At 50.8% G+C, this 71,362-nt stretch overlaps 1 protein-coding gene and 1 pseudogene across 1 annotated transcript; both read left to right on the forward strand.

The window, feature by feature from the left end:
• The first annotated feature begins 1,357 nt into the window (after nucleotides 1-1,357).
• LOC138795363 (vomeronasal type-2 receptor 26-like) lies at nucleotides 1,358-28,838 on the forward strand. The gene is made up of 6 exons (XM_069974350.1): nucleotides 1,358-1,531; nucleotides 1,919-1,966; nucleotides 10,533-10,766; nucleotides 10,811-10,864; nucleotides 27,691-27,814; nucleotides 27,931-28,838. Exons 1-6 carry the CDS (start codon nucleotides 1,358-1,360, stop codon nucleotides 28,836-28,838), a joined length of 1,542 nt encoding a protein of 513 aa, XP_069830451.1.
• Nucleotides 28,839-61,077: 32,239 nt separating this feature from the next.
• Nucleotides 61,078-69,079, forward strand: LOC138795364 (vomeronasal type-2 receptor 26-like; annotated as a pseudogene).
• Nucleotides 69,080-71,362: the final 2,283 nt, after the last annotated feature.

Below are 71,362 nucleotides of genomic sequence, written 5' to 3' on the forward strand. Positions count from 1 at the left end.
CTCTCTCACAGACTACCCCTCTCTCTCTCACAGACTGCCCCTCTCTCTCTCACAGACTGTCCTTCTCTCTCACAGATTGCCCCTCTCTCACACAGACTGACCCTCCTACTATCAGACTGCCCCTCTCTCTTACAGACTGCTTCTCTCACCCCATCTCACAGACTGCTCCCCCTCTTAAAGATTGCTCCCCATGTCACAGACTGCTTCTCTCTCCCCATCTCACAGACTGCTTCTCTCCCCCATCTCACAGACTGCTCCCCCTCTTACAGATTGCTCCCCATCTCACAGACTGCTTCTCTCTCCCCATCTCACAGACTGCTTCTCTCACCCCATCTCACAGACTGGTCCCCCTCTCACAGATTGCTCCCCATCTCACAGACTGCTTCTCTCTCCCCATCTCACAGACTGCTTCTCTCCCCCATCTCACAGACTGCTTCTCTCCCCCATCTCACAGACTGCTCCCCCTCTCACAGATTGCTCCCCATCTCACAGACTGCTTCTCTCTCCCCATCTCACAGACTGCTCCCCCTCTTACAGATTGCTCCCCATCTCACAGACTGCTTCTCTCTCCCCATCTCACAGACTGCTTCTCTCCCCCATCTCACAGACTGCTCCCCCTCTTACAGATTGCTCCCCATGTCACAGACTGCTTCTCTCTCCCCATCTCACAGACTGCTTCTCTCACCCCATCTCACAGACTGCTCCCCCTCTCACAGATTGCTCCCCATCTCACAGACTGCTTCTCTCTCCCCATCTCACAGACTGCTTCTCTCCCCCATCTCACAGACTGCTTCTCTCCCCCATCTCACAGACTGCTCCCCCTCTCACAGATTGCTCCCCATCTCACAGACTGCTTCTCTCTCCCCATCTCACAGACTGCTTCTCTCCCCCATCTCACAGACTGCTTCTCTCCCCCATCTCACAGACTGCTCCCCCTCTCACAGATTGCTCCCCATCTCACAGACTGCTTCTCTCTCCCCATCTCACAGACTGCTTCTCTCCCCCATCTCACAGACTGCTTCCCCATCAGAGACATTTGTAGACCTTTACACTTCTCCATTCTTGCTTACAGACTGGTAGGAATCAGGATTTTTTAGGCTCGTATCTGTTGAGCCAGTAGAATTTTAGGAAACAGACGTTCCACAAGAAGTCCTAGAATGTCCTTTGTGCCAGCAGTGGGGGTAATGGCTATGCCACATGGCCGCCTGCATAGTCACCGCTCATCTTGTGTCTCCACAGGCCCATACCTCTGTATTACAAGTATCTGCTCACTTTCCGTTTTGTAATTAATGAAATTAACCAAGATCAGACAATTTTACCCAACGTCTCTCTGGGATATCACATATTTGACTCCTGCATGGATAACGTGAAAGCCGTGAGAAGCGTCCTACAGGTTTTATCTGGACCCAGAATGACCGTCCCCAACTATTCCTGTAGAGGACGGATGAATGTAGCCGGCTTTATCGGAGATCAGGGATCAGCTACTACAGTGTCCATGGCTCAGATACTGGGATTATACCGATACACACAGGTAGGTGGCGCACTCATCCAACTGAGAGGTCAGGCTATTCCTACTTACACCCTCCTCTGCTATAGTCCAAGCGCTTAGACTGACTGGCCAGACTGCAATGCCCTAGAGCGGGTGTTCCATGCTTTATAACAGTATATGTAGGTAGGTACTGTGTATCTGTATGCTCTGGGGCCAAAAGATGTGGCAGCACTCCCACCACCAGATGTCACTAGGTGTTTTCCCACTGTCTAGCACAGCTGAATGAGAAACTAATGAAGGGTTAACTGTAAAACAGTATAGCCTTATGTGTTTTCCATTGTTAATGCCACTGTATGATGTTTATGCTTGACCAATCCCTGGGTTGAGTACTCCAGGGTCCTCTCATTGGTATTTTGTGCCCAATTCCAGGCTACTGGGGAGATTCTTCAAGGGCCTGGCCTGAAGGCCAGGACCCATGTGAGGATTACGATACTGAATCAGATGCTTTTTTCCTGCACACGCCTTCCCTAGCTTTGAGGCTGTGGTAGAAGGAACAGAAAAACCTATCCACGCTGGGCAACAATACTCCACACATCCTATAGTTCATTCCATGGTACCAAGACAATGGCTGGGTAAGGGCAGATTGCCAAAACTTCCACTGCAAGCTGCTAGGATTCCCTAGAGGTCACCCAGACAGCTGGCTCTCTCACTAGGTGGGGCCTATGTTCCTGGTTTAGTGTCACTCTGTGCCCACAAGACAGTGTTAGGCAGATGTTCATTCCCGTGGACGTAGGTACTCGTTCTTTAAGCCTCCACAGCTGAATACCCAAGAGTCTGGAGCAAACCCCAACTACCTCCTGAAACTACCGTCAGTCCATTGTCACCATCGATCAGTAACAGTGGACTGCCAGTCAAGTCTAAGTCACTTTAACCCAAGCCTGAGGTGTCCAGAGACTTTATCTTGTATCCACCAGCTGTGATTTGTCTAAGTGTCTATATATTCTATATCTATATCCTCCAGCGAGAGGCATTTCAGCTTTATCCTATGTGTATCGGCAGCATTAAGACACGTAAACTACAATACACTCTTACTAGTTGTCATTTTATTTTTGGAATCTATAAGAAAATGTTTGGCAGAAAAAGACCACTTGGTCCATCTAGTCTAATATTGCACTGGATAAGAGATAAAGCCCACAACCATGTTATGGCTTCCTTGTGGCTCTGACTGGCAAGCAGGGCATGGAGTGGGGGCGCCACCTTAGCATGTCTGGGTCAGCAGGCTCAGGAAGCAAGTGTGAGGGGTTAAAAGATGTGTAGGAGATGGGGGAGGGGCATGGAGGGTTAAAGAGAGGTCAGTGAGGGAAGGGAGGAGTTAGGAAGGAGGGGGGGGAGCTATTAGGTCACTTACCGGGTGGAGCTAGTGGGCCTATAAGAAGAAGTGGAGCAGCAGCTTGAATGTAGCGGTGTCCGGTGTGGGCTTTTTGTTTGGTTTCCTGTCATGACTGTAGCCTTAAGAGAAACAGATCACTGATCTCAGGGAGACCAGCCAAACACTGCCGGCTGCCGGTAAGCGCTCAATGTAGTGACATCCTTGGTGCATTGCTCCCTGGGAAACATGAATAAGAAGAGCTTGTGGAGCCTCATCTAAGAGTCGGGAAACACAGGACTAGCCAGATATCCCTCCAGATAGGCCCCAGACAAGGGGCGGCTCCTGTGAGGAAACCACCAAAACCACCAAGGCCAGGTATCCATCCACATACAGCTGTTTCGGGGTGTTGCCCCTCAACAGTGTGGAGCAGGATTCTGGCTGGGTGGGAGCAATGCCTAATAGAGCCATAAGAGAAACAGATCACTGATCTCAGGGAGAGCAGCCAAACAACAACACTGCCAGCTGCTAGTGAAAGCGCCTGTAGGCTGTAGTAAGGAAGTCCTGCAGGGCAAATCAGAGTGGACTCAGCAGAGGGGACTCAGCAGAGGGGACTCAGCAGAGGGGACTCAGCAAAGGGGACTCAGCAGAGGGATGCTACTTCCCCACTTGTTATGTGTGTGAGATTTGGAGATACAGTGTTTGCACTGGGGTAGTACCCGGGACCGTGGTGTGGCATGGCACCACCATCTGACAGATTGTCACCTCCTCAGTCGGCGGGGTGCAGCTAGGGGCAGAAGGTTTCAGTACTGGAGCTGCTAGATAGCGCCCCCATCAGACCTCCCTTGTTTTGCCTCTTTGACATGTTTTATCTTATTTATACTGTATTTATATGGTGTTCTGTGAAGCAGGTTAATATGGAGGCTGTTATGGCCATTTACTCCAAAGTTACCGTAAGCGTCCATTGATTCTGTGGGATCAGTTAGAAAAGGGATGGGTGGTCCAAGAGGGGGGATAGTTCATACAAGAGGAGGGATAGGTGATACAAGAGGGGAGATGGGTGGTCCAAGAGGGGGGATGGGTCATACAAGAGGGGGGATAGTTCATACAAGAGGGGGGATGGATGATACAAGAGGGGGGATGGGTGGTCCAAGAAGGGGGGTGGGTGGTCCAAGAGGGGGGATAGGTGGTCCAAGAGGGGGGATGGGTGATACAAGAGGGGGGATGGGTGATACAAGAGGGGGGATAGTTCATACAAGAGGGGGGATGGGTGATACAAGAGGGGGGATGGGCGGTCCAAGAAGGGGGGTGGGTGGTACAAGAGGGGGGATAGGTGGTCCAAGAGGGGGGATGGGTGATACAAGAGGGGGGATGGGTGGTCCAAGAGGGGGGATGGGTGGTCCAAGAGGGGGGATGGGTGGTCCAAGAGGGGGGATGGGTGGTACAAGAGGGGGGATGGGTGGTACAAGAAGGGGGATGGGTGGTACAAGAGGGGGGATGGGTGATACAAGAGGGGGGATGGGTGGTACAAGAGGGGGGATGGGTGGTACAAGAGGGGGGATGGGTGGTACAAGAGGGGGGATGGGTGGTACAAGAGGGGGGATGGGTGATACAAGAGGGGGGATGGGTGGTACAAGAGGGGGGATGGGTGGTACAAGAGGGGGGATGGGTGGTACAAGAGGGGGGATGGGTGGTACAAGAAGGGGGATGGGTGGTACAAGAGGGGGGATGGGTGGTCCAAGAGGGGGGATGGGTGGTACAAGAGGGGGGATGGGTGGTACAAGAGGGGGGATGGGTGGTACAAGAAGGGGGATGGGTGATACAAGAGGGGGGATGGGTGGTACAAGAGGGGGGATGGGTGGTACAAGAAGGGGGATGGGTCATCCAAGAAGGTGGATGGGTGGTCCAAGAGGGGGGATTAAAGGTACAAGAGGGGGGATTAAAGGTACAAGAGGGGGGATGGGTGGTACAAGAAGGGGGATGGGTGGTACAAGAGGGGGGATGGGTGATACAAGAGGGGGGATGGGTGCTACAAGAGGGGGGATGGGTGGTACAAGAGGGGGGATGGGTGGTACAAGAGGGGGGCTTTATTAAGGGGGAGGGGTTAAATGTAGCCGGAAATAACTCCCCAATAGCCCGAGATTTTCTGGAAGGAAAGGCAGCACGTAATTCTAGCCCAGCCTGTCTTCAGGAGGAAGGGTCCTGTTATACGGAGCGATAATTGGCCAAAGCGTGCCGATTCAGCCGATTATCACTGCGTGTAATAGAGACAACGCTCATCAGCTGATTGTGTCAAATGGTCTGACACCAAAATCATCAGTCGCCGACCAGTAACGATTGGCTGAGCAGCCTGTCAGTTCTGAGATCGGTCTAAAGCTGCAGCCGCGGCAACGGGAAGTGAGAAGAGAGCAGGAGAAGAGCCGGACCATGGAGAGGTGAGGTATGACAGTGCCAAACGGTTATCAATCCAATCTATCAGATCAGCGCTTGTCTACATTATTGATTGGCTCGTCCAATAGGAGCCTAAGTCTAAAGCGGAGAAAGGAGAGCGAGGAGGAAGGAGCGGAGTGTCTGTGAGGAGATGTTCTACAAGGAGCTGACAGTGTTAGGGATATTCTGTGTACTTAGCGCAGCCAGTACAATATGGCGCCGACCTTCTAAACACACAGCTGCTATACAAGTAACTGTTCTCGTAGCTCAGCCAATGGGGTACTGGATTATAATAGGTGCGTTTTGGGTGGTAGCCCGGGCCCTGAGCTCCTAAGGGGCCCATGGCCACCCAAAAATACATAATCTCACTGGTGTATTGTCTCCTGGATACAGTTCTGCCATGATTTGCAAAACAATCGCTGCTTTTTTACCGCTGTTTTACACAAATCCGGACATTGTGATATTATATTATTTATCCTGTACTATGAACACCACACTAGTGCCGCCATTACAGAGGGGTGGGGGTGGGGGGGCCCAGACTTGGTGAACAGCCCGGGGCCTATGCTAAAGTTAATCCGCCCCTGCTGATACCAGCCTTAGTAGAAGAACAGCACCCCAGGATACACCCGCCCCCAGGATATATACACTGGCCGCCATCTTGGAGCTTACCCATCAGTGTGTCAGGGTGTTTGATTCTCAGGACGCACTATGAACTGTATACCTTGTAATTCGGAGCAGACAGTATGCCAGCACTCTGGAGGGGCATCCATATCACAGGTCCTGTCCCCCCTTACAGATGGTTCATTCTCCATCCTCTCACACAGACAGACTGATGCTTATACCCCCTTACCTACAATCCCAATGGGGTGGGGGGGCACAATGAGATTCTGTATTGTAGCATCCAGGGAGGTGAGCATATATGTATGGCTGGAGATAGCCATTGATGGGGGAATAAACCACGTTGGAGTGCCGTCTTCTGCATTTATATTCTGTATATTGGTGGAGCTTCCTGAGACTTAGCTCCTTACTGAGTTACAAGCCACCGCCGTCCCCTTCAGCAACTTGTCTTCTGTATGTATGGTGTCCAGCATAGACTGTACGTGTGGGGTGCCACCAGGTGATGGTAGTACTGGTGGTTGTGCCAGCTCAGTCAGTGGTGTTATTGTTGTGACCCCAGTGCTAGTCCAGCACACAGGTGAGATGTTGGTGCCTGCTGTGTAGTATGGCTGGCTGTGTTCCCCAAATGGTCGGTACCGCCACCCACAGAAGGGGGAAAAATAACCCAAGGTGTGCGGTTGTGTTTATTGGTGCCGGTTCGTAAAGAAGATGACAGAGTCCCGGTAGTATTATAAATAGAACAGCTTTACTGTCAGGCTTTTCAATACAACAGTACTTGTTTAACAGAATAGATAAATCTTGGTACTCTAGAGTGCTTGACCTTTTGTGCTTGAGGAGGTGCTTGGGAGAAACAAGGGAGGTAGTTGTAGCCATACTTGTAGAGTAGAGGAGTTGGCCAAAGGAGCCCCAACCCAATACAGCTATGTACTCTACTGGAACCTGGAGTTATCTTTGTAGTGAAGTGTTACTTGTACTTGTGTATAGACTATGACCATCTTCTGCCCCTGGTATTGTTGAACCTGTCCCAGTAGGGTAGTACAAGCCCCAGCCATGGTTATCTGGGTGTAGCTAGGTGTCCGAGGCATCCCAGTTACCTGCACTGCACGAAAGGATACGTAGACCTTCTTTTATGGTAACTTTGTCCTATCGAGGCTAGTTCCCCTGATATCAGGATACTGCCCTCCTCATTGTAGACGTGTTCCTGTCATGGATCAGGGTGTTCCTTGGTTACCCCTCCCTTTGGTATGCTTAGCACTGTAAAGTAGTAGTAGTAATGAAAGAACTGTTGGTCTCTTGATGCATCTATACACTTAGGTGACTAGACTCAACTCAACTGTGTACTTCCTCCTACACAGGGGGTGAGTGTGTAGAGAGCAGGGATAATGAGAAAAAAAAGAGACAGGGGGCGCTTCCTCGTGTAATAAAAGATAACCAGGTGGATGGTAGCAGGATCTTACAGGGATCCACTCACCTGGATAGGTTGTGCAAAATTTAGGCACAACTCTATATGCAGCATAAAGGGGTGTACTCCGCAGCTGTACTGGGGGACGTCACCACCAACGGTGGGAGAAGCAAATCCAGATGTGTAATCAGCCGATTACAGGACCAAGAGTCGAATCCACACCAGGTATAATAAGCGCAGGAGTATTTAAATTTGCACACAGCAGTGCAACCAGGGATCATCCAGAGGTAGATGGCATAGTAAACATATACTCTTTATTGCAACGCGTTTCGGCCCTTTATTGTCTAACATGGGCCTTTATCAAGCAACTTGATAGAGCAGGGATAGGTAGAAAGAGAGAAAGCATCTCCTATTGGTCAGCACAAAACACATGGTATAACAACAACATTAACCCATGACCTTCCTCAGCTGTGCATTGAAGAGCATAGGCATATAGAAAACACTGACACCTAGTGGGGAAACTTCAGAATACCTCATCACCACTTTGTGACAGGTGCTAATAGGTACTAATAGTGGGACACCACATATGGCTCCATACTAAAGAGAAATACAGCATTTGTACACAGTATTCTGACTCCATGTGCTGGATGTTTAGGTTCCTGGTAGGGATGAGCGAACCGAACCGTTACGAACCAGATTTGTTACGAACTTTGCAAAAAGTTCAGTTCGGTACCGAACTTTCAAAAAGTTTGTTACGAAGTTCGTTAAAATCGCAACGGCGTCGCAAAACTGTATTGTTTTCACAGAATGGAAGAGGATATAAGGAATTATTACTCCTATAATCCCTTTTATCCTGTTATTATGTGAATATCAAGGTGTGTGACGTCACTCCAGGAACAGGAAGTGCCTGAGCGTCCATGCTCTTTCTCATTGTGTTTCCAGACGGCAGAGAGAAAGGAGGTGTACGTTAGGCAGAGAGGGAAAACACATAGATTACATATCCAAACAACTGGATAAGTACAGGGAGAGATAGAGAAGGAGTATATATTGTTTGTGAGAGAAGCCGGAGAGAGGAAGATAAAAAAAATCGCAAGATCCAGGGAAAGCTTGATAAGCTCATACATAGTGAAAGAGGCTGAGAAATCAAGAGTTAGGTAGAGAGAGGGAGAGATAGCCATCTAACTCAAAAATCGTGATATCTAGGGAGAGATAGGGAGATAAAAAAAAGAAATAGGGAGAGAAAAGTGAGAAGAGTCACTCAGGAGTCAGGACACGTAGCATTGAACCAGCTACTGTTCTGTGACACAGAGGAGACGTTGCTGCTCTGCTGGGTGCCGTTAACCGCGTATAGCCGCAAGCAAAAAAGTTTAAAAAAACTTATAAAAAAAAAAAAAGTTTGTTTGTTTGTGATAAGCTGTTCTAGGTGACGCTAAGTCAGCGCCCCACAAAAGCTGTCCGTTTGTGCTCTGCTGGTTGCCGTCAACTCCGTCTAGCTGCCCGCAACCAAAAAAGTTTAAAAAAACTTTAAAAAAAATAAAAAAAGTTTGTTTGTTTGTTTGTGATCAGCTGTTTTAGGTGACGCTAAGTCAGCACCCCACAAAATCTGTCCGTTTGTGCTCTACTGGTTGCCGTCAACCCCGTCTAGCTGCCCGCAACCAAGTAGTCTGTTTTTAATTATACTGGCCTGAAATCGATTAACTGCTGCCTCATCCTCCTGAAGTAGCCTCTCCTCGATAATACTGGCCTGGAATCAATCAACTGCTGCCTCCTCCTCAAGTAGCCTCTCCTCGATAATACTGGCCTGGAATCAATCAACTGCTGCCTCCTCCTCAAGTAGCCTCTCCTTGATAATACTGGCCTGGAATCGATCAACTGCTGCCTCCTCCTCCTCCTCAAGTAGCCTCTCCTCAATAATACTGGCCTGGAATCGATCAACTGCTGCCTCCTCCTGCTCCTCAAGTAGTCTGTTTTTAATAATACTGGCCTGGAATCGATCAACTGCTGCCTCCTCCTGCTCCTCAAGTAGTCTGTTTTTAATAATACTGGCCTAGAATCAATCAACTGCTCTGCTGGCAGAGAAACTGGAGATTTGGCCTCAACTGGCAAAGTTTTCCTTGGCTCTGCTGTCCTGCCCAGCTAGTAGTGTGGCGTCAGAGAGGGTAATCAGTGCAGCGGGTAACATCGTAACACCGCAAAGAACGAGGCTCTCTTGCCACAGTGTTGAGATGCTGACTTTTGTGAAGATGAATCGTGCCTGAATTAATAATACTGGCCTGGAATCAATCAACTGCTGCCTCCTCCTGCTCTTCAAGTAGTCTGTTTTTAATTATACTGGCCTGGAATCAATCAATTGCTGCCTCCTCCTCCTCCTCAAGTAGCCTCTCCTCCATAATACTGGGCTGGAATCGATCAACTGCTGCCTCCTCCTCAAGTAGCCTCTCCTCAATAATACTGGCCTGGAATCAATCAACTGCTGCCTCCTCCTGCTGATCAACTTGTCTCTTCTCAACAATACTGGCCTGAGAGGTGAGCAATCTACTGCTGTCTCCTTCTGTTCCTCGACTTGTCTCTTCTGAACAATACTGGCCTGGGTGCAATCAAGTGCTGCCGCATCCTCCTTGTAAACTTTTTTTTTTCAATATTTTTTGTCAGTATTTTGGCACTTTTATTTACTATATTTTATTATTATTTCTATAATTAAATTTTTTTTTCTCATTATTTTTGCACTTTTTCCCCCCCACTTTTTTCATTGTAATATCAACTGCAACTAATTGAAACTATACCCTATCACACTCCCACTATTGTAGCTGCAATTATTCAGCCGTTAGAGCAAGGTTCGTTTTCGGTTCGGTTCGGACCAATCCGAACTTCATGAAAGTTTGCCGGATCGAACCGAACCGAACTTTTCAAAAGTTCGCTCATCCCTAGTTCCTGGTGCTGGTTAGTAAATGTTGGGCAGTCCGGACGTGCAGCAGGACACATGCCTTACCAACCAACCAAAATCCAATGGTCCAGAATTCTAGGGTGAAGAATGATAGTCTTTATTATGCACGGACACCAAACATAATACAGATTCAGTACAGGAACGCCAGAATTACTCAATGTGTTTCTGGTGCCAAGACTCTTACTCACCCACTGGTGGAACATATGGGTTAAAGCCTCTTTTGCCCATTTGCTGCTTATCTTTCTTAATACTGTATACCCTTAATTTATATTGTATTTTTCAGATCAGCTACGGGGCTACAAGTTACGTCCTCAATAACAGAAAACTCTACCCAACATTTTACCGAACAATTGAAAGTACCCGAATCAGTTACTTGGTGTTATCTAAAATGATCCAGTCCTTTGGATGGACATGGGTGGGGATTGTCTCTTCGGATGATGAAATGGGTGATGAGGACATTCAGATTGTGACACAATATCTGACCATGAATGGGATCTGTGTGGCCTACACTATCAAGGTGAAGTATGTGAAGTTACGTGATCTAGATGAGATTGAGAGAAGAAATATGGAGACCATCAGGAAGTCTTCAGCCCAGGTCATACTACTCTGCGGGAGGTATTCTGCATTCCTTAGAGATCGGTTACATGCCATACGAGATGTGCTCCGGGATAAGACCATGGTCTTTGGTCCCGTATTTGCTTTAACCACATATCTTCTGGAGGACCACAAAGAGACCTTTCATGGGAGTTTGGCTCTTGAACCGCTTGCGCTGCCTCTTCCAGATATGAGAAGTTACTATGAAAGTTTCTACACCAGAAGTCAACGAACAGATATGTTACTGGCTCATATATGGCTGATATACCTGCAGTGTGCATCAGCCTACCCGCAAATGAATTATTTTCATCAATTTGCATACAAGAAACCTCTTCGTAACTGCACTGGGACAGAACGGGTGTCAGACTTTGTAAGTTTTGGACACAAAGGACTCTCTGACCGAGTGTTTTCAGCAGTATTTTTACTGGCTCAGGCTCTACATGATCTATATATCTATACAGGCAGACGGCCTTCTGATAGGAATACTCTTCTACATAGATACAGACATCAGGTAATCACTATAAATTACTGTTTTGAGGGCAATGTAGATGGTTGGGTGTGGAGACACTATGAATGGAGACAATGAGCATGGTTGGTTGTGGATATTCTATGAATGGTGACAGTGAGGATGGTTGGGGAGACACTATGAATGGAGACAGTGAGAATGGGATGGTTGTGGAGACACTATGAATGAAGAGAGTGACCATGGTTGTGGAGACACTATGAATGGAGACAGTAAGGATGGTTGGGGAGACACTATGAATGGAGACAGTGAGGATGGGATGGTTGTGGAGACACTATGAATGGAGAGAGTGACCATGGTTGTGGAGACACTATGAATGGAGACAGTAAGGATGGGATGGTTGTGGAGACACTATGAATGGAGAGAGTGACCATGGTTGTGGAGACACTATGAATGAAGAGAGTGACCATGGTTGTGGAGACACTATGAATGGAGACAGTGAGGATGGGATGGTTGTGGAGACACTATGAATGGAGACAGTGAGGATGGGATGGTTGTGGAGACACTATGAATGGAGACAGTAAGGATGGTTGGGGAGACACTATGAATGGAGACAGTAAGGATGGTTGGGGAGACACTATGAATGGAGACAGTGAGGATGGGATGGTTGTGGAGACACTATGAATGGAGACAGTAAGGATGGGATGGTTGTGGAGACACTATGAATGGAGAGAGTGACCATGGTTGTGGAGACACTATGAATGGAGACAGTAAGGATGGTTGGGGAGACACTATGAATGGAGACTGTAAGGATGGTTGGGGAGACACTATGAATGGTGACAGTGAGGATGGGATGGTTGTGGAGAGACTATGAATGGAGACTGTAAGGATGGGATGGTTGTGGAGACACTATGAATGGAGACTGTAAGGATGGTTGGGGAGACACTATGAATGGAGACAGTGAGGATGGGATGGTTGTGGAGACACTATGAATGGAGAGAGTGACCATGGTTGTGGATATAGTATTGCGGTGAGGCACCGATGATGTTAGTTTCAATGCCGGGTCAGCTGATACGATGGTGTGGTAGCTGAGTGGGTCTAGGATCACTTGGGCACTTGTCACGGTAGCCTGGAGTGGTGTAGGACCCAGCTGGAGAGTTTTGTGCCCCATCTGATCAAAATGTTTAACCCAAATATGAATGCGTTTAGGTGCGGGTTCGCAAGAAAAGGCCAGAGTCCAACGCTTGAAAATTGGAACAGTTTACTGGCAAAAACAGTGCAAAACAGTTGGGGTTGGCAACAATACAGTTCAGTATAACACAGGACCTAAAGTGGCTCAGGTGCTTGGGGTTGAGGCAGAGATAAGGTGCTTGTGAGAGAAGGTTTAGCAGAGGAGAGAGGGTGCCTTAAGGGCCTTGTCCGATTAGACATGTACTCTGCCTAGAACAGTGTGACTGATAGAAGATATAAAGAGAACACTCATACTCAAGCTTTGATTGTGTCTGACCGCCTTCTGCCCTAAAGTTGCTAGCTACTCGTCTTGCCCCAGGCCTAGTTATCTGGGCTAAGCCGACTCCAGAGACTTCCTGGTCATCCTGCACTGCTCAGTGGAATACTTAGACATTTGGTAACTTTGTTCTACTGTACCGACAACCCAAAAGAAAGTCCTGCCTAAATCGACATACAGTGCAGCAAAACCATATAGAAAACCAAAAGAATTGAAAATTCTTTTGAAATATAACAAAGTCCTTTATTTACATATACATGATTTTCAAAAATTGATAAAAACTAGGGAATTTCATGGAAAATGACACAAATAACACAAGGGCAAAGGGGGAGAAAGATCACAGTGTGGTAAATCAATATATAAGTGCTGCAATATAATGTGTACCAATTGCAACACTACCATCTGGTGGTCACTGAAATTATAGCAGTTGACAAGTATTTAACCTGCAATGCAGTTACAAAAAAATGACCAGCATAGATGTAGTATAATATAATACAGTATAGTATAATGGAGGAGAGACTGTTTGTAATCCCTCAGCGGCCGGCCAGGTGATTAATAGAGCACCACAAGTAAGGCCCTACAGATTTTAATTCCTATGCGACCCCACAGAAGTGAAAAACAAACCAACACTGAGATCTTACCCCCATCCGGCCCACCAGCCCGACACACTTTTCACTCACTTCATCAGGAGCTCAATAGGAATTGGAATCTGTAGGGTCTTACCTGTGGTGCTCTATTCATTACCTGGCCGGCCGCTGAGGGGTTACAAACAGTCTCTCCTCCATTATACTATATCATATTACACTACATCTATGCTGTCACTGCATTGCAGGTTAAATACTTGTCATCTGCTATAATTTTAGTGACCACCAGATGGTAGTGTTGCAATTGGTATACATTATATTGCAGTAGTGATGTCACAATACCAGAATTTTGAGTACGATACCAATACTAACTTTTTTATTTCGATACTCAATACCAGTTCGATACTAAAATACAAAAAAAAAACAAAAAACAATGATATAAATATAATACCCCCTACACAGCGAATATAATAAACCTGAAATGTTATGTATATTCTTCAGACTTGCACTATTACAGAGATACCAATTTATGGACCTTTTTTAATTTAGTTATTTTTTGAAAAAAAGGTTTACGTTTTTTTACATAACTACGTACCGTGCACAGAGATCACTTAGACAGCTCCGCTATACCGCGTACATGGACAGCTCTGCTACACACTGCTCAGACAGCTCTGCTATACACTACTTACTTAGCTCTGCTATACACTACTTACTTAGCTCCGCTATACACTACTTACTTAGCTCTGCTATACACTACTTATGCTGATGTCGGCTCCTCACAGCCCCAGTCAACCTTCCCCACCTGCCAGCCGGCTGGATCCTCTTATGTGCTGCAGGGCCCTCTTCTTCTCCGTCCTCCTCTCCCGTCCCCCCGCTCTTCCTCTTCAGCCTCCCCACCTCCAGCCTTCTCCGTCCTCCTCTCCCAGATCCCCGCTCTCCCTCTTCAGCCTCCCCCACCTCCAGCCTTCTCCGTCCTCCTCTCCCGGATCTCCCGCTCTCCCTCTTCAGCCTCCCCACCTCCAGCCTTCTCCGTCCTCCTCTCCCGGACCCCCGCTCTCCCTCTTCAGCCTCCCCCACCTCCAGCCTTCTCCGTCCTCCTCTCCCAGATCCCCACTCTCCCTCTTCAGCCTCCCCCACCTCCAGCCTTCTCCGTCCTCCTCTCCCGGATCTCCCGCCCTCCCTCTTCAGCCTCCCCACCTCCAGCCTTCTCCGTCCTCCTCTCCCAGATCCCCGCTCTCCCTCTTCAGCCTCCCCCACCTCCAGCCTTCTCCGTCCTCCTCTCCCGGATCTCCCGCTCTCCCTCTTCAGCCTCCCCACCTCCAGCCTTCTCCGTCCTCCTCTCCCGTCCCCCCGCTCTCCCTCTTCAGCCTCCCCCACCTCCAGCCTTCTCCGTCCTCCTCTCCCGGATCTCCCGCTCTCCCTCTTCAGCCTCCCCACCTCCAGCCTTCTCCGTCCTCCTCTCCCGTCCCCCCGCTCTCCCTCTTCAGCCTCCCCCACCTCCAGCCTTCTCCGTCCTCCTCTCCTAGATCCCCGCTCTCCCTCTTCAGCCTCCCCCACCTCCAGCCTTCTCCGTCCTCCTCTCCCGGACCCCCGCTCTCCCTCTTCAGCCTCCCCCACCTCCAGCCTTCTCCGTCCTCCTCTCCCAGATCCCCACTCTCCCTCTTCAGCCTCCCCCACCTCCAGCCTTCTCCGTCCTCCTCTCCCAGATCCCCGCTCTCCCTCTTCAGCCTCCCCCACCTCCAGCCTTCTCCGTCCTCCTCTCCCGGATCTCCCGCCCTCCCTCTTCAGCCTCCCCCACCTCCAGCCTTCTCCGTCCTCCTCTCCCAGATCCCCACTCTCCCTCTTCAGCCTCCCCCACCTCCAGCCTTCTCCGTCCTCCTCTCCCGGATCTCCCGCCCTCCCTCTTCAGCCTCCCCCACCTCCAGCCTTCTCCGTCCTCCTCTCCCAGATCCCCGCTCTCCCTCTTCAGCCTCCCCCACCTCCAGCCTTCTCCGTCCTCCTCTCCCAGATCTCCCGCTCTCCCTCTTCAGCCTCCCCCACCTCCAGCCTTCTCCGTCCTCCTCTCTCGGATCTCCCGCCCTCCCTCTTCAGCCTCCCCCACCTCCAGCCTTCTCCGTCCTCCTCTCTCGGATCTCCCGCCCTCCCTCTTCAGCCTCCCCCACCTCCAGCCTTCTCCGTCCTCCTCTCTCGGATCTCCCGCTCTCCCTCTTCAGCCTCCCCCACCTTCAGCCTTCTCCGTCCTCCTCTCCCGGATCTCCCGCTTTCCCTCTTCAGCCTCCCCACCTCCAGCCTTCTCCGTCCTCTCCCGGATCTCCCGCTCTTCCTCTTCAGCCTCCCCACCTCCAGCCTTCTCCGTCCTCCTCTCCCGGATCTCCCTCTTCAGCCTCCCCACCTCCAGCCTTCTCCGTCCTCCTCTCCCGGATCTCCCGCTCTGCCTCTTCAGCCTCCCCCACCTCCAGCCTTCTCCGTCCTCCTCTCCCGGATCTCCCGCTCTCCCTCTTCAGCCTCCCCAACTTCAGCCTCCTCCGTCCTCCTCTCCCGGAACATCCGCTCTCCCCCTTCAGCCTCCTCACCTCCAGCCTTCTCCGTCCTCCTCTCCCAGATCCCCGCTCTCCCTCTTCAGCCTCCCCCACTTCCAGCCTTCTCCGTCCTCCTCTCCCGGATCTCCCGCTCTCCCTCTTCAGCCTCCCCCACCTCCATCCTTCTCCGTCCTCCTCTTCCGTCCTCCCGCTCTCCCTCTTCAGCCTCCCCCACCTCCAGCCTTCTCCGTCCTCCTCTCCCAGATCCCCGCTCTCCCTCTTCAGCCTCCCCACCTCCAGCCTTCTCCGTCCTCCTCTCCCGGATCTCCCGCTCTGCCTCTTCAGCCTCCCCCACCTCCAGCCTTCTCCGTCCTCCTCTCCCGGACCCCCGCTCTCCCTCTTCAGCCTCCCCACCTCCAGCCTTCTCGGTCCTCCTCTCCCAGATCCCCGCTCTCCCTCTTCAACCTCCTCACCTCCAGCCTTCTCCGTCCTCCTCTCCCAGATCCCCGCTCTCCCTCTTCAGCCTCCCCCACCTCCAGCCTTCTCCGTCCTCCTCTCCCGGATCTCCCGCTCTCCCTCTTCAGCCTCCCCCACCTCCAGCCTTCTCCGTCCTCCTCTTCCGTCCTCCCGCTCTCCCTCTTCAGCCTCCCCCACCTCCAGCCTTCTCTGTCCTCCTCTCCCAGATCCCCGCTCTCCCTCTTCAGCCTCCCCCACCTCCAGCCTTCTCCATCCTCCTCTCCCGGATCTCCCGCTCTGCCTCTTCAGCCTCCCCACCTCCAGCCTTCTCCGTCCTCCTCTCCCAGATCCCCGCTCTCCCTCTTCAGCCTCCCCCACCTCCAGCCTTCTCCGTCCTCCTCTCCCAGATCCCCGCTCTCCCTCTCCAGCCTCCCCATCTCCAGCCTTCTTTGTCCTTCTCTCCCGGATCTCCCACTCTCCCTCTTCAGCCTCCCCCACCTCCAGCCTTCTCCGTCCTCCTCTCCCAGATCTCCCGCTCTCCCTCTTCAGCCTCCCCCACCTCCAGCCTTCTCCGTCCTTTTCTTCCGTCCTCCCGCTCTCCCTCTTCAGCCTCCCCCACCTCCAGCCTTCTCCGTCCTCCTCTCCCAGATCCCCGCTCTCCCTCTTCAGCCTCCCCACCTCCAGCCTTCTCCGTCCTCCTCTCCCAGATCCCCGCTCTCCCTCTTCAGCCTCCCCCACCTCCAGCCTTCTCCGTCCTCCTCTCCCGGATCTCCCGCTCTCCCTCTTCAGCCTCCCCCACCTCCAGCCTTCTCCGTCCTCCTCTTCCGTCCTCCCGCTCTCCCTCTTCAGCCTTCCCCACCTCCAGCCTTCTCTGTCCTCCTCTCCCAGATCCCCGCTCTCCCTCTTCAGCCTCCCCCACCTCCAGCCTTCTTTGTCCTTCTCTCCCGGATCTCCCACTCTCCCTCTTCAGCCTCCCCATCTCCAGCCTTCTCCGTCCTCCTCTCCCGGATCTCCCACTCTCCCTCTTCAGCCTCCCCACCTCCAGCCTTCTCCGTCCTCCTCTCCCGGATCTCCCGCTCTCCCTCTTCAGCCTCCCCCACCTCCAGCCTTCTCCGTCCTCCTCTACCGGATCTCCCGCTCTCCCTCTTCAGCCTCCCCACCTCCAGCCTTCTCCGTCCTCCTCTCCCGGATCTCCCGCTCTCCCTCTTCAGCCTCCCCACCTCCAGCCTTCTCCATGCTCCTCTCCTGGATCTCCCGCTCTCCCTCTTCAGCCTCCCCACCTCCAGCCTTCTCCGTCCTCCTCTCTCCCGCTCCTCCCGCTCTCCCTCTCCAGCCGTGGATACCTCCGTGCAGCTCCGGCTCCGCTGCATAAATCATTTTCCTGATAACAGAGTCTGGCGGACCCAGACTCTATTATCAGAGAGACACCGGCAGCGGGAGTCTGTTACACACAGTAGCCAACCCCCGCTGCTCAGGAGGGGTAAATGCCGCTGTCAGTGTGACAGCGGCATCTAAACAGTTAAATAGCCGGCACTTTAACATAAAGTATCGATACCAGGAAATCCTGGTACCGAACCGTTTTTTTGCCCAAAATAACGATAGTATTATAGAGGTTTCTGGCATGGACAAGGTGATCCTTCTGTGGTGGCTCTCCCCCTGTGTACTTTCTAGCACTGCATAGAGAGAATCTGTGACTTGCTTCCTCACACACTGACTCTAGACCAAAGACTAACTAACTCCTCCCACCAGGAGCTAACACCTTCCTACAGGGTCGGACCAAACTCTCCTGTGATTGGTGGGGGCTGTGTGTGCAAAAGAGAAAAGATAAAGGATAAGACAGAAATGGAGGGAAAGCACCTGCTTCTGTGAGTGGATAAGACACAACATGTGATATAAAACAGTTAACCCTTAGTCTCCATCAGCTGTGCTCAGAGATAACAAGCACTTTAGTGACACCTAGTGGTGAAAACATTAACTGCAGTGGATACACCTGTGTGAACCTTACTCAGGTGCAATAAGGACTAAGGGGCCTGTACTGGGTCACTACACTATCAATGGAGACACAGACGACAGGATGGTTGTGAAGATACTGTAGATGCAATGTTTGTGGAGACACATATGTATCATTCCTTCCTTCCTTCCTACTAAACTCAATGTAATGTATAGTGTAAGACCACCATCTTTTCACGTGACCCTCTAACCCTAACTGTAAACACTGTTTAAGTGATATGAACTTCCCTGACTTTGTAGCCGTGGTGACTCCGTCCTCTGTACGGCAAAGCCAAACAAACAGAAGTGACGTCATCTTTTTGGCCACCTCTTCTCTCATCATCAGGGCTAAAGGTTAGAGCAGAAGTCCAGACAGACCACCTACCTGGAGTGCAGAGACGCTGGGCCAATAAGGCTAGGCACCATCTCACACACCTTGGTCGCACACACCTTCACTAGTATTCTTCTGATACTATAATAGCTTTGGACTCTGGTTATCTCTCTCGTGTCTGATTTGACCCAGTCTTTCTGTTCTCCTAGTGTCAGTCAGTGTCCGTGTCAGTCGATGTCAGTGTCTGTCAGTAATGTGTTTTTGTGTATGTTAGCGGTGTCTCGAGTGATTGTGCATAGTGTGTGGATGATGGGTGCATAGTGTATGGATGATGGGTGCATAGTGTGTGGATGATGGGTGCATAGTGTATGGATGATAGGTGCATAGTGTATGAATGATGGGTGCATAGTGTGTGGATGATGGGTGCATAGTGTGTGGATGATGGGTGCATAGTGTGTGGATGATGGGTGCATAGTGTGTGGATGATGGGTGCATAGTGTATGGATGATGGGTGCATAGTGTGTGAATGATGGGTGCATAGTGTGTGGATGATGGGTGCATAGTGTGTGGATGATGGGTGCATAGTGTGTGGATGATGGGTGCATAGTGTGTGGATGATGGGTGCATAGTGTGTGGATGATGGGTGCATAGTGTATGGATGATGGGTGCATAGTGTGTGGATGATGGGTGCATAGTGTGTGGATGATGGGTGCATAGTGTATCGATGATGGGTGCATAGTGTGTGGATGATGGGTGCATAGTGTGTGGATGATGGGTGCATAGTGTGTGGATGATGGGTGCATAGTGTATGGATGATGGGTGCATAGTGTATGGATGATGGGTGCATAGTGTATGGATGATGGGTGCATAGTGGATGGGTAAGGGGCCCACTGAGCCTCTGTCGCCCGAGGGTCCGCAAAAACCGGGAGCCGTCCCTAGATATGATGTTTCCCACCTGACATGTGGGGTGGTGGGCTGGTCTGATGGTACAGAGAGTCCATAGATACAATGCAGCATCTCTCTCCTACAGATTCACCTCTTCCTGGTAAATCAAAGAGACACGGAGGGGAATTATTACTTCTACAGAAATGGAGACTTCATTGACCAATATTCAGTTATGAATTGGATCGGTGTCAATAAGAACATGCAGTGTATTCGTGTGGGGGACACAAAAATAAAGAACCAAACCCTAAGTATCGATGTGCAGAGGATAATATGGAGGAGAGGGAAGAATCAGGTGAAGGGGGGGGGGGGGGGTGTCTGGTGTCATAAAAGATTCATAATGGAAGATACTAGTGTGACTGGGAACTGAGTGACAGTGAATGGGACAAAGATTCACCGACTCCATCCCAGCTCCATGTAATATATATATGAGGTTCCCACCGGGAACAGTGCAGACTAGCTGGTACAGGGCAGGTACAGTGCAGACTAGCTGGTACAGGGCAGGTACAGTGCAGACTAGCTGGTACAGTGCAGGTACAGTGCAGGCTAGCTGGTACAGGGCAGGTACAGTGCAGGCCAGCTGGTACAGGGCAGGTACAGTGCAGACTAGCTGGTACAGGGCAGGTACAGTGCAGACTAGCTGGTACAGTGCAGGTACAGTGCAGACTAGCTGGTACAGGGCAGGTACAGTGCAGACTAGCTGGTACAGTGCAGGTACAGTGCAGACTAGCTGGTACAGGGCAGGTACAGTGCAGACTAGCTGGTACAGGGCAGGTACAGTGCAGACTAGCTGGTACAGTGCAGGTACAGTGCAGGCTAGCTGGTACAGGGCAGGTACAGTGCAGGCCAGCTGGTACAGGGCAGGTACAGGGCAGGCTAGCTGGTTCAGTGCATGTACAGTGCAGGCCAGCTGGTACAGGGCAGGTACAGTGCAGACTAGCTGGTACAGTGCAGGTACAGTGCAGGCTAGCTGGTACAGTGCAGGTACAGTGCAGACTAGCTGGTACAGTGCAGGTACAGTGCAGACTAGCTGGTACAGTGCAGACACAGTGCAGACTAGCTGGTACAGTGCAGACACAGTGCAGACTAGCTGGTACAGTGCAGACTAGCTGGTACAGTGCAGACACAGTGCAGACTAGCTGGTACAGTGCAGACTATCTGGTACAGTGCAGGTACAGTGCAGGCTAGCTGGTACAGGGCAGGTACAGTGCAGACTATCTGGTACCGGGAAGTTACAGTGCAGGCTAGCTGGTACAGGGCAGGTACAGTGCAGACTAGCTGGTACAGTGCAGGTACAGTGCAGGCTAGCTGGTACAGGGCAGGTACAGTGCAGGCCAGCTGGTACAGGGCAGGTACAGTGCAGACTAGCTGGTACAGGGCAGGTACAGTGCAGACTAGCTGGTACAGGGCAGGTACAGTGCAGACTAGCTGGTACAGGGCAGGTACAGTGCAGACTAGCTGGTACAGTGCAGGTACAGTGCAGACTAGCTGGTACAGGGCAGGTACAGTGCAGACTAGCTGGTACAGGGCAGGTACAGTGCAGACTAGCTGGTACAGTGCAGGTACAGTACAGGCTAGCTGGTACAGGGCAGGTACAGTGCAGGCCAGCTGGTACAGGGCAGGTACAGGGCAGGCTAGCTGGTTCAGTGCATGTACAGTGCAGGCCAGCTGGTACAGGGCAGGTACAGTGCAGACTAGCTGGTACAGGGCAGGTACAGTGCAGGCCAGCTGGTACAGTGCAGGTACAGGGCAGGCTAGCTGGTACAGTGCAGGTACAGTGCAGACTAGCTGGTACAGTGCAGACACAGTGCAGACTAGCTGGTACAGTGCAGACACAGTGCAGACTAGCTGGTACAGTGCAGACACAGTGCAGACTAGCTGGTACAGTGCAGACTATCTGGTACAGTGCAGGTACAGTGCAGACTAGCTGGTACAGGGCAGGTACAGTGCAGACTATCTGGTACCGGGAAGTTACAGTGCAGGCTAGCTGGTACAGGGCAGGTACAGTGCAGACTATCTGGTACCGGGAAGTTACAGTGCAGGCTAGCTGCTACAGGGCAGGTACAGTGCAGACTATCTGGTACAGGGCAGGTACAGTGCAGACTAGCTGGTACAGGGCAGGTACAGTGCAGACTAGCTGGTACAGTGCAGGTACAGTGCAGGCTAGCTGGTACAGGGCAGGTACAGTGCAGGCCAGCTGGTACAGGGCAGGTACAGTGCAGACTAGCTGGTACAGGGCAGGTACAGTGCAGACTAGCTGGTACAGGGCAGGTACAGTGCAGACTAGCTGGTACAGGGCAGGTACAGTGCAGACTAGCTGGTACAGTGCAGGTACAGTGCAGACTAGCTGGTACAGGGCAGGTACAGTGCAGACTAGCTGGTACAGGGCAGGTACAGTGCAGACTAGCTGGTACAGTGCAGGTACAGTGCAGGCTAGCTGGTACAGGGCAGGTACAGTGCAGGCCAGCTGGTACAGGGCAGGTACAGGGCAGGCTAGCTGGTTCAGTGCATGTACAGTGCAGGCCAGCTGGTACAGGGCAGGTACAGTGCAGACTAGCTGGTACAGGGCAGGTACAGTGCAGGCCAGCTGGTACAGTGCAGGTACAGGGCAGGCTAGCTGGTACAGTGCAGGTACAGTGCAGACTAGCTGGTACAGTGCAGGTACAGTGCAGACTAGCTGGTACAGTGCAGACACAGTGCAGACTAGCTGGTACAGTGCAGACACAGTGCAGACTAGCTGGTACAGTGCAGACTAGCTGGTACAGTGCAGACACAGTGCAGACTAGCTGGTACAGTGCAGACTATCTGGTACAGTGCAGGTACAGTGCAGACTAGCTGGTACAGGGCAGGTACAGTGCAGACTATCTGGTACCCGGAAGTTACAGTGCAGGCTAGCTGGTACAGGGCAGGTACAGTGCAGACTATCTGGTACCGGGAAGTTACAGTGCAGGCTAGCTGCTACAGGGCAGGTACAGTGCAGACTATCTGGTACAGGGCAGGTACAGTGCAGACTAGCTGGTACAGGGCAGGTTACAGTGCAGGCTAGCTGGTACCGTGCAGACTAGCTGGTACAGGGCAGTTACAGGGCAGACTAGCTGGTACAGTGCAGGTACAGGGCAGACTAGCGGGTACAGGGCAGTTACAGGGCACACTAGCTGGTACAGTGCAGATACAGTGCAGGCTTGCTGGTACAGGGCAGGTACAGTGCAGGTACAGTGCAGGTACAGTGCAGACTAGCTGGTACAGGGCAGTTACAGTGCAGGCTAGCTGGTACAGGGCAGTTACACTGCAGACTAGCTGGTACAGTGCAGGTACATTGCAGGCTAGCTGGTACAGGGCAGGTACAGTGCAGACTAGCTGGTACAGTGCAGGTACAGTGCAGACTAGCTGGTTCAGTGCAGGTACAGTGCAGACTAGCTGGTACAGTGCAGGTACTGTGCAGGCTAGCTGGTACAGTGCAGGTACAGTGCAGACTAGCTGGTTCAGTGCAGGTACAGTGCAGACTAGCTGGTACAGTGCAGGTACAGTGCAGACTAGCTGGTTCAGTGCAGGTACAGTGCAGACTAGCTGGTACAGGGCAGGTACAGTGCAGACTAGCTGGTACAGGGCAGGTTACAGGGCAGACTAGCTGGTACAGTGCAGGTACAGTCCAGGCTAGCTGGTACAGTGCAGACTAGCTGGTACAGTGCAGGCACAGTGCAGGCTAGCTGGTACAGTGCAGGTTCAGGGCAGACTAGCTGGTACAGGGCAGGTACAGTGCAGACTAGCTGGTACAGGGCAGGTTACAGGGCAGACTAGCTGGTACAGTGCAGGTACAGTGCAGACTAGCTGGTACAGTGCAGACTAGCTGGTACAGTGCAGGCACAGTGCAGGCTAGCTGGTACAGTGCAGGTTCAGGGCAGATTAGCTGGTACAGTGCAGGTACAGTGCAGACTAGCTGGTACAGTGCAGTTACAGGGCAGATTAGCTGGTACAGGGCAGGTACAGTGCAGGCTAGCTGGTACAGGGCAGTTACAGTGCAGGCTAGCTGGTACAGTGCAGGTACAGTGCAGACTAGCTGGTACAGTGCAGGTACAGTGCAGACTAGCTGGTACAGTGCAGGTACAGGGCAGACTAGCTGATACAGTGCAGGTACAATGCAGTCTAGCTGGTACAGTGCAGGTACAGTGCAGGCTAGCTGGTACAGGGCAGGTACAGTGCAGACTAGCTGATACAGTGGAGGTACAGTGCAGACTAGCTGGTACAGTGCAGGTACAGTGCAGACTAGCTGGTACAGTGCAGGTACAGTGCAGGCTAGCTGGTACAGTGCAGGTACAGTGCAGACTAGCTGGTACAGTGCAGACTAGCTGGTACAGTGCAGACTAGCTGGTACAGGGCAGGTACAGTGCAGACTAGCTGGTACAGTGCAGGTACAGTGCAGGCTAGCTGGTACAGTGCAGGTACAGGGCAGACTAGCTGGTACAGTGCAGGTACAGGGCAGACTAGCTGGTACAGTGCAGTTACAGGGCAGATTAGCTGGTACAGGGCAGGTACAGTGCAGGCTAGCTGGTACAGGGCAGTTACAGTGCAGGCTAGCTGGTACAGTGCAGGTACAGTGCAGACTAGCTGGTACAGTGCAGGTACAGTGCAGACTAGCTGGTACAGTGCAGGTACAGTGCAGTCTAGCTGGTACAGTGCAGGTACAGTGCAGGCTAGCTGGTACAGGGCAGGTACAGTGCAGACTAGCTGATACAGTGGAGGTACAGTGCAGACTAGCTGGTACAGTGCAGGTACAGGGCAGACTAGCAGGTACAGTGCAGGTACAGTGCAGACTAGCTGGTACAGTGCAGGTACAGTGCAGACTAGCTGGTACAGTGCAGGCTAGCTGGTACAGTGCACGTACAGTGCAGACTAGCTGGTACAGGTCAGGTTACAGGGCAGACTAGCTGGTACAGTGCAGGTACAGTGCAGGCTAGCTGGTACCGTGCAGACCAGCTGGTACAGTGCAGGTACAGTGCAGGCTAGCTGGTACAGTGCAGGTACAGGGCAGATTAGCTGGTACAGGGCAGGTACAGTGCAGACTAGCTGGTTCAGTGCAGGTACAGTGCAGGCTAGCTGGTACAGTGCAGGTACAGGGCAGACTAGCTGGTACAGTGCAGGTACAGGGCAGACTAGCTGGTACAGTGCAGGTACAGGGCAGACTAACTGGTACAGTGCAGTTATAGGGCAGATTAGCTGGTACAGGGCAAGTACAGTGCAGGCTAGCTGGTACAGGGCAGTTACAGTGCAGGCTCGCTGGTACAGGGCAGTTACAGTGCAGACTAGCTGGTACAGTGCAGGTACAGAGCAGACTAACTGGTACAGGGCAGGTACAGTGCAGGCTAGCTGGTACAGGGCAGTTACAGTGCAGGCTAGCTGGTACAGGGCAGTTACAGTGCAGGCTAGCTGGTACAGGGCAGTTACAGTGCAGGCTAGCTGGTACAGTGCAGGTACAGGGCAAACTAGCTGGTACAGTGCAGGTACAGGGCAGATTAGCGGGTACAGGGCAGTTACAGTGCAGACTAGCTGGTACAGTGCAGGTACAGGGCAGATTAGCGGGTACAGGGCAGTTACAGTGCAGACTAGCTGGTACAGGGCAGTTACAGTGCAGGCTAGCTGGTACAGGGCAGTTACAGTGCAGACTATCTGGTACAGTGCAGGTACAGTGCAGGCTAGCTGGTACAGGGCAGGTACAGTGCAGACTAGCTGGTACAGTGCAGGTACAGTGCAGACTAGCTGGTACAGTGCAGGTACAGTGCAGACTAGCTGGTACAGTGCAGGTACAGTGCAGACTAGCTGGTACAGTGCAGGTACAGGGCAGATTAGCGGGTACAGGGCAGTTACAGTGCAGATTAGCTGGTACAGGGCAGTTACAGTGCAGATCAGCTGGTACAGGGCAGGTACAGTGCAGGCTAGATGGTACAGGGCAGTTACAGTGCAGGCTAGCTGGTACAGGGCAGTAACAGTGCAGGCTAGCTGGTACAGTGCAGGTACAGTGCAGGCTAGCTGGTACAGTGCAGGTACAGGGCAGATTAGCGGGTACAGGGCAGTTACAGTGCAGACTAGCTGGTACAGGGCAGTTACAGTGCAGGCTAGCTGGTACAGTGCAGGTACAGTGCAGACTAGCTGGTACAGGGCAGTTACAGTGCAGGCTAGCTGGTACAGGGCAGTTACAGTGCAGGCTAGCTGGTACAGGGCAGTTACAGTGCAGGCTAGCTGGTACAGTGCAGGTACAGTGCAGGCTAGCTGGTACAGTGCAGGTACAGTGCAGACTAGCTGGTACAGTGCAGGTACAGTGCAGACTAGCTGGTACAGTGCAGGTACAGTGCAGACTAGCTGGTACAGGGCAGTTACAGTGCAGGCTAGCTGGTACAGTGCAGGTACAGTGCAGACTAGCTGGTACAGGGCAGTTACAGTGCAGGCTAGCTGGTACAGTGCAGACTAGCTGGTACAGTGCAGGTTACAGTGCCGGCTTTGTCTACAAGGTTTGGTACGATCGTGAAAGTCTTTGACCTTCTCTGATAATGCCCTGAATGGTGGTGTGCTGTGCATTCACTTTAAGATAACAACACCTATCCATGGGCCTCGCCAATCATATAACTAGTCCTGTGCCACAAGAAGTAATGTTTATTATGTTTATTACATTATCATAAAAAATACATAAAACAGCAAGAAATACAGTCACAAAAACTGCACATAGCCAAATGCATCCCCCCCAAAACATGCACTGAGGCACGTGATCTAACGTTGTACTCCCCCTTTATATGCCACATTCTTTAGTCGTCATATACCCAAACACGCCCCCTCCCCTAAATCACAACCGTATAGGATAAAACCAGAATATTTACCCAAATACTCTTCATTAGATTGACCACCGTACTACCAAATGCCTATCCCATCCCACTGTGTGCAAACACATGAGTAGTGTGGTGTCGCCCCGCTGTGAGGCGCGACCGGTCACTTGCCAGATGGTGAGGTGTAACGCCACTACAGTAGTGGTTGGTCGGGGAATAGCTTAGCCTGATGTTAGGTTGTCGTGACACCAGTGCCGGCACACAGGTATGGAGGCACACCGGCTTTTATTTTAGATAGGCTGGCTATCCCCTTTCCCCTGTGGTCGGTGACCTGCTGGGCTGTTTGGGGGTCCCTTGGGTGCTTATCACGGTGGTCCAGAGTGGAGATATGACCCACCCAGACTATTGGTACCGCCACCCACTGAAAGGGGAGATGACCCAAGTAGGGTGCAATGGCTGTGTAGGTGCTTAGCGAGTAACCACTGAGTCCAGTTAAAATAAAAAAACTCTTTACTGCAGAAAGGCTTAATACAGTGATATACAGTAGGATCCTGACATTCCACAGGGGACCTAGCATAAGCCAGGGCCCTGTTTGGCTACTGCAGGGACTGGCTTGCGTCCTTCCTCTACCAAAGCCAGAGTAAGACTCACTAAGGTGTGGCTACACTTCCTCACCCCATGTGACTTCCTCCTACAGCTTCTGTAACGTGTGCTGCGAGTGGATGAGAAGAGAGTGCAAGAGAAAGAGAAGGATAGTGATAGGCAGAAAAGAGACAGAGCTCCCATTGGTTCACAGGTCCTAGAAACAATAACCCTTTAGTCACCTACAGTGGTGCAATACTTAGGTACACAATATACATACTGACGACATCTCAGAACTTAGGTACTACTTCATTACCACTTTTACAGACTTTTGCAAGGTTCCAACAGGTAGATTCCTAACAGCCCTATTATTAGTCCTTCTTATGTAGCGTAGTACATGTATTTGTACCCACAGACATATTTCTGCATTGAACGCCATGGCACATTATGCTATTCCAGCTACTGGCTATGTTATCAGCCTCTCCGATATCCAGGATTTCTATGAAGCCTCCTCTAGCTGTTAAGCTGCATAACACGCGTTTCACATGATCGTATGGATGTCCGCGATTTCTTGTCTGTTCCCTTCATGGAGGTTTTAATTATTGTCCACGTTTCACTTTATTGTCCATGTTGTTCTTCAGTTTCTCATTTACTGTGTTCAGGTCCCCAAGTCTCAGTGTTCAGATCCTTGTCCACCAGGAACCCGGAAGATCTCGGTGTCCAGTATCTATTCCTGCTGCTATGACTGTGTCCCCTGTTCCCCAGGAGAAATCTCCAACATGACAGGTAGGAAGAAATTAGATACAGGAAAGCCCCATTGACTACTATAGAAGAATGGTATATAGACGACATTTCTGGCTCTCATTGTTCTTTAGTATGATTGTTATTCTTCTATTTTCCAGACAGTGATAGTTGTATAACATGCTCAGACCTCCACTGGCCCAATGAGAAGAAGGATGGCTGTGTTCCAAAGCTGCTGGAGTTTCTCTCCTACACAGATGACACAATCGTTCTGGTTATTTCTCTGGTTTCTACATCATTTGCTTTCCTCACATACATCATTCTTAATACTTTTATTCTGCACCAAGACACGGCCATCGTGAAGGCCAATAACAGGAACCTGAGCTTCCTTCTCCTGGTCTCCATCATGCTCAGCTTCCTCTGTGTCTTCTTGTTCCTCGGACATCCAGTGGACCTCACCTGCATGCTACGTCAGGTCTTATTCGGAATCCTCTTCTCTGTAGCAGTTTCTTGTGTCTTGGCCAAAACTGTCATGGTTTGCATTGCTTTCAGGGCCACTAAGCCCGGCAGCTCCTGGAAAAGCTGGATTGGAAGCAAGTGGTCCAATTCTCTGGTGTTGTTCTGCTCGTCCATCCAAGTAATAATCTGCATGGGTTGGTTGGCCCTAGCACCCCCCTTCCCAGAGTCGGACACCAAAACCTATCAGGGGAAAATCATTGTGCAGTGTAACGAAGGCTCCACCATTGGGTTCTACTCTGTGCTGGGTTATTTGGGGGTCTTGGCTGCTGTTAGTTTTATTACAGCTTTTTCAGCTCGGACATTACCGGACAGCTTTAATGAGGCCAAGTACATCACCTTCAGCATGCTGGTGTTCTGCAGTGTCTGGACTGCCATGATCCCGGCTTATCTAAGCACCAAAGGGAAATACATGGTGGCCGTGGAGATATTCGCCATATTGGCTTCATGTGCTGGACTTTTAGGATGTATTTTCTTCCCAAAATGCTACATTATCCTATGGAGACCGGAACGCAACTCAAGGACGCATTTATTGGAGGGAAGAAGAGGATGAGTTACTTATGTAATGTGTCCTTTAATGATAATATTATAACATACATCTTTTTAGAGTACTTGAAATCACACTGCCGAAGCAAGTACACTGAGGTTCTGGAGATAGTTTAGACATAGAACTTGGAAAGTTTCTCGGTTAGGTGACTTAATAGGTTTAACAGTTTACAGGGCAGATGGCTTAGAGGAACATAGTCCAATATGCACTCTACTGTAATGGGGTCCTGACAACCTTGGAATAGGATGAGATTACTTTTAAGACTTGAGAAGAAATGCTCATACTCATGGTGAAAAGTAATCCATCATGCTGAGATGAGGACACAGAGTACAGGCCTAGGCGGAACACTTGGAGGAGCTTAATGTCAGTTTTAGAACTTAGGACTTGACAAGTTGCAGCGGGCACATTGGCATAAGCAGGCTTCTACAACTTCTGACTTAAGACTAAAGAACTGCGGACTTGCAGGACTTGGAAGGCTTGAAAATGACCCCTTTGGCGTGAACAGGCTGGCTTTGGAGGCACATTAGAAGTACAGGATCTCAGGATCAGGCACTGGCCAGAGGGCCAGGCCCTGTGTAAGTCACTCTCTGGCTCTACATACAACTAGATACACAACTGGCAGGAAATAGGAACAGAGGCCAAGCTGACTTTCTAACTCCCACAGGCCTTCACCTAACTTATTGGACAGAGAAGACACTACACCTGGGCTCTGATAGGTCAGGCCATTAAGAGTGATAGTTTGGTTAACCTTTACGGTGGTCGGTTAACCTAGGTGTGACCTGACCATATTCCAAGCAGGTGACAGACAAAAAATTTGCTTAGTCACATACATGTTTAACCCCTTACATACTTTAGCTTGTACTTGCTGTCAGTGAATAGCATAATACACAGACAAATGCAATTTACATGCTTCATGCTCTGATTAACCTTTAAGACCTATAATAAAGACATAGGGATATACTGTATATATTTTCAGCAGCAGTGGAAAATATGGCGCTCGCACAGTATTAACACAGCGAAAATATACATAACCAAATAAATTACTAGTAAATGAGGACGCAGTACGCTGCATAGGAAGAGTCTGTGATTTTGTTCATTCATTACTTGTGTGAAGGCACATCATACTACAAGCCGACGGGGCAGAGGTGTAGCTACCATAAAGGCAGACCATGCCACTGCTAAGGGGCCTGTGCACTACACTTACAGTTAAATGCTGCAGCGCTTCGACTGACATTGGCTTCCTGCTCTGCCAGTCTCTCTTGTGGCAGGAGGCCGCATTGAACCTCCAGTCACAAAACCCCCCATACTCAACTGGCCCAGTGCAGTCCTCTGCTATTGACTCTCCCAGCTCGCCAGCGGGCAAGTAACATCACTCGTTTGCCAGGGAGCTGGGAGAATGAAGGAAAGTCATGGGACTGCCCCGTGCCATGTAAGTATGTTGGGGTTTACTGTACACGATTTATGGGGTTTCTTGCTATAGGCCCTCATGAATCCTAGCTACGTCTCTGCCGCGGGGGAGTTCAGTCACAAATCTTGCCTATGTTGGTCAATTGGGGCATTAAGAACACAACATCACAACATTAACAGTTTATGGTCAGAACGTACATTCCAATAGCCTATTAAGTGCATGAAGATGTTCTGAAGACCAACCTTTGGCTTTAGCCAATAAGTTGTAGTAGGGCACGTCGGCAAAAAACATTCTTCTCCAACCATTGATTTGAGACTTAAGCGCCTAAGGTTATTATAAGGACTTAAAAGAGAAATCCGGCCCAAAGTATTTTTTTAATATTTTATTACTTATGGAAAGTAAGACAAATTCCTAATGTACATTAATTATGGAGAATGCACATATAGGGCTATTTCCCTTAATTTAGTAGATCAAGCAGGTGTTAGATTCCCTAAAAAAACGTGACGTCATGAATCAGGTGTAATTCCTATGGAGTGTCCAGCATGGGGCGCACCATATGTAGAAGTCTATGTAGTGTATTGTATATGCACCTGTATGTAATGTAGTGTTAGTGACACTATCACAGGGACACAGGGCATCCGAGCAGGAAGGGAGAGAAGTGCCCGTCTATCTAACTATGGGGGGGAGGGGGATGTATGCTGGTTAGCGGAATGTGGGGTGGTTATGGTGATGGGGATCGGCCTGGCACTACACTCTTTCTAGCACTTTCCCCACCAATAGGAGGTCAGTCGTGGTCAACCCTATTTAGGATAGTTAGTTACTGGTGCAAGGGTCTTGGTTCAGTTCAGTTTCTAGTGCATGGTGAAGAGAGACAGGTCAAGACAAATAGTTCCTGCTGAAGTTTATACCCAGGCCTGGCCTGAGAGTCAGAGCCTTTGTCAGGAAGAAAGATTTCAGATTTCATGAGACACTACCAGTAACAAGTATGCAATGCTAAACCCAAAGGTGGGGTAACTGTCACCTGGGAAAACCTTACCTATGCTGGAATACCCAGCTTGGATCTAGTCAGGACTATCCAGAAAAGGGATTAGTGTGCAGTGAAGCAAAGAGCATAAGCTGAAGTACTCCATTGGAACCTGCGCGATCTACTCAGGAAACCTTGAGCTACATCCCATGTTCAAACCTGGGACTAGTACTACCAGACCTGACACTCTCTGGGCTCTTCTGGTAAAAGGTGGTCTTCTTCTTTCTCAGTTTTAACCATGAGTATGAGCTTCTTCTTCTTCTACACACTACAAGTTATCCAGTTATCCCGGGAGAGTTCTGTATTTATTAGCCAAGGCCCCAAGACCCAAGTCCCTTAACCTACTGTACTCAAGCTACACTTCTCTATCTCCCTTACAAGCACCCAAGCTAATCTTTCTGTGTTGTTCATCATAAGAAAGGACATTTTTCTTTGTGATTATCTTTTGCATTAATGATTTCATATGTAAAAGTTATTGTGCTTAAGTGCTACACTCCGTGCTCATTCCTCCCCACTGCGCCTGTACCCACACACCTGGTTCTACCTTTACAAAGCCTAGAGCTAGTATACCTTTATTATAGTGTGAATTGTGTATTACTAAAATAATGTAAGCTGCTAGGCTGGAAGAGGTTGCATGGCACAATCCACAACATGGTTTAAATTGTCATATACACATGGCTGCCCTAGAAGATAGTTTAATCTTTCCTTCCCAGCTTCCGGCTACTGGTCCTACACACTGCTTATGGCATAATCAGGATGTCACTAACCCCTAAAGTCTCTCATGATTGGCTTAGAGCAGTGCTTCTCAAACTATTTCTACTGGAGCCTCACCCAACAGGCCAAGGCAATGGCTGGGCCTCACCAGACTGACCAAGAGGATGCCTGGGCCTCACCAGAGTGACCAAGAGGATGCCTGGGCCTCACCAGAGTGACCAAGAGGATGCCGGGGCCTCACCATCTCTGGTGAAATTCCATTAAAAAGCTAAAAATATTGCTAGCACTACCTTCACCCAGCTCCCAAGCTCTATATACTAATAAAGCAAGTACAAAATAACTTAAAAATGTTGCTAAAATGGAGATTATGGAGAACTGTGCAGATCATAGTTACTTTTGTGAAAACTGGCTCCCCAGCTGGGCCTCACCAACAACTAAGGGGCGCCTCACTGGTGAGGCCCGCCTCACAGTTTGAGAAGCACTGGCTTAGAGGTACGAAGGGCCTGTGGGCCAGCACCCCAGGTCACAAGATCTATTCTTTAAATAATGGCTATGTGCTGCAATGTCTATTGTGGCAGCCATTTTTGAGGTTTCAACCAAAACAAATCTCAAAACATTTTGAATATTTTGGGTTAAATCCATTTTGTATTGAAACAGTTCATTCAACTCTACTCAGCACCATGGCAGAGGGAAACAATTGCTACAACCTGCAACCTTAAAGGGGGTAAATATTTATATAAGCCGAGGAAACGGAAGCAAAACCGAAAGCCAAACGTAACAAAAACCGGGATACATTCATCCGCAACAAACAAAAACTGCTGCCAGGGCTGACTAAATGGTAAAAAACAGGAGAAGACAACTTGGCAGGAATTGTCCTTCTGTGTGAAATAGTAGCCAAATGTTTTCTTCCTCGATGAGCATAGTCTATTATAATTATTATTATTCCAGAGCGCTGTACAGATGATAAGGGGTTAACATACACAATATAACTAAAAACCCTGACATGAATAAAGTAAATGGCAGTCTGATACGTAGCAGGGCCGGGACAAAGGGTAGGCAGGGGTAGGCGATGGCCTAGGGCGCCATCTAGTGGTGAATTACAGGGGGCGCTATTCTATCTACCACATAGGGGCCTCCAGAAGCCTGAACCCGGTAGAAGGGATTGTGGTAGAAAAGCAAACAGTAGAGGATGCACAACATCACTTACACTGTGGGGTGGGTATCCTCCACTGTCTGCTGCTGTCCCTGAGGTTGCTCCGGCTGTCGGGTCTGGGGGATGGGGGAGGAGAGGACAGGCAGCACAAGCCTGCACAGCGTCATCATCAGGAAGGCCCCTGCAGAGCTGTCTCCGCTGTCTGACTACAGCTGTCCTTATCTGAGGGCCTGACCCTGCACAGCCAGGATGTCTGCCAGTGAGGAGACCAGTATCAAGGAGGTTAGTGTATAACTGAGCATGTGTATGTGTGAGGGTGCATGTATCTATGTATGTGTGAGTGTGCATGTATCTATGTATGTGTATGTATGAGTGAGTGTGTATATATGTGTGTATGTATGTGTGCGTATGAGTGAGTAAGGGTGCATCTATGTATGTATGTGTGAGTGAGTGAGTGAGTAAGGGTGCATGTATGTATGTATGTATGAGTGTATGAGTGAGTGTTTATATATGTGTCTATGTATGTGTGTGTATGAGTGAGTGAGGGTGCATGTATGTATGTATGAGTGTGTGTATGAGTGAGTGAGGGTGCATGTATGTATGTGTGAGGGTGCATGTATGTATGAGTGAGTGAGGGCGCATGTATGTATGTGTGAGTGAGGGTGCATGTGTGAGTGAGTATGTATGTATGTATGTATGTATGAGTGAGGGTGCAGGTATGTATGTGTGAGTTAGGGCGCATGTATGTATGTGTAAGTGAGGGCGCATGTATGTATGTGTGAGGGTGCATGTATGTGTGAGTGAGTATGTATGTATGTATGTATGTGTGAGTGACGGTGCATTATGTATGTTTGTATGAGGGTCCATGTATGTATGTATGTCTTTAGGTATGTATGTATGTATGTGTGAATGAGGGTGCATGTATGTATGTGTGAGTGAGGGTGCATGTATGTATGTGTGAATGAGGGTGCATGTATGTATGTGTGAGTGAGGGTGCATGTATGTATGTGTGAATGAGGGTGCATGTATGTATGTTTGTATGAGGGTCCATGTATGTATGTTTTTAGGTATGTATGTATGTATGTATGTATGTGTGAGTGAGGGCGCATGTATGTATGTGTGAGTGAGGGCGCGTGCATGTATGTGTGAGTGAGTATGTATGTATGTATGTGTGTGTGAGTGAGGGTGCTGGTATGTATGTTTGAGTGAGGGCGCATGTATGTATGTGTGAGTGAGGGTGCATGTATGTGTGAGTGAGTATGTATGTATGTATGTGTGAGTGAGGGTGCAGGTATGTATGTATGTATGTATGAGGGTCCATGTATGTATGTCTGTAGGTATGTATGTGTGAGTGAGGGTGCATGCATGTATGTATTTTTATTTTGTGTGTGTGTGTGGGGGGGGGGGGGTTGCGATTTGTCTTCTTTGCATAGGGCACCAGAACTCCTTGTCCCGGCCCTGGGCCAAGGTAAGGGGAGCCTGGTAGGGACCGGTCACAGGGAGAGAGGAGGGCACATAAGGAGATGTCCACTCTGCTGCAGGCACCTACAGTTGACAGTCAGCCAGGCTCTGAAATTTTAGATATGTCAAACTGAAATACTAAAATGACACAGCCAAAGTTTCCTCTGTTAGGTAGGTCACTCACATCGGTAGTTTCCTCTATTAGGTAGGTCACTCACATCGGTAGTTTTCTCTGTTAGGTAGGTCACTGACATCGGTAGTTTGCTCTGTTAGGTAGGTCACTCACATCGGTAGTTTCCTCTGTTAGGTAGGTCACTGACATCAGTAGTTTTCTCGGTTAGGTAGGTCACTGACATCGGTAGTTTTCTCTGTTAGGTAGGTCACTCACATCGGTAGTTTCCTCTGTTAGGTAGGTCACTGACATCGGTAGTTTTCTCTGTTAGGTAGGTCACTGACATCGCTAGTTTTCTCTGTTAGGTAGGTCACTGACATCGCTAGTTTTCTCTGTTAGGTAGGTCACTGACATCGGTAGTTTGCTCTGTTAGGTAGGTCACTGACATCGGTAGTTTGCTCTGTTAGGTAGGTCACTGACATCGGTAGTTTTCTCTGTTAGGTAGGTCACTGACATCGGTAGTTTCCTCTGTTAGGTAGGTCACACACATCGGTAGTTTCCTGTTAGGTAGGTCACTGACATCGGTAGTTTCCTCTGTTAGGTAGGTCACTGACATCGGTAGTTTTCTCTGTTAGGTAGGTCACTGACATCGGTAGTTTGCTCTGTTAGGTAGGTCACTCACATCGGTAGTTTCCTCTGTTAGGTAGGTCACTGACATCAGTAGTTTTCTCTGTTAGGTAGGTCACTGACATCGGTAGTTTTCTCTGTTAGGTAGGTCACTGACATCAGTAGTTTTCTCGGTTAGGTAGGTCACTCACATCGGTAGTTTCCTCTGTTAGGTAGGTCACTGACATCGGTAGTTTGCTCTGTTAGGTAGGTCACTGACATCGGTAGTTTGCTCTGTTAGATAGGTCACTCACATAGGTAGTTTCCTGTTAAGTAGGTCACTGACATCGGTAGTTTTCTCTGTTAGGTAGGTCACTGACATCGGTAGTTTGCTCTGTTAGGTAGGTCACTGACATCGGTAGTTGCCTCTGTTTGGTAGGTCACTGACATTGGTAGTTTCCTGTTAGGTAGGTCACTGACATCGGTAGTTTTCTCTGTTAGGTAGGTCACTGACATCGGTAGTTTGCTCTGTTAGGTAGGTCACTCACATCTGTAGTTTTCTCTGTTAGGTAGGTCACTGACATCGGTAGTTTGCTCTGTTAGGTAGGTCACTCACATCGGTAGTTTCCTCTGTTAGGTAGGTCACTGACATCAGTAGTTTTCTTGGTTAGGTAGGTCACTGACATCGGTAGTTTTCTCTGTTAGGTAGGTCACTGACATCAGTAGTTTTCTCGGTTAGGTAGGTCACTCACATCGGTAGTTTGCTCTGTTAGGTAGGTCACTGACATCGGTAGTTTGCTCTGTTAGGTAGGTCACTGACATCGGTAGTTTGCTCTGTTAGATAGGTCACTCACATAGGTAGTTTCCTGTTAAGTAGGTCACTGACATCGGTAGTTTTCTCTGTTAGGTAGGTCACTGACATCAGTAGTTTTCTCGGTTAGGTAGGTCACTCACATCGGTAGTTTGCTCTGTTAGGTAGGTCACTGACATCGGTAGTTTGCTCTGTTAGGTAGGTCACTGACATCGGTAGTTTGCTCTGTTAGATAGGTCACTCACATAGGTAGTTTCCTGTTAAGTAGGTCACTGACATCGGTAGTTTTCTCTGTTAGGTAGGTCACTGACATCGGTAGTTTGCTCTGTTAGGTAGGTCACTGACATCGGTAGTTTCCTCTGTTAGGTAGGTCACTGACATTGGTAGTTTCCTGTTAGGTAGGTCACTGACATCGGTAGTTTCCTCTGTTAGGTAGGTCACTGACATCAGTAGTTTGCTCTGTTAGGTAGGTCACTCACATAGGTAGTTTCCTGTTAAGTAGGTCACTGACATCGGTAGTTTCCTCTGTTAGGTAGGTCACTGACATCGGTAGTTTGCTCTGTTAGATAGGTCACTCACATCGGTAGTTTGCTCTGTTAGGTAGGTCACTGATACTGGTAGTTTCCTCTGTTAGGTAGGTCACTCACATTGGTAGTTTCCTCTGTTAGGTAGGTCACTCACATCAGTAGTTTCCTCTGTTAGGTAGGTCACTGACATCGGTAGGTTCCTCTGTTAGGTAGGTAACCTTTGTATTAGGGATGAGTGAACTTTTGTGAAGTCCGGATTGGTCCGAACCGAATCGAAAACGAACCTTGCTCTAACGGCTGAATACTTGCAGCTACAATAGTGGGAGTGTGGTAGGGTATAGTTTCGTTTAGTTGCAGTTGAAATTACAATGAAAAAAGTGGGGGAAAAAAGGGCAAAAATGAAAAAAAAAAATAATTATAGAAATAATAATAAAATATAAGTGCCAAGTGTAAATAAAAGTGCCAAAATAGTGACAAAAAATATTGAAAAAAAAAGTTTACAAGGAGGATGCGGCAGCACTTGATTGCACCCAGGCCAGTACTGTTAAGAAGAGACAAGTTGAGCAGCAGGAGGAGGCAGAAGTTGATTGCTCGCCTCTCAGGCCAGTATTGTTGAGAAGAGACAAGTAGAGCAGCAGGAGGAGGCAGAAGTTGATTGCTCGCCTATCAGGCCAGTATTGTTGAGAAGAGACAAGTCTAGGAACAGGAGGAGGCAGCAGTAGATTGCTCGCCTCTCAGGTCAGTATTGTTGAGAAGAGACAAGTAGAGCAGCAGGAGGAGGCAGCAGTAGATTGTTTGCCTCTCAGGCCAGTATTGTTGAGAAGAGACAAATCGAGGAACAGGAGGAGGCAGCAGTAGATTGCTCGCCTCTCAGGCCAGTATTGTTGAGAAGAGACAAGTTGAGCAGCAGGAGGAGGCAGCAGTTGATCGATTCCAGGCCAGAATTATTGAGGAGAGGCTACTTGAGGAGGAGGCAGCAGTTGATTGATTCCAGGCCAGTATAATTAAAAACAGACTGCTTGAGCAGCAGTAGGAGGAGGCAGCAGTTGATCGATTCCAGGCCAGTATAATTAAAAACAGACTACTTGAAGAGCAGGAGGAGGCAGCAGTTGATCAATTCCAGGCCAGTATTATCGAGGAGAGGCTATTTAAGGAGGAGGAGGCAGCAGTTGATCGATTCCAGGCCAGTATTATCGAGGAGAGGCTACTTGAGGAGGAGGCAGCATTGAATAAGACATCGTTCGGTCGTTCGCAATAGATACGAACGCAATAGCGAAGAAATAGCGAAGAAAAAACCATCGCAATTACGATCATAAGTAACGATTATCATTCCATGGAAATGAGTGAACGTTTTCAGGTTTTTTGCAATAGCGGTCGTTTGAGATCGTTAATCATTAACGATTATGCAAACGATAATCGTCCGGTGGAATAGGGCCCTTATTGAGGAGAGGCTACTTGAGGAGGAGGCAGCAATTGATTGATTCCAGGCCAGTATAATTAAAAACAGACTACTTGAGCAGCAGGAGGAGGCAGCAGTTGATTGATTCCAGGCCAGTATTATTAATTCAGGCACGATTCATCTTCACAAACGTCAGCATCTCAACACTGTGGCAAGAGAGCCTCGTTCTTTGCAGTGTTATGATGTTACCCGCCGCACTAAATACCCTCTCTGACGCCACACTACTGGCTGGGCAGGACAACAGAGCCAAGGCAAACTCTGCCAGTTGAGGCCAAATCTCCAGTTTTTCTGCCCAGTACTGCACGGGGTTCGTGACACTTTGGGGCAGGGTAGAATCAAGGTAGGCAGTGACCTAGTGGCTGAGCTCATGCTGGTCCACACTATGAGTCCAGTGCTGTGTCCTTTCTTCACCAGCTGGCTGCATGAAATCGCTCATGAGGGCTTGCAGGCTGTAGCGACTTCTGACGCCTCCACTAGTGGTGGTGGGAGTGGAGCGTGCTGGTTCCCCCCCAGAGGGTGTTGTCTGGGAACCTGGCTGGTCTCGCAGGTAAGTTGAGACCAACTGACTGGTGAGCATGTCCCTGTACTACACCAGTTTAGCCTCCCTCTGTGATGGCGGGAAGAATTCTGCCATTTTGTGGCGGAAGCGAGGGTCCAACAGGGTGGCCAGCCAGTATTGGTCCCTCTGGCGGATGTCCACAATCCGGCTATCATTCCGCAGACACTCCCACAGACACCTTGCCATCTGCACCAAGGACAATGAGCACCTCTCCTCTCCACTGTCCTCGGTGTAGTTCCAGGGTCTGCTGGGGTCTTCCTCCTCCTCCTCTACCACCTCATCCTCCATCTCCTCCTGTGATGGAGAGGCAGAGAAGCCAGGTGGCGGTGTGTGGAATAGCTGGGCGTAGACATCTTCCTCCTCCTCAACTTCCATCTGCACTTCATCCAGCTCTGGGCTCAAGGCGATGTTCAGCCTTGGAGTTGTGGCCTGGGAATGGAGAGGCAGAGAAGCCAGGTGGAGAGTCGCGTCCTCAAAAGGGATCAACAATTGGCAGACTTCCCGCATTAACTGCCAGTGTGTTACTTGGAAGTCGCAGTGTGGCTTGAAGCTGCCTGATTGCCCCATGAGGTAGTCTGTTACGGCTGACCTTTGCTCGTACAGGAGGTCGAGCATATGGAGGGCAGAATTCCAGCAGGTTGGCACGTCGCAGATTAGCCGATGTTGGGGCATACCGCGCTGTCTCTGGATTCTGAGCAGGGTGTTCCTTGCTGCGTAGGAGTGGCTGAAATGTTTGCACACTCTACGTGACATCCTCAGAAGGTCATGTAGTGCATGAAATGATCGGAGAAACCTCTGCACTATGAGGTTGATCACATATGCCATACAAGGTGTATGAGTCAGCCCTCCCCGCTGAACTGCAGAGACAATGTTCCTCTCGTTGTCCGCTACGACACTTCCCACCGTTAGTCGACGTGGGGGTCAGCCATTCAGCTATCTCCTCCCTGATGGTCCGGAGGAGCTCCTGCCCACTGTGGCTTCATTTACCCAGGCCAACCAAATAGAGGACAGCCTGAGAGCGGCGGGCCTGACATCGGTGGTAAGACACTGTGTCAGGTTGGACTGCAGTGGTGGTGGAGGCAGAACTTGTGCTACCTGCTGCTGGCCCCCTAAAGCACCGTGGAGGTGACAGTGGCAAGAATGGGCCGACTTCCTGATGGTCTCCTGGGAGGATGTTGACCCAATGGGCAGTAACTGCCATGTACTGGCCTTGCCCATAATTAGAGGACCAGACATCAGTACTCAGGTGCACGGTCTTGGACACCGAGAGTCCCAATGAGTCGCCAACCTTTCTCTTCACATAACTGTGCAGTGATGGGACAGCTTTGCTAGAGAAGTAGTGGCAGCTGGGGACTCGCCATCTGGGGTGCGCACACGCCATGAAATCCCTGAAAGGCTGGGAGCCCACAACATTAAAAGGCAGGGACTGAAGCACCAGCAGCTTAACCAGGTGTCCGGCCAGTTTCTGTGCCATGGGATGGCTGCTGGAGTACACCTGACGTTTGGCCATGGACTCGGTCAGGGATTGCTGCCTCATTAGGGGTGTACATGGCAGTGAGACTGTGCTGCTGCTGGCACCTGAGGCTGACGAGCCCTGAGCTCCAGTGAGAGGACGCTGCATGATGGGATCTGCTGTGTATGGTGCATCCTGACAGGAGGTGGTATTGGGGTCACGGTTTTTCCAGGCCTGTTGGTGTTGCCTTTCCATGTGCTTCCTCATGGATGTTGTCCCAAGATTATCACCCCTGCCACGACTGACCCTCTCGTTGCACAGCAGGCACAGAGCGATGTGCTTATCTGTCCCCAGCCGAAAGACCTGCCAGACGACAGAGGACCGTGGTTTGCTGCCAGCCATGGGGGGTCTTGCTGGTTGTTCACTGCCACTGCTGCCTGGGGGTCCCCTCTCAGGACCAAGGCTTGGAGGTAATGGACTCTGCCTGGTAGGTTGTCTTCTACCCCTCCCTCTTGTGCCTCGCTTCCTTGCAGCAGTGGGATGTTGCTGCTTCGGTAGCACCTCACTTTCCTCCCCTGATGACGCTGAGGACGCTGGTGCTTGGGGGCGCCACGTCCGATCAGCGACATCATCATCACCACCACTGCTACTTTCCTCCAGGGGCTGGGACAGGATCTCAGGTGTGGCACTGGATGCCCCTCCCTGGCTTACAGCCACCACCTCCTCTGCAGTCTCTGCACGTTCCACCTGCTGCCTTTGGGGGACTACTACCTCCTCCTCCTCATCATCATCACTAAAATGTGGTAGAGAATCCAAAGGCAGATCGAGATTTGCCAACAGTTCCCTGGCAGAAGGTGCCCCAGAGGTGAGTGGCATAGTAATAACAGGGGACGGGGCAGAGGACTCTCGCTGACCCTCCAATGTAAGGGTGGTGTTGGATGATCCAGCCGACCTCATTTGGGAGCTTTGGGCGGTGGAAGTGGAGGATTGGGTAAGCCAATCTAGAACCGCTGGCTGTGTGGTTCTTACAGAACCATTGGGTGTCTGGGGTAGCTGCACCCTGCTGCCACACCTGTTGCCCCAGCTGCCACCGGGCCTGGTGCTGCCACTTCTCCTAGCCTCACCGCCTGTTGCAGTCCTTGCCTGTGGAGTGCTGGATGTAGGACGCTTGGACATGGTTCTTTTGTTGGGGAAAAATGAAAGAAGCTACTGGCCGCAAGGCACAAACTTTCAGGGACAATCTTGTGGGTTGGCGGCACCCAGCAAAGTAGCAATGTACAGGTAATCACAGAAAACTTTTTTTTTATTTTTACTTTTTTGTGGGTTTTTTTGTACTTTTTTTAACCCCTTAACGACATCGGGCGTAAATTTACACCCTCGCGCCCTGGTACTTAGCGCATCAGGGCGTGAATTTACGCCCGATGTTTCCCCGATCGCTGCGTGTTCGCACACAGCGATCGGGGAAGATGGTCTGCTATAAATCATAGCAGGCCATCTTAGCTTCTCGGCATGGGGGGTGGTTAACACCCCCCGTGATTACTATCGCCGCTATTGGCTGATCAATTCAGATCAGCCAATAGCGTCGATCGGAACCTTTCCGGGTCATCGGTGACCCGGAAAAAAATGGCGGTCGGTGCTATCCGAGGACGGCACCGACCGCCATTACTGTAAAAAGTAATGGTGGTCACGGTGCCACCGGCCCGATCGCCGGCCGTTCACGGCGATCGGGCCGGTGGCACGGCGATCAGAGTCCCCCAAAATAGTAAATACCTGCTCTGGACCCCTCAGCTAGGCGTCCTCCGTCTTCTCATTCGGTCTTTGGCTCTTTCCGGCGGTCCCCATCGTCTTTTTTCGGCTATTTTCGGCTCCAGCCTCGTCTTTTTCCGGATTTTGCGCTCTGCTGCCCCCTAGCGGCTGATATGTGTAATACACTTATCAGCAGCTACAGGGATGTTCAGAATGTAGAAATTTTTTTTTTTCTATTTTCCGCACCCTATCGCTGCTGAGTGTTGATCAGCATCGCACGAAAGTGCGCTGCTAATCAGCAACTCCTCCTTTTTGGCATAGTTTTTTTTCTATATTCTACTGCCACGGTCTGTTGATAAGTGCCGCACATAAGTGCGGCATTTATCAGCAAAGCCTTTGTTGGCGTAGGTTTTTTTATACTTACTGTAAAAAAAAAAAACACGTAAAAAACACTACATTACACCACACTACATTGAATAAAATTTGACACTACACCACTACATACCCCATATACCAATCCCCATATAAAGATGGCCCCCAGGGTGTTTTCGGCGTCAGAGGGATACGTTATTATTGCCTCCAACACCGAAACAGCCAGAGAGGATGAATGGGGGGATCCTTCTTTCCTCCATTCATCCTCATCATCCTCATCATCCAGTGACGTGTCTGGGGGTAGCGTAGCGTACGCTGCCCCCCAGACACGTCTTTTCCGCCAGTACCGTCCCAATAAGAGATGATGGTATGGCGTGAAATTCTACAAACTCTGTGAGCGTACCTCAGGGTACTCTTACAGATTTAGGGTACGTGCACACTGCGGAATAGCGAAGAATAACCCTTTGTGCATTCCGCAGCTGGCACCCACCGGCGGACTAATGCGGGCGCCTGTCTCCAACCGTGTCATAGACTCCATTCTATGCACAGGTGGATTCCATCGTCCATCCAAAGAATGAATACATTGGACGGAGAGCGGAATCCGCCCGTGCATAGAATGGAGTCTATGACACGGATGGAGACGTGCGCCTGCATCAGTCCGCCGGCGGGTGCCAGCTGTGGAATGCACGAAGGGTTATCTGTCGCGATTCCGCAGTGTGCACGTACCCTTAGAGTGTATGTAGGAAGGGACACCCGAATCCAGCCCCCAGATGCCCCCCCCCATCCTCGGAACAAGTGGGAAGATCGTCCGGGAACTGATCTTCCCACTGCTGGATAAAGGTCACCACCTGTACGGGGATAACCTTTATACCAGCACCCCCTCTTCCGCTCCCTCGCTGCCCTGTAGCTTGCGGCACGATCCGAACATATCAGAAGCAGTAATAGAGCCCTAATATTTAGCAGCCATGGAGCGGACCCAGCGCTTCTGGATATGAAGGACCCAGTATCGCACCAGGACAACATTTTCCAGGTGACGTCCCCCACACTGGAGAACAGGAGACCCCAGAAGAAGTGCAGAGTGTGGCGTAACAGGGGGATCAGGAAGGACACCATTTTCCAGTGTGCCACCTGTCCTGATCACCCCGGCCTCTGTATACTGGATCGCTTCAAGGCGCACTACACGTCATTGGGGTTCTACATTTTCTAAATTCTGTCCCTTATTCCTATTTCAGGGGTCACGTTGATCCGGGGATTATTCTGATCGCCATTATGGAGTCGGGAAGGAATTTTTCCCCTGTGATGAGGCTACTGTCGTCTGCCTCACGAGGGGTTTTTGCCTTCCTCTGGGTCAACACAAGTAGAATTTGATGGACACCTGTCATTTCCAACCTTATAAACTAATAATTGGCCTAATACCCCCAAATAAATTAGAATTGTCCCTTTTCCCCAGCTAAGTAGGTATGGCCGCCATTCCCATTAGAGGATGCCATGATGCAATTACAAAGCCTCTGTGCGGCCAGGACAGTAGAAACCCCCCACAAGTGACCCCATTCTGGAAACTACACCCCATAAGGAATCTAACAAGGGGGGCAGCGGAGATATAGCCCCCTGGTGATGGCCACATTTGGGACGTGAAAATGAAAAAAATTGTATTTTTTATTTTCTCGGCACATGTTCTACGTAAGTGCCCGTCACCAGTGGGGTCCATATCCTCACTGCACCCCCCCCCCCCTTGTTAGATTCCTTATGGGGTGTAGTTTCCAGAATGGGGTCACTTGTGGGAGGTTTCTACTGTCCTGGCAGCACAGGAGCTTTGTAAATGCGACATGGCCTCCATCCTCCATTCCAGCCTCTAAATGGCGCTCTGTCCCTTTGGTGGCTTGCCCTGTGCCCATATGGCACATTATGCCCACATGTGGGGTATTTTCGTACTCAGGGGAAACTACCCTACACGTTTTGTGTTCATTTTCTTTTTTAACCCCTTGTGGAAATGGAAAAAATCAAGGCTAGGCCAACATTTAGTGTAATTTTTGTAAAATTTTTACTCTAAATCATTAATCTTGTCATGATTTTTTCATTTTCACAAGGGGCTAAAAGATAAAATAAAAACACTAAATGTGTAGCGCAATTTCCCCTGAGTACGGAAATACCCCACATGTGGACATAAAGCGCCATGCGGGTGCAGGGTAAGCCTCCGAAGGGAAGGAGCGCCATTTGGATTTTGAAGGCTGGATTTGGATGGAATGGATTTCGAGGGGCCATGTTGCATTCAAAAGGCCCCTGTGTTGCCAAGACAGTTGAAACCCCCCACAAGTGACCCCATTATGGAAACTACACCCCTCAGGGAATGTAACAAGGGGTGTAGTGAGCATATGGACCCCACTGGTGACGGGCACAAATGTGGAACAATGTGGCGTGAAAATGAAATATTACATTTTTTACACTATAATGTTGGTTTAGCCTTGAATTTATCATTTTCACAAGGGGTTAAAAGAGAAAAAAAAAAATGTGTAGAGCAATTAACCCCGAGTCCGTAAATACCCCACATGTGGACATAAAGCGCCATGTGGGCGCAGGGCAAGACTCCGAAGGGAAGGAGCGCCATTTGGATTTTGGAGGTTGGATTTGGCTAGAATGGATGATGAACGCCATGTCGCATTTACAGAGCCCTCGTGCTGCCAAAACACTAAAACCCCCCCCCCACAAGTGACCCCAATCTGGAAACTACACCCCTTTAAGGAATCTAACAAGGGGTGCAGTGAGGATATGGACCCCTTGATGACGGGCACATTTGTGCCATGAAAGTGAAAAAATGAAAATTTTCCCTTTCACGTCACATTTTTCTACATTTGTTCCCGTCACCAGTGGGGTCCATATGCTCACTGCACCCCTTGTTAGATTCCTTGAGGGGTGTAGTTTCCAGAATGGGGTCACTTGTGGGGGGTTTCCAGTGTCTTGGCAGCACGAGGGCTCTGTAAATGCGACATGGCCCTTGAAATCCATTCCAGTAAAATTCAGCTTCCAAAAGCCAATTGGCGCTCCTTCCCTTTGGAGGCTCGTCCTGCGCCCCCTTGGCGCTTTATCGCCACATGTGGGGTATTTCTGTACTCGGGAGAAACTGCGCTACACATTTTGTGTTTTTTTTTTTCCTTTCATCCCTTTGTGAAAATGAACAATTTAAGACGTTTTAGTGTAAAAAATAAATTTTTCTTTTTTCACGCCATATTGTTCGGAAAATCTGTGAAGCACCTGTGGGGTCCAGATGCCCACCGCACCCCTTGTTACATTCCTTGAGGGGTGTAGTTTTCTAAATGGTGTCCCTTTAGGGGTGTTTTTTAGGTTTTGGCACCCCAGAGCCTCTGCCAACCTGAAGTGGTACAGTCAGAAATGACCAAATATAACGGAGGTGTTGAAATTCACTAGGCGCTCCATTATATCTGAGGCTTGTGGTTGCGTCAAATAGCGCAATAGGGCCACATATGGGGTATTTCTATAAACTGCAGAAACGGGGCAATAATTATTGGGGTGCATTTCTCTGGTAATAGGTTTATAATTATGAAAAATATTGGATTACAATAAAATCTCTGCACAGAAAATTAAAATTTTCAAATTTCTTACACACTTGGCTTTTATTTCTGTGACTCTCCTAAAGGGTTAAAACACTTTCTGGATATGCTTTTGCAGAGTTTGGGGGGTGCAGTTTCTGAAATGGGGTGCTTTGTGGGGCTTTCTAACATACAGGCCCCTCAAATACACTTCAAACCTGAACAGGTCCCTAAAAATATCTGATTTTGAAATTTCACTGAAAATTTGGAAATTTGTTGCTAATGTTTTAAGCTTCCTATTGTCTAAAAAAAATGAAAGATCGTTTAATAAATGCCGCCAACATAAAGTAGACATGTTGCTAATGCTATTTAATATATAATTTATGTGGTATAACCACTTTCTGTATAAGCAAAAAAAGTTTCAAAGTTGGAAAAATGCATTTTTTCACATTATTTGTTTTTTTTTCCATAAAGATTCGTTATGAGTATCGACTCCAATTTACAAGAAATGTAAAGTACAATATGTCACGAGAAAACAATCTCAGAATCAGCCGGATAGGTAAAAGCATCCCGAAGTTATTAATGACTAAAGTGACACTGGTCATATTCATAAAATTTGTCTCTGTCATTAAGGCCATTTCAGGCTCTGTCCTTAAGGGGTTAAGAACGTTTGTGGTTGCAGCCAGCTATACGGGGTTATCACAAACAAACAAACAAACAACCTTTTTTTTTTTTTAACAACTTTGTGGGCTGCAGCTATACAGGGTTGACAGCACCCAGCAAAGCAGCAATGTACAGGGTGTCACAAACAAACAAACTTTTTTGTTTTGTTTTGTTTTTGTTTTTTTTTTATATATTTTTTTTTATGAACTTTTTTGGTTGCAGCTATACGGGGGTTGACGGCACCCACCACAGCAGCAACAACTAGCGTCTCCTCTTAGTCACAGAACGGTAGCTGGTTCTGACTCTTCTCACTTTTCTCTGTCTTTTTTTTTTCTCCCGATCTCTGCCTGGATATCACAAGTTTTTTACTTCCTATCTCTGCCTATCTCTCTCTCCCTCTCTCTACCTCCCTGTAGCTATCTACTTGTTTGCCTATCTATCTATGTGCTTTCCCTCCCTAACTAGCACGGAGCTCCTCTCTCTCTGCAGTCTAGACACACAATGAGAAAGAGCATGGCCGCCCAGGCACTTCCTGTTCCTGGAGTGACGTCACACACCTTGATATTCACATAATAACAGGATAAAAGGGATTATAGGAGTAATAATCCCTTATTTCCCTTACGTCCCATTGGCATCACAACATATGGGGTAAATTCGCCCCTGCGAGCCCCTGGGACGAAGGAATATTTAATGAAAAAATAACAATTAAATTTTAATCCCCTCCTCCATGAGGTATAAATAGGCTCCACCCCCCCCTAGACCTCAGTCTTTTTTTACTTCGTTGCTGTTAGCCCTAGGGGACTTTGTCCCTCCTCCGTTTTTATGCTTTGTTAACCTGTTGCATTCAGGTTTTCTCTCCAGGTAATGATTGCTGGGATGCCGCTGGAGCCGGTGTCCAGGTAGTATCCTGATATTTGCTTCTGCAGGTCTTAGCTTTTAAGTTTTTCTTACCTAGTGCGTCTTGGAACGCACTCTGCGTGTCACCCGAGCCGCTGGCTTTTCTTCCAGTCGCGTTCGACTGTGGAACGCATCGGCGCTGCGTGCGTCTCAGCACTGCGGCATCAGCGTCATGTCACTTCCGGGGGGCGGCAGCGGCGCGCGCTCTCTGCATGCCGGATTAGCTGTGTGTCCAAGGCAGAAGGTAAGCTGTTGCTACCTCTAGGTCTGGCTGTCTTCCTCTGGAAGGATTTTCTGTGGCTCATTTGGATCTGATAGAAAACATCTGAGTGCAAAGTGCTGTGATCTCTCTTCTATATACTTAAAAGTAAGTGTTGCTGCCACCTAGTGTCTCTTTCCGGTATCACTCTAGCCAGGCTAGTGGTTTATATGTATTGTAATACATTGATTATTTGCAGATGTCTGAATGGAGACCAGTCCTGCTGCTGGCAAAAGACCTTCTAAGGAAGCACTTCATGTGCCGAGTGTGAGACTCCACTACCTGACGGCTATGGATACCGTAGGAGGATCATTTTTTCCAGATAAGATTCATCCTTTCTTTCATAAAAATATTTATGAATGCCTAAAAATATTTATAATGCCTAAATACGCTGTCCTTCATGCAGACCTAAACCTATGAGGAGCCTGATGTTCAGGAGGTAGTTGTATGGGTCAAGGACTATGTGCAAAAGACTTTAGTGGCTAATGAGATTCGCCGCCCGTGTCCTAAGTTAAAGACCAAATGGAGTATTTCTCTCTCTACTCCCAGCCTGTGAGTATATTACTTTATGGCTGTAGGATTATGGTCATTTTCAGTTTTACTGTGATTGATGAAGTTAACTCATCATCTTCTTCTGAAACCTCTTCTACTTCTGAAGATGAGAAAGAATTATTCAGGGGGTATTTCACAGCTGATAGAATTCACAAGCTCTGCTAAGTTGTGCAAGCTGAAAAACACCCTGAGGAAATAGAAGAGGATAGGATTGGTCCTCCTCAAAAAAGCCTAGGGCCTTCTCTGTGGGTAAGACTTCAGTGTCTATGTTACAGGCGGAATGGAAGGAACCGGAAAAGGCTCCAGGTTTGAGCAAGAGGTTTAAGACCTTATATGTTCTCAAGGAAGAACAAGGTAAGGACTGGATTGAGCCTCCAAAGGTGGACCCAGCCATAGCCAAACTGTCAAAATGTACTGTGCTGCCTGCGGAGGACGGATCCAATCTTAAGGATTCGATGGATAGAAGGGTGGAGGTAGCCCTCAAGAGATCATATACGGCAGCGGCAGCCCAAGGGGCAGTCTCCATTTCTTCTTTTGAGGTTTCTAGAAGCCTAAGAAGATGGCTGACCAAGGTCCAGGAAAATTTGGAAGGTACAGCTAGCAGGGACAAGGTCCTTCGCTCCTTAAAAAAGGTCATTATGGCCATTGACTTCCTCTGCGATGATGCATCTCAGGGAACCAGGTTAGCGTAAAAAAACGAGTACGCTCTCAACCGCTGCCGAAGGGCGCTATGGTTAAAACCCTGGGTTGGAGATGCTAACTCCAAAATTCAGCTCTGTAATATTGAGTTCCAGCCAGGTAGGCTGTTTGGCTCTGAGCTGGATAAATTAATGGAGGAATTGTCTGACAAGGAGGGGAAGTCCCTACCATTGTCCTATAAGAGCGGTGATTCCTTTCGCAGAGCAAAATCTCCTTAGCGAGGCAAAGGGAGACACCAGTACAGAGGTCGAGGAAGAAACTATTCCAGAAGAGGTTCCGGGAAGCAGCAGAATAAGGACACCAACAAGAAACCAGACTTCTGACGCAGAAGCTGTCCAGTGGGAACACGTCTGAGTTTTTCTCCCTGCCTGGGAAGAATTAAGAAAAGATCACTGGGTGTTAAATATTATTCAAAATGGTTATGTCCTTCATTTATCATCTCTTCCTCCTCCAAGATTTCTTCTGTCAAGAAATCTTAAGCCAGAAAGACACTTAGTCCTAGAGACAGAAATTCTTTACCTCCTTTCCATTGAGGCTCTAGAGGATGTTCCTCTATCTGAGATCGATCAGGGAGTTTACTCCCCAGTGTTACTAGTGCTGAAGCCATCCGGAAATTGGAGGCTTATTATAGATTTGCGATATCTCAACAGGTGCATCGTAAAGAAGACGTTCCACATGAAGAACATAAGATCGGTAGAATCTATCCTCCAGGAGGGAGATTTTATGGTCACCATAGATCTACCGGATGCATATCTTCATGTACCGATTCTGAGGGCTCACAGGAGAGCCTTTGCCATCCAAATCCAGGGGAAGGTAAGACACTTACAATTCAAAGTCCTTCCATCCGGAATACCTCCGCACCCTTTGTTTTCACAAAGGTAGTGTCACCATGATGGTTCGCTTCCGTCTACAGGGGATAAAGTTATCCCTTACCTGGACGATTGGTTGATTATGACTCAGACTCAGGATCTTCTGAGAGTTCAGTTGAACTATGTCCAGGACATACTTCAACAATTAGGTTGGCTCATCAACATAGAGAAATCAGACTTAATTCCTAATTCCTCCTCGTCAGGTATCCATAAGAACATTAATGCGCTTTCTAGGGCTCCTTGCCTCAGCTGCGGACGCGGTGCCATGGGTGTTATGGCACATGAGATTTCTTCAGAGAGAAGCACTAACAGTATGGAACCGAGGACTGAAGGACTTGGATGCGATGATGTTCTATCGACTCAAACAAGACATTCTCTAATGTGGTGGAGACAAGTCAAACATGGAGTTTTATTTTCAGAACCACACTGGATAACCATCACGACAGATGCTTCAGGAACAGGTTGGGGAGCTCATCAGACAGTCATCACGACTGCAGGATCTTGGAGTCAACAGGAATCCGCTCTGCCCTCCAACGTGAGGGAGCTCAGAGCGATTTACCTAGCTCTTCTTCATTTTTCTCCTCCTATTTTACAGAGAGCAGTCAGAATCCGGATGAACGACATGACCTGTGTGGTGTACCTAAACAGGGAGGTACCAGATCCCCTTCTCTCCTCAGGGAAGTAGAGAAGATTTTTCTGTTGGGCAGAAACCAGAATAACCAGACTCTCTGCCATTCATATCAGGGGTGTCGACAATACATTGGCGGATTGACTGAGTCGAGGCCTGACATTACCGGGGGAATGGTCTCTCTCAAGGAGAGTGTTCATTCAGTTAACCCAGAGGTGGGGGCTTCCTCAGAGAGACCTCATGGCATCAGCAAGCAATGCCAAACCGAGGAATTTCTGTTCCCTTTACAGGGCAGACAATGCCACGGTAGTGGACTCAATGACAATACCATGGACATACCAGCTGGCATATATCTTTCCTCCCATAGCCATGATTCCCAGAGTTTCACGAAGATCAGTCTAGATCAGTCGTCAGTAATAATAATAACTCCCCTCTGGCCGAAGGGGTCATGGTTCACCCTGCCCATGAATATGAGCAGAGGGGAATTTTGGAGATTACCTCTGCATCCGGATCTAATATTCCAGGGAGGAATCTTTCCAGCCTCAGCTTGACAGCTCGGAGACTGAGAGGACCGTATTGGACTTTAGTTTTTCTGAGAAGGTATAGTATACCCTTTCTCACGCTCGTAGTAGCACTACAAATAAATCTTATGCACGTATTTGGAAGATTTTCAAGATTGGTGTGCAAGCAGGAGTATTGATGGACTTAAACCTTCTACTCCACAGTCATTGGAGTTTTTACAGGAAAGCTTCTATAAAGGATTAAAAGCTAGTTCCATCAAGGTGCAGATAGCAGCCCTCTCTGCACACCTAAACTCTTGTTTCTTTCAGATCTTGGAGGTAAGAATTTTGTTAAGGCTAGACTAGGCCTAACCTGGTAAAGCAGGTAGACCCATGGGACTTATCCTTTGTGTTGAGACGCCTGTGTCTTCCTCCCTTTGAGTCGTGGGAGGAGGTAGACTTCAAGTTAACATTGAAAGTTTCTCTTTTACTAGCCATTACCTCTGCTAAGAGAGTTGGAGAACTTCAAGCCCTTGGCTCCGCACCTCCATATGTGATTTTTTTCCCAAGACAAAGTTATCCTTAGGTTCCTTCCAGGATTCCTGCCTATGGTGGCTTCATTTGCCAACATCAACCAGCCAATAGTATTGCCTGTATTTTCTCCTACTGGATCATCTAAAGAAGACTTGGATCTTTCTTTATTGGACGTATCCAGAGCTATCAAGATCTATCTACATAGAGTAGGTGATTTTCGTAAAGACGAGAATTTCTTTATCCCTTTCGCAGGAAAGAACAAGGGGAGAAAGGCTTCAAAACCTTCAATATCCAGATGGATCTGTGACTCCATTGCCTTATGTTACTCCTCTGCTGATCTGGATCCACCAGAATTTACCAGGGCTCACTCTACTAGAGCTGTGGCCTCCACTTGGGCAGAGCGTGCCGCTGTGCCACTTGAGGACATATGCCAGGCAGCTACCTGGTCGTCTTTGACTACCTTTGTGAGATATTTCAGGCTGGATACTTCTTTCTTGTCAAGAACAACCTTTGCAAGATCTGTTCTTAATGCGGATGTAATAAATAACCCGCCCATTGGGGATAATGCTTGCTAATTCCCCATATGTTGTGATGCCAATGGGACGTAAGGGAAGCTAAAATTATTATGTTAATTTGTTTTCCCTGAGACCCATTGGCATCACAAGACTCCCTCCCTGTGTTTTATGTTTCTTTATAATTAGACTGAGGTCTAGGGGGAGGTGGAGCCTATTTATACCTCATGGAGGAGGGGATTAAAATTTAATTGTTATTTTTTCATTAAATATTCCTTCGTCCCAGGGGCTCGCAGGGGCGAATTTACCCCATATGTTGTAATGCCAATGGGTCTTAGGGAAAACAAATTAACATAATAATTTTAGCATAATACCCCCTACACAGCGAATATAATAAACCTGAAATGTTATGTATATTCTTCAGACTTGCACTATTACAGAGATACCAATTTATGGACCTTTTTTAATTTAGTTATTTTTTGAAAAAAAGGTTTACGTTTTTTTACATAATTACATACCGTGCACAAAGATCACTTAGACAGCTCCGCTATACCGCGTACATGGACAGCTCTGCTACACGCTGCTCAGACAGCTCTGCTATACACTACTTACTTAGCTCTGCTATACACTACTTACTTAGCTCTGCTATACACTACTTATGCTGATGTCGGCTCCTCACAGCCCCAGTCAACCTTGCCCACCTGCCAGCCGGCTGGATCCTCTTATGTGCTGCAGGGCCCTCTTCTTCTCCGTCCTCCTCCCCCGTCCCCCCGCTCTCCCTCTTCAGCCTCCCCCACCTCCAGCCTTCTCCGTCCTCCTCTCCCCGATCTCCCGCTCTCCCTCTTCAGCCTCCCCCACCTCCAGCCTTCTCCGTCCTCCTCTCCCGGATCTCCCGCTCTGCCTCTTCAGCCTCCCCCACCTCCAGCCTTCTCCGTCCTCCTCTCCCAGATCCCCGCTCTCCCTCTTCAGCCTCCCCACCTCCAGCCTTCTCCGTCCTCCTCTCCCAGATCCCCGCTCTCCCTCTTCAGCCTCCCCCACCTCCAGCCTTCTCCGTCCTCCTCTCTCGGATCTCACGCTCTCCCTCTTCAGCCTCCCCCACCTCCAGCCTTCTCCGTCCTCCTCTCCCGGATCTCCCGCTCTCCCTCTTCAGCCTCCCCCACCTCCAGCCTTCTCCGTCCTCCTCTCCCGGATATCCCGCTCTCCCTCTTCAGCCTCCCCCACCTCCAGCCTTCTCCGTCCTCCTCTCCCAGATCCCCGCTCTCCCTCTTCAGCCTCCCCCACCTCCAGCCTTCTCCGTCCTCCTCTCTCGGATCTCACGCTCTCCCTCTTCAGCCTCCCCCACCTCCAGCCTTCTCCGTCCTCCTCTCCCGGATCTCCCGCTCTCCCTCTTCAGCCTCCCCCACCTCCAGCCTTCTCCGTCCTCCTCTCCTAGATCCCCGCTCTCCCTCTTCAGCCTCCCCCACCTCCAGCCTTCACCGTCCTCCTCTCTCGGATCTCCCGCTCTCTCTCTTCAGCCTCCCCCACCTCCAGCCTTCTCCGTCCTCCTCTCTCGGATCTCCCGCTCTCCCTCTTCAGCCTCCCCCCACCTCCAGCCTTCTCCGTCCTCCTCTCCCAGATCCCCGCTCTCCCTCTTCAGCCTCCCCCACCTCCAGCCTTCTCCGTCCTCCTCTCCCAGATCCCCGCTCTCCCTCTTCAGCCTCCCCCACCTCCAGCCTTCTCCGTCCTCCTCTCCCGGATCTACCGCTCTCCCTCTTCAGCCTCCCCCACCTCCAGCCTTCTCCGTCCTCCTCTCCCGCTCTCCCTCTTCAGCCTCCCCACCTACAGCCTTCTCCATCCTCTTCTCCCGGATCTCCCGCTCTCCCTCTTCAGCCTCCCCCACCTCCAGCCTTCTCCGACCTCCTCTCTCGGATCTCCCGCTCTCCCTCTTCAGCCTCCCCACCTTCAGCCTCCTCCGTCCTCCTCTCCCGGATCTCCCGCTCTCCCTCTTCAGCCTCCCCCACCTCCAGCCTTCTCCGTCCTCCTCTCTCGGATCTCCCGCTCTCCCTCTTCAGCCTCCCCCACCTCCAGCCTTCTCCGTCCTCCTCTCCTAGATCCCCGCTCTCCCTCTTCAGCCTCCCCCACCTCCAGCCTTCTCCGTCCTCCTCTCCCGGATCTCCCGCTCTCCCTCTTCAGCCTCCCCAACTTCAGCCTTCTCCGTCCTCCTCTCCCGGATCTCCCGCTCTCCCTCTTCAGCCTCCCCCACCTCCAGCCTTCTCCGTCCTCCTCTCCCGGATCTCCCGCTCTCCCTCTTCAGCCTCCCCCACCTCCAGCCTTCTCCGTCCTCCTCTCCCGGATCTCCCGCTCTCCCTCTTCAGCCTCCCCAACTTCAGCCTTCTCCGTCCTCCTCTCCCGGATCTCCCGCTCTCCCTCTTCAGCCTCCCCCACCTCCAGCCTTCTCCGTCCTCCTCTCCCGGATCTCCCGCTCTCCCTCTTCAGCCTCCCCCACCTCCAGCCTTCTCCGTCCTCCTCTCCCGGATCTCCCGCTCTCCCTCTTCAGCCTCCCCCACCTCCAGCCTTCTCCGTCCTCCTCTCCCAGATCCCCGCTCTTCCTCTTCAGCCTCCCCCACCTCCAGCCTTCTCCGTCCTCCTCTCCCGGATCTCCCGCTCTCCCTCTTCAGCCTCATCCACCTCCAGCCTTCTCCGTCCTCCTCTCTCGGATCTCCCGCTCTCCCTCTTCAGCCTCCCCCACCTCCAGCCTTCTCCGTCCTCCTCTCCCAGATCCCCGCTCTCCCTCTTCAGCCTCCCCCACCTCCAGCCTTCTCCGTCCTCCTCTCCCAGATCCCCGCTCTCCCTCTTCAGCCTCCCCCACTTCCAGCCTTCTCCGTCCTCCTCTCCCGGATCTACCGCTCTCCCTCTTCAGCCTCCCCCACCTCCAGCCTTCTCCGTCCTCCTCTCCCGCTCTCCCTCTTCAGCCTCCCCACCTACAGCCTTCTCCATCCTCTTCTCCCGGATCTCCCGCTCTCCCTCTTCAGCCTCCCCCACCTCCAGCCTTCTCCGACCTCCTCTCTCGGATCTCCCGCTCTCCCTCTTCAGCCTCCCCACCTTCAGCCTCCTCCGTCCTCCTCTCCCGGATCTCCCGCTCTCCCTCTTCAGCCTCCCCCACCTCCAGCCTTCTCCGTCCTCCTCTCTCGGATCTCCCGCTCTCCCTCTTCAGCCTCCCCCACCTCCAGCCTTCTCCGTCCTCCTCTCCTAGATCCCCGCTCTCCCTCTTCAGCCTCCCCCACCTCCAGCCTTCTCCGTCCTCCTCTCCCGGATCTCCCGCTCTCCCTCTTCAGCCTCCCCAACTTCAGCCTTCTCCGTCCTCCTCTCCCGGATCTCCCGCTCTCCCTCTTTAGCCTCCCCCACCTCCAGCCTTCTCCGTCCTCCTCTCCCGGATCTCCCGCTCTCCCTCTTCAGCCTCCCCCACCTCCAGCCTTCTCCGTCCTCCTCTCCCGGATCTCCCGCTCTCCCTCTTCAGCCTCCCCAACTTCAGCCTTCTCCGTCCTCCTCTCCCGGATCTCCCGCTCTCCCTCTTCAGCCTCCCCCACCTCCAGCCTTCTCCGTCCTCCTCTCCCGGATCTCCCGCTCTCCCTCTTCAGCCTCCCCCACCTCCAGCCTTCTCCGTCCTCCTCTCCCGGATATCCCGCTCTCCCTCTTCAGCCTCCCCCACCTCCAGCCTTCTCCGTCCTCCTCTCCCAGATCCCCGCTCTTCCTCTTCAGCCTCCCCCACCTCCAGCCTTCTCCGTCCTCCTCTCCCGGATCTCCCGCTCTCCCTCTTCAGCCTCATCCACCTCCAGCCTTCTCCGTCCTCTTCTCCCGGATCTCCCGCTCTCCCTCTTCAGCCTCCCCCACCTCCAGCCTTCTCCGTCCTCCTCTCCCAGATCCCCGCTCTCCCTCTTCAGCCTCCCCCACCTCCAGCCTTCTCCGTCCTCCTCTCCCGGATCTCCCGCTCTCCCTCTTCAGCCTCCCCACCTCCAGCCTTCTCCGTCCTCCTCTCCCGGATCTCCCCCTCTCCCCCTTCAGCCTCCCCCACCTCCAGCCTTCTCCGTCCTCCTCTCCCGGATCTCCCGCTCTCCCTCTTCAGCCTCCCCACCTCCAGCCTTCTCCGTCCTCCTCTCCCAGATCCCCGCTCTCCCTCTTCAGCCTCCCCCACCTCCAGCCTTCTCCGTCCTCCTCTCCCAGATCCCCGCTCTCCCTCTACAGCCTCCCCACCTACAGCCTTCTCCGTCCTCCTCTCCCGGATCTCCCCCTCTCCCCCTTCAGCCTCCCCCACCTCCAGCCTTCTCCGTCCTCCTCTCCCGGATCTCCCGCTCTCCCTCTTCAGCCTCCCCACCTCCAGCCTTCTCCGTCCTCCTCTCCCAGATCCCCGCTCTCCCTCTTCAGCCTCCCCCACCTCCAGCCTTCTCCATCCTCCTCTCCCGGATCTCCCGCTCTCCCTCTTCAGCCTCCCCACCTCCAGCCTTCTCCGTCCTCCTCTCCCGTCCTCCCGCTCTCCCTCTTCAGCCTCCCCCACCTCCAGCCTTCTCCGTCCTCCTCTCCCAGATCCCCGCTCTCCCTCTTCAGCCTCCCCACCTCCAGCCTTCTCCATGCTCCTCTCCCAGATCCCCGCTCTCCCTCTTCAGCCTCCCCCACCTCCAGCCTTCTCCGTCCTCCTCTCCCAGATCCCCGCTCTCCCTCTTCAGCCTCCCCCACCTCCAGCCTTCTCCGTCCTCCTCTCCTGGATCTCCCGCTCTCCCTCTTCAGCCTCCCCACCTCCAGCCTTCTCCGTCCTCCTCTTCCGTCCTCCCGCTCTGCCTCTTCAGCCTCCCCCACCTCCAGCCTTCTCCGTCCTCCTCTTCCGTCCTCCCGCTCTGCCTCTTCAGCCTCCCCACCTCCAGCCTTCTCCGTCCTCCTCTCCCAGATCTCCCGCTCTCCCTCTTCAGCCTCCCCCACCTCCAGCCTTCTCCGTCCTCCTCTCCCGGATCTCCCGCTCTCCCTCTTCAGCCTCCCCCACCTCCAGCCTTCTCCGTCCTCCTCTCCCGTCCTCCCACTCTCCCTCTTCAGCCTCCCCCACCTCCAGCCTTCTCCGTCCTCCTCTTCCGTCCTCCAGCTCTCCCTCTTCAGCTTCCCCCACCGCCAGCCTTCTCCGTCCTCCTCTCCCGTCCTCCCGCTCTCCCTCTTCAGCCTCCCCCACCTCCAGCCTTCTCCGTCCTCCTCTCCCGTCCTCCCGCTCTCCCTCTTCAGCCTCCCCCACCTCCAGCCTTCTCCGTCCTCCTCTCCCAGATCCCCGCTCTCCCTCTTCAGCCTCCCCCACCTCCAGCCTTCTCCGTCCTCCTCTCCCAGATCCCCGCTCTCCCTCTTTAGCCTCCCCACCTACAGCCTTCTCCATCCTCCTCTCCCGGATCTCCCGCTCTCCCTCTTCAGCCTCCCCCACCTCCAGCCTTCTCCGTCCTCCTCTCCCGGATCTCCCGCTCTCCCTCTTCAGCCTCCCCACCTCCAGCCTTCTCCGTCCTCCTCTCCCAGATTCCCGCTCTCCCTCTCCAGCCTCCCCACCTCCAGCCTTCTCCGTCCTCCTCTCCCGGATCTCCCGCTCTCCCTCTTCAGCCTCCCCCACCTCCAGCCTTTTCCGTCCTCCTCTCCCGGATCTCCCGCTCTCCCTCTTCAGCCTCCCCCACCTCCAGCCTTCTCCGTCCTCCTCTCCCGTCCTCCCACTCTCCCTCTTCAGCCTCCCCCACCTCCAGCCTTCTCCGTCCTCCTCTTCTGTCCTCCAGCTCTCCCTCTTCAGCTTCCCCCACCTCCAGCCTTCTCCGTCCTCCTCTCCCGTCCTCCCGCTCTCCCTCTTCAGCCTCCCTCACCTCCAGCCTTCTCCGTCCTCCTCTCCCGTCCTCCCGCTCTCCCTCTTCAGCCTCCCCCACCTCCAGCCTTCTCCGTCCTCCTCTCCCAGATCCCCGCTCTCCCTCTTCAGCCTCCCCACCTCCAGCCTTCTCCGTCCTCCTCTCCCAGATCCCCGCTCTCCCTCTTCAGCCTCCCCACCTACAGCCTTCTCCATCCTCCTCTCCCGGATCTCCCGCTCTCCCTCTTCAGCCTCCCCCACCTCCAGCCTTCTCCGTCCTCCTCTCCCAGATCCCCGCTCTCCCTCTTCAGCCTCCCCCACCTCCAGCCTTCTCCGTCCTCCTCTCCTGCTCTCCGCTCTCCCTCTTCAGCCTCCCCACCTCCAGCCTTCTCCGTCCTCCTCTTCCGTCCTCCCGCTCTGCCTCTTCAGCCTCCCCCACCTCCAGCCTTCTCCGTCCTCCTCTTCCGTCCTCCCGCTCTGCCTCTTCAGCCTCCCCCACCTCCAGCCTTCTCCATCCTCCTCTCCCAGATCTCCCGCTCTCCCTCTTCAGCCTCCCCCACCTCCAGCCTTCTCCGTCCTCCTCTCCCGGATCTCCCGCTCTCCCTCTTCAGCCTCCCCCACCTCCAGCCTTCTCCGTCCTCCTCTCCCGTCCTCCCACTCTCCCTCTTCAGCCTCCCTCACCTCCAGCCTTCTCCGTCCTCCTCTTCCGTCCTCCAGCTCTTCCTCTTCAGCTTCCCCCACCTCCAGCCTTCTCCGTCCTCCTCTCCCGTCCTCCCGCTCTCCCTCTTCAGCCTCCCCCCACCTCCAGCCTTCTCCGTCCTCCTCTCCCGTCCTCCCGCTCTCCCTCTTCAGCCTCCCCCACCTCCAGCCTTCTCCGTCCTCCTCTCCCAGATCCCCGCTCTCCCTCTTCAGCCTCCCCCACCTCCAGCCTTCTCCGTCCTCCTCTCCCAGATCCCCGCTCTCCCTCTTCAGCCTCCCCACCTACAGCCTTCTCCATCCTCCTCTCCCGGATCTCCCGCTCTCCCTCTTCAGCCTCCCCCACCTCCAGCCTTCTCCGTCCTCCTCTCCTGGATCTCCCGCTCTCCCTCTTCAGCCCCCCCACCTCCAGCCTTCTCCGTCCTCCTCTCCCAGATTCCCGCTCTCCCTCTCCAGCCTCCCCACCTCCAGCCTTCTCCGTCCTCCTCTCCCGGATCTCCCGCTCTCCCTCTTCAGCCTCCCCCACCTCCAGCCTTCTCCGTCCTCCTCTCCCGGATCTCCCGCTCTCCCTCTTCAGCCTCCCCCACCTCCAGCCTTCTCCGTCCTCCTCTCCCAGATCCCCGCTCTCCCTCTTCAGCCTCCCCACCTACAGCCTTCTCCATCCTCCTCTCCCGGATCTCCCGCTCTCCCTCTTCAGCCTCCCCCACCTCCAGCCTTCTCTGTCCTCCTCTCCCGGATCTCCCGCTCTCCCTCTTCAGCCTCCCCCACCTCCTGCCTTCTCCGTCCTCCTCTCCCAGATTCCCGCTCTCCCTCTCCAGCCTCCCCACCTCCAGCCTTCTTCGTCCTCCTCTCCCGGACCCCCGCTCTCCCTCTTCAGCCTCCCCCACCTCCAGCCTTCTCCGTCCTCCTCTCCCGGACCCCTGCTCTCCCTCTTCAGCCTCCCCCACCTCCAGCCTTCTCCGTCCTCCTCTCCCGGATCTCCCGCTCTCCCTCTTCAGCCTCCCCCACCTCCAGCCTTCTCCGTCCTCCTCTTCCGTCCTCCCGCTCTCCCTCTTCAGCCTCCCCCACCTCCAGCCTTCTCCGTCCTCCTCTCCCAGATCCCCGCTCTCCCTCTTCAGGCTCCCCCACCTACAGCCTTCTCCGTCCTCCTCTCCCGTCCTCCCGCTCTCCCTCTTCAGCCTCCCCCACCTCCAGCCTTCTCCGTCCTCCTCTTCCGTCCTCCCGCTCTCCCTCTTCAGCCTCCCCCACCTCCAGCCTTCTCCGTCCTTCTCTCCCAGATCCCCGCCCTCCCTCTTCAGCCTCCCCACCTCCAGCCTTCTCCGTCCTCCTCTCCCAGATCCCCGCTCTCCCTCTTCAGCCTCCCCACCTACAGCCTTCTCCATCCTCCTCTCCCGGATCTCCCGCTCTCCCTCTTCAGCCTCCCCCACCTCCAGCCTTCTCCGTCCTCCTCTCCCAGATCCCCGCTCTCCCTCTTCAGCCTCCCCACCTCCAGCCTTCTCCGTCCTCCTCTCCCAGATCCCCGCTCTCCCTCTTCAGCCTCCCCCACCTCCAGCCTTCTCCGTCCTCCTCTCCCGGATCTCCCGCTCTCCCTCTCCAGCCTCCAGCCTCCCCCACCTCCAGCCTTCTCCACCGTCCTCCTCTCCCGGATCTCCCGCTCTCCCTCTTCAGCCTCCCCCACCTCCAGCCTTCTCCGTCCTCCTCTCCCGGATCTCCCGCTCTCCCTCTTCAGCCTCCCCACCTCCAGCCTTCTCCGTCCTCCTCTCCCAGATCCCCGCTCTCCCTCTTCAGCCTCCCCCACCTCCAGCCTTCTCCGTCCTCCTCTCCCGGATCTCCCGCTCTCCCTCTTCAGCCTCCCCACCTCCAGCCTTCTCCGTCCTCCTCTCCCGGATCTCCCGCTCTCACTCTTCAGCCTCCCCCACCTCCAGCCTTCTCCGTCCTCCTCTCCCAGATCCCCGCTCTCCCTCTTCAGCCTCCCCCACCTCCAGCCTTCTCCGTCCTCCTCTCCCGGATCTCCCGCTTTCCCTCTTCAGCCCCCCCACCAAAGGTTTCTGGCATGGACAAGGTGAACCTTCTGTGGTGGCTCTCCCCCTGTGTACTTTCTAGCACTGCATAGAGAGAATCTGTGACTTGCTTCCTCACACACTGACTCTAGACCAAAGACTAACTAACTCCTCCCACCAGGAGCTAACACCTTCCTACAGGGACGGACCAAACTCTCCTGTGATTGGTGGGGGCTGTGTGTGCAAAAGAGAAAAGATAAAGGATAGGACAGAAATGGAGGGAAAGCACCTGCTTCTGTGAGTGGATAAGACACAACATGTGATATAAAACAGTTAACCCTTAGTCTCCATCAGCTGTGCTCAGAGATAACAAGCACTTTAGTGACACCTAGTGGTGAAAACATTAACTGCAGTGGATACACCTGTGTGAACCTTACTCAGGTGCAATAAGGACTAAGGGGCCTGTACTGGGTCACTACACTATCAATGGAGACACAGACGACAGGATGGTTGTGAAGATACTGTAGATGCAATGTTTGTGGAGACACATATGTATCCTTCCTTCCTTCCTACTAAACTCAATGTAATGTATAGTGTAAGACCACCATCTTTTCACGTGACCCTCTAACCCTAACTGTAAACACTGTTTAAGTGATATGAACTTCCCTGACTTTGTGGCCGTGGTGACTCCGTCCTCTGTACGGCAAAGCCAAACAAACAGAAGTGACGTCATCTTTTTGGCCACCTCTTCACTCATCATCAGGGCTAAAGGTTAGAGCAGAAGTCCAGACAGACCACCTACCTGGAGTGCAGAGACGCTGGGCCAATAAGGCTAGGGACCATCTCACACACCTTGGTCGCTCACACCTTCACCTTCAGTATTCTTCTGATACTATAATAGCTTTGGACTCTGGTTATCTCTCTCGTGTCTGATTTGACCCAGTCTTTCTGTTCTCCTAGTGTCAGTCAGTGTCCGTGTCAGTCGATGTCAGTGTCTGTCAGTAATGTGTGTTTGTGTATGTTAGTGGTGTCTCGAGTGATTGTGCATAGTGTGTGGAAGATGGGTGCATAGTGTATGGATGATGGGTGCATAGTGTGTGGATGATGGGGGCATAGTGTATGGATGATGGGGGCATAGTGTATGGATGATGGGTGCATAGTGTGTGGAAGATGGGTGCATAGTGTATGGATGATGGGTGCATAGTGTGTGGATGATGGGTGCATAGTGTATGGATGATGGGGGCATAGTGTATGGATGATGGGTGCATAGTGTATGGATGATGGGTGCATAGTGTGTGGATGATGGGTGCATAGTGTGTGGATGATGGGTGCATAGTGTGTGGATGATGGGTGCATAGTGTATGGATGATGGGTGCATAGTGTGTGGATGATGGGTGCATAGTGTGTGGATGATGGGTGCATAGTGTGTGGATGATGGGTGCATAGTGTGTGGATGATGGGTGCATAGTGTGTGGATGATGGGTGCATAGTGTATGGATGATGGGTGCATAGTGTATGGATGATGGGTGCATAGTGTGTGGATGATGGGTGCATAGTGTATGGATGATGGGTGCATAGTGTATGGATGATGGGTGCATAGTGGATGGGTAAGGGGCCCACTGAGCCTCTGTCGCCCAAGGGTCCGCAAAAACCTGGAGCCGTCCCTAGATATGATGTTTCCCACCTGACATGGCGGGTGGTGGGCTGGTCTGATGGTACAGAGAGTCCATAAATACAATGCAGCATCTCTCTCCTACAGATTCACCTCTTCCTGGTAAATCAAAGAGACACGGAGGGGAATTATTACTTCTACAGAAATGGAGACTTCATTGACCAATATTCAGTTATGAATTGGATCGGTGTCAATAAGAACATGCAGTTTATTCGTGTGGGGGACACAAAAATAAAGAACCAAACCCTAAGTATCGATGTGCAGAGGATAATATGGAGGAGAGGGAAGAATCAGGTGAAGGGGGGGGGGGGGGGAGTGTGACTGGGAACTGAGTGACAGTGAATGGGACAAAGATTCACCGACTCCATCCCAGCTCCATGTAATATATATATGAGGTTCCCACCGGGAACAGTGCAGACTAGCTGGTACAGGGCAGGTACAGGGCAGACTAGCGGGTACAGTGCAGGTACAGGGCAGACTAGCGGGTACAGGGCAGTTACAGGGCACACTAGCTGGTACAGGGCAGGTACAGTGCAGGCTAGCTGGTACAGGGCAGGTACAGTGCAGGCCAGCTGGTACAGTGCAGGTACAGTGCAGGCTAGCTGGTACAGGGCAGGTACAGTGCAGACTAGCTGGTACAGTGCAGGTACAGTGCAGACTATCTGGTACAGTGCAGGTACAGTGCAGACTAGCTGGTACAGGGCAGGTACAGTGCAGACTATCTGGTACCGGGAAGTTACAGTGCAGGCTAGCTGGTACAGGGCAGGTACAGTGCAGACTATCTGGTACCGGGAAGTTACAGTGCAGGCTAGCTGCTACAGGGCAGGTACAGTGCAGACTATCTGGTACAGGGCAGGTTACAGTGCAGGCTAGCTGGTACAGTGCAGACTAGCTGGTACAGGGCAGTTACAGGGCAGACTAGCTGGTACAGTGCAGGTACAGGGCAGACTAGCGGGTACAGGGCAGTTACAGGGCACACTAGCTGGTACAGTGCAGTTACAGGGCAGACTAGCTGGTACAGTGCAGATACAGTGCAGGCTTGCTGGTACAGGGCAGGTACAGTGCAGGTACAGTGCAGACTAGCTGGTACAGTGCAGATACAGTGAAGGCTTGCTGGTACAGGGCAGGTACAGTGCAGGCTAGCTGGTACAGGGCAGTTACACTGCAGACTAGCTGGTACAGTGCAGGTACATTGCAGGCTAGCTGGTACAGGGCAGGTACAGTGCAGACTAGCTGGTACAGTGCAGGTACAGTGCAGACTAGCTGGTTCAGTGCAGGTACAGTGCAGACTAGCTGGTACAGTGCAGGTACTGTGCAGGCTAGCTGGTACAGTGCAGGTACAGTGCAGACTAGCTGGTTCAGTGCAGGTACAGTGCAGACTAGCTGGTTCAGTGCAGGTACAGTGCAGACTAGCTGGTACAGGGCAGGTACAGTGCAGACTAGCTGGTACAGGGCAGGTTACAGGGCAGACTAGCTGGTACAGTGCAGGTACAGTCCAGGCTAGCTGGTACAGTGCAGGTACAATGCAGACTAGCTGGTACAGTGCAGACTAGCTGGTACAGTGCAGGCACAGTGCAGGCTAGCTGGTACAGTGCAGGTTCAGGGCAGATTAGCTGGTACAGGGCAGGTACAGTGCAGACTAGCTGGTACAGTGCAGTTAAAGGGCAGATTAGCTGGTACAGTGCAGGTACAGGGCAGACTAGCTGGTACAGTGCAGGTACAGTGCAGACTAGCTGGTACAGTGCAGTTACAGGGCAGATTAGCTGGTACAGGGCAGGTACAGTGCAGGCTAGCTGGTACAGGGCAGTTACAGTGCAGGCTAGCTGGTACAGTGCAGGTACAGTGCAGACTAGCTGGTACAGTGCAGGTACAGTGCAGACTAGCTGGTACAGTGCAGGTACAGGGCAGACTAGCTGGTACAGTGCAGGTACAGTGCAGTCTAGCTGGTACAGTGCAGGTACAGTGCAGGCTAGCTGGTACAGGGCAGGTACAGTGCAGACTAGCTGATACAGTGGAGGTACAGTGCAGACTAGCTGGTACAGTGCAGGTACAGTGCAGACTAGCTGGTACAGTGCAGGTACAGTGCAGGCTAGCTGGTACAGTGCAGGTACAGTGCAGACTAGCTGGTACAGTGCAGACTAGCTGGTACAGGGCAGGTACAGTGCAGACTAGCTGGTACAGTGCAGGTACAGTGCAGGCTAGCTGGTACAGTGCAGGTACAGTGCAGACTAGCTGGTACAGTGCAGGTACAGGGCAGACTAGCTGGTACAGTGCAGTTACAGGGCAGATTAGCTGGTACAGGGCAGGTACAGTGCAGGCTAGCTGGTACAGGGCAGGTACAGTGCAGACTAGCTGATACAGTGGAGGTACAGTGCAGACTAGCTGGTACAGTGCAGGTACAGGGCAGACTAGCAGGTACAGTGCAGGTACAGTGCAGACTAGCTGGTACAGTGCAGGTACAGTGCAGACTAGCTGGTACAGTGCAGGCTAGCTGGTACAGTGCACGTACAGTGCAGACTAGCTGGTACAGGGCAGGTTACAGGGCAGACTAGCTGGTACAGTGCAGGTACAGTGCAGGCTAGCTGGTACAGTGCAGACTAGCTGGTACAGTGCAGGAACAGTGCAGATTAGCTGGTACAGGGCAGGTACAGTGCAGACTAGCTGGTTCAGTGCAGGTACAGTGCAGGCTAGCTGGTACAGTGCAGGTACAGGGCAGACTAGCTGGTACAGTGCAGGTACAGGGCAGACTAGCTGGTACAGTGCAGGTACAGGGCAGACTAACTGGTACAGTGCAGTTATAGGGCAGATTAGCTGGTACAGGGCAAGTACAGTGCAGGCTAGCTGGTACAGGGCAGTTACAGTGCAGGCTAGCTGGTACAGGGCAGTTACAGTGCAGACTAGCTGGTACAGTGCAGGTACAGAGCAGACTAGCTGGTACAGGGCAGTTACAGTGCAGACTAGCTGGTACAGGGCAGTTATAGTACAGGCTAGCTGGTACAGGGCAGTTACAGTGCAGGCTAGCTGGTACAGGGCAGTTACAGTGCAGGCTAGCTGGTACAGGGCAGTTACAGTGCAGACTAGCTGGTACAGGGCAGTTACAGTGCAGGCTAGCTGGTACAGGGCAGTTACAGTGCAGGCTAGCTGGTACAGTGCAGGTACAGTGCAGACTAGCTGGTACAGTGCAGTTACAGTGCAGGCTAGCTGGTACAGTGCAGGTACAGTGCAGACTAGCTGGTACAGTGCAGATTACAGTGCCGGCTTTGTCTACAAGGTTTGGTACGATCGTGAAAGTCTTTGACCTTCTCTGATAATGCCCTGAATGGTGGTGTGCTGTGCATTCACTGTAAGATAACAACACCTATCCATGGGCCTCGCCAATCATATAACTAGTCCTGTGCCACAAGAAGTAATGTTTATGATGTTTATTACATTATCATAAAAAATACATAAAACAGCAAGAAATACAGTCACAAAAACTGCACATAGCCAAATGCATCCCCCCCAAAACATGCACTGAGGCACGTGATCTAACGTTGTACTCCCCCTTTATATGCCACATTCTTTAGTCGTCATATACCCAAACACGCCCCCTCCCCTAAATCACAACGGTATAGGATAAAACCAGAATATTTACCCAAATACTCTTCATTAGATTGACCACCGTACTACCAAATGCCTATTCCATCCCACTGTGTGCAAACACATGAGTAGTGTGGTGTCGCCCCGCTGTGAGGCGCGACCGGTCGCTTGCCAGATGGTGAGGTGTAACGCCACTACAGTAGTGGTTGGTCGGGGAATAGCTTAGCCTGATGTTAGGTTGTCGTGACACCAGTGCCGGCACACAGGTATGGAGGCACACCGGCTTTTATTTTAGATAGGCTGGCTATCCCCTTTCCCCTGTGGTCGGTGACCTGCTGGGCTGTTTGGGGGTCCCTTGGGTGCTTATCACGGTGGTCCGGAGTGGAGATATGACCCACCCAGACTATTGGTACCGCCACCCACTGAAAGGGGAGATGACCCAAGTAGGGTGCAATGGCTGTGTAGGTGCTTAGCGAGTAACCACTGAGTCCAGTTAAAATAAATAAACTCTTTACTGCAGAAAGGCTTAATACAGTGATATACAGTAGGATCCTGACATTCCACAGGGGACCTAGCATAAGCCAGGGCCCTGTTTGGCTACTGCAGGGACTGGCTTGCGTCCTTCCTCTACCAAAGCCAGAGTAAGACTCACTAAGGTGTGGCTACACTTCCTCACCCCATGTGACTTCCTCCTACAGCTTCTGTAACGTGTGCTGCGAGTGGGTGAGAAGAGAGTGCAAGAGAAAGAGAAGGATAGTGATAGGCAGAAAAGAGACAGAGCTCCCATTGGTTCACAGGTCCTAGAAACAATAACCCTTTAGTCACCTACAGTGGTGCAATACTTAGGTACACAATATACATACTGACGACATCTCATGACAGAACTTAGGTACTACTTCATTACCACTTTTACAGACTTTTGCAAGGGGTGTAAAGACAAAAAACACCCGTGGTGGAATACCACAAGTATGTGGGGACAATCCCTACAAGTAAGGAAGCCACAATGGGGGAGTACAGCAAAAGTCTGCATGCCTTAGCGCATGTTTGGCGAGCTTCGCCCTGGAGAATGATTGGGGGGGGGGGGGGGATATACATTTGGGGATAATTTCTTCCTGTTTTATTGTTTTATATGATAATTTAATAAATATGAGCTTTTGCTTTACTTGATGCCCTGTTGTTTCCATTGGTGTCAGGACATAATGGGTAACTTGTACTTAACATCATCCATACAGTGGATGTTTTATAACATCTTGTGTCAATGACGTCTCACAGAGAGAGGATGGCCCACTCTCCTACGTTGTTAGATGACTCACAGCTAGCTCTGCTCTGATTGGTCACAGTCAACTGTCCGGGTCACAATCAAGGGGCAGCACAGTGCTAAAACGTAATCCAGAAACTAGGTGAGAAGTCAGAAGGTATATGTCAGGGCTGGCAGCAAACAAGAATGGTCAAAGAACACATCAGTATGAGAACAAGTAAGAGACCAACAAGTAGCTCAATAACCGGCAATGAATCCCTGGCAGGCGCGCTTGTAGAAAACCAGAGATCCGGCCCTAAAGATGATTGGACCAGAACTCTGATCATCCCTGCAACACCTGAAGCAAACTGCCTGGCAGGAGACCTGTCTATCAAATAACGCCCAGGGCAAAAAACCAAATGACAATAACACTGCCAGAGAACTTAACATGTGGAGACGGGTGTGGTGGAATCTGTCAATCACCACACAACAAGTGCTGGAATCAGACCGTGTTTATACAAGGTACAGTCAAAATGCTGCAAACATAAAACAAGTGCCGAATCATGGCCAAAAGAGCAGTCTTTGTTGAAGGTATGGACCAGGGACTGCGCCAAGGTTCCAACAGGTAGATTCCTAACAGCCCTATTATTAGTCCTTCTTATGTAGCGTAGTACATGTATTTGTACCCACAGACATATTTCTGCATTGAACGCCATGGCACATTATGCTATTCCAGCTACTGGCTATGTTATCAGCCTCTCCGATATCCAGGATTTCTATGAAGCCTCCTCTAGCTGTTAAGCTGCATAACACGCGTTTCACATGATCGTATGGATGTCCGCGATTGGTTACTAGATGTTTTTAATCTTATTGTTCACTCCCATTGTCTGTGGCATGACTGAGCGCGTATGCGCAAATCGTGTCGCCATTTCTTGTCTGTTCCCTTCATGGAGGTTTTAATTATTGTCCACGTTTCACTTTATTGTCCAGGTTGTTCTTCAGTTTCTCATTTACCGTGTTCAGGTCCCCAAGTCTCAGTGTTCAGATCCTTGTCCACCAGGAACCCGGAAGATCTCGGTGTCCAGTATCTATTCCTGCTGCTATGACTGTGTCCCCTGTTCCCCAGGAGAAATCTCCAACATGACAGGTAGGAAGAAATTAGATACAGGAAAGCCCCATTGACTACTATAGAAGAATGGTATATAGATGACATTTCTGGCTCTCATTGTTCTTTAGTATGATTGTTATTCTTCTATTTTCCAGACAGTGATAGTTGTATAACATGCTCAGACCTCCACTGGCCCAATGAGAAGAAGGATGGCTGTGTCCCAAAGCTGCTGGAGTTTCTCTCCTACACAGATGACACAATCGTTCTGGTTATTTCTCTGGTTTCTACATCATTTGCTTTCCTCACATACATCATTCTTAATACTTTTATTCTGCACCAAGACACGGCCATCGTGAAGGCCAATAATAGGAACCTGAGCTTCCTTCTCCTGGTCTCCATCATGCTCAGCTTCCTCTGTGTCTTCTTGTTCCTCGGACATCCAGTGGACCTCACCTGCATGCTACGTCAGGTCTTATTCGGAATCCTCTTCTCTGTAGCAGTTTCTTGTGTCTTGGCCAAAACTGTCATGGTTTGCATTGCTTTCAGGGCCACTAAGCCCGGCAGCTCCTGGAAAAGCTGGATTGGAAGCAAGTGGTCCAATTCTCTGGTGTTGTTCTGCTCGTCCATCCAAGTAATAATCTGCATGGGTTGGTTGGCCCTAGCACCCCCCTTCCCAGAGTCGGACACCAAAACCTATCAGGGGAAGATCATTGTGCAGTGTAACGAAGGCTCCACCATTGGGTTCTACTCTGTGCTGGGTTATTTGGGGGTCTTGGCTGCTGTTAGTTTTATTACAGCTTTTCAGCTCGGACATTACCGGACAGCTTTAATGAGGCCAAGTACATCACCTTCAGCATGCTGGTGTTCTGCAGTGTCTGGACTGCCATGATCCCGGCTTATCTAAGCACCAAAGGGAAATACATGGTGGCCGTGGAGATATTCGCCATATTGGCTTCATGTGCTGGACTTTTGGGATGTATTTTCTTCCCAAAATGCTACATTATCCTATGGAGACCGGAACGCAACTCAAGGACACATTTATTGGAGGGAAGAAGAGGATGAGTTACTTATGTAATGTGTCCTTTAATGATAATATTATAACATACATCTTTTTAGAGTACTTGAAATCACACTGCCGAAGCAAGTACACTGAGGTTCTGGAGATAGTTTAGACGTAGAACTTGGAAAGTTTCTCGGTTAGGTGACTTAAATAGGTTTAACAGTTTACAGGGCAGATGGCTTAGAGGAACATAGTCCAATATGCACTCTACTGTAATGGGGTCCTGACAACCTTGGAATAGGATGAGATTACTTTTAAGACTTGAGAAAAAATGCTCATACTCATGGTGAAAAGTAATCCATCATGCTGAGATGAGGACACAGAGTACAGGCCTAGGCGGAACACTTGGAGGAGCTTAATGTCAGTTTTAGAACTTAGGACTTGACAAGTTGCAGCGGGCACATTGGCATAAGCAGGCTTCTACAACTTCTGACTTAAGACTAAAGAACTGCGGACTTGCAGGACTTGGAAGGCTTGAAAATGACCCCTTTGGCGTGAACAGGCTGGCTTTGGAGGCACATTAGAAGTACAGGATCTCAGGATCAGGCACTGGCCAGAGGGCCAGGCCCTGTGTAAGTCACTCTCTGGCTCTACATACAACTAGATACACAACTGGCAGGAAATAGGAACAGAGGCCAAGCTGACTTTCTAACTCCCACAGGCCTTCACCTAACTTATTGGACAGAGAAGACACTACACCTGGGCTCTGATAGGTCAGGCCATTAAGAGTGATAGTTTGGTAAACCTTTACGGTGGTCGGTTAACCTAGGTGTGACCTGACCATATTCCAAGCAGGTGACAGACAAAAAATTTGCTTAGTCACATACATGTTTAACCCCTCACATACTTTAGCTTGTACTTGCTGTCAGTGAATAGCATAATACACAGACAAATGCAATTTACATGCTTCATGCTCTGATTAACCCTTAAGACCTATAATAAAGACATAGGGATATACTGTATATATTTTCAGCAGCAGTGGAAAATATGGCACTCGCACAGTATTAACACAGCGAAAATATACATAACCAAATAAATTACTAGTAAATGAGGACGCAGTACGCTGCATAGGAAGAGTCTGTGATTTTGTTCATTCATTACTTGTGTAAAGGCACATCATACTACAAGCCGACGGGACAGAGGTGTAGCTACCATAAAGGCAGACCATGCCACTGCTACGGGGCCTGTGCACTACACTTACAGTTAAATGCTGCAGCGCTTCGACTGACATTGGCTTCCTGCCCTGCCAGTCTCTCTTGTGGCAGGAGGCCGCATTGAACCTCCAGTCACAAAACCCCCCATACTCAACTGGCCCAGTGCAGTCCTCTGCTATTGACTCTCCCAGCTCGCCAGCGGGCAAGTAACATCACTCGTTTGCCAGGGAGCTGGGAGAATGAAGGAAAGTCATGGGACTGCCCCGTGCCATGTAAGTATGTTGGGGTTTACTGTACACGATTTATGGGGTTTCTTGCTATAGGCCCTCATGAATCCTAGCTACGTCTCTGCCGCGGGGGAGTTCAGTCACAAATCTTGCCTATGTTGGTCAATTGGGGCATTAAGAACACAACATCACAACATTAACAGTTTATGGTCAGAACGTACATTCCAATAGCCTATTAAGTGCATGAAGATGTACTGAAGACCAACCTTTGGCTTTAGCCAATAAGTTGTAGTAGGGCACGTCGGCAAAAAACATTCTTCTCCAACCATTGATTTGAGACTTAAGCGCCTAAGGTTATTATAAGAACTTAAAAGAGAAATCCGGCCCAAAGTATTTTTTTAATATTTTATTACTTATGGAAAGTAAGACAAATTCCTAATGTACATTAATTATGGGAAATGCACATATAGGGCTATTTCCCTTAATTTAGTAGATCAAGCAGGTGTTAGATTCCCTAAAAAAACGTGACGTCATGAATCAGGTGTAATTTCTATGGAGTGTCCAGCATGGGGCGCACCATATGTAGAAGTCTATGTAGTGTATTGTATATGCACCTGTATGTAATGTAGTGTTAGTGACACTATCACAGGGACACAGGGCATCCGAGCAGGAAGGGAGAGAAGTGCCCGTATATCTAACTATGGGGGGGAGGGGGATGTATGCTGGTTAGCGGAATGTGGGGTGGTTATGGTGATGGGGATCGGCCTGGCACTACACTCTTTCTAGCACTTTCCCCACCAATAGGAGGTCAGTCGTGGTCAACCCTATTTAGGATAGTTAGTTACTGGTGCAGGGGTCTTGGTTCAGTTCAGTTTCTAGTGCATGGTGAAGAGAGACAGGTCAA

Source organism: Dendropsophus ebraccatus, chromosome 6, assembly GCF_027789765.1.
Source record: "Dendropsophus ebraccatus isolate aDenEbr1 chromosome 6, aDenEbr1.pat, whole genome shotgun sequence".
NCBI classification, from domain to species: Eukaryota; Metazoa; Chordata; class Amphibia; order Anura; family Hylidae; genus Dendropsophus; species Dendropsophus ebraccatus.

Excerpts from the sequence above, each read along its gene's own strand:
- LOC138795363 (XM_069974350.1), top strand. The coding sequence starts at position 1,358 with ATGGATAACGTGAAAGCCGTGAGAAGCGTCCTACAGGTTTTATCTGGA. Across the intron at positions 1,967-10,532 it reads GCCTGAAGGCCAGGACCCAT|ATCAGCTACGGGGCTACAAG; the intron begins GTGAGGATTACG and ends TGTATTTTTCAG. Across the intron at positions 10,865-27,690 it reads GTCATACTACTCTGCGGGAG|GTCCCCAAGTCTCAGTGTTC; the intron begins GTATTCTGCATT and ends TACTGTGTTCAG.